This window comes from Anguilla rostrata, chromosome 8 (genome assembly GCF_018555375.3).
Source record: "Anguilla rostrata isolate EN2019 chromosome 8, ASM1855537v3, whole genome shotgun sequence".
Lineage (NCBI taxonomy): Eukaryota > Metazoa > Chordata > Actinopteri > Anguilliformes > Anguillidae > Anguilla > Anguilla rostrata.
In genome coordinates, this window is record NC_057940.1 from 26,237,149 (window position 1) to 26,309,237 (window position 72,089).

The 72,089-nt window shown below is 44.6% G+C and overlaps 1 protein-coding gene across 7 annotated transcripts; it reads right to left on the minus strand.

Moving 5' to 3' along the window:
• Positions 1 to 12,489: 12,489 nt before the first annotated feature.
• Positions 12,490 to 59,345, minus strand: fgfr1a (fibroblast growth factor receptor 1a). Of its 7 annotated transcripts, XM_064347368.1 has the most exons (19): positions 58,928 to 59,345; positions 58,521 to 58,593; positions 44,738 to 44,918; positions 35,396 to 35,671; positions 33,729 to 33,815; positions 32,481 to 32,653; positions 28,109 to 28,232; positions 26,629 to 26,819; positions 25,953 to 26,103; positions 20,571 to 20,768; positions 19,804 to 19,948; positions 19,163 to 19,284; positions 17,674 to 17,784; positions 16,463 to 16,653; positions 16,034 to 16,156; positions 15,464 to 15,534; positions 15,017 to 15,154; positions 14,507 to 14,612; positions 12,490 to 14,204 (listed from the first exon to the last, which is right to left on the minus strand). In XM_064347368.1, exons 3-19 carry the CDS (start codon positions 44,889 to 44,891, stop codon positions 14,028 to 14,030), a joined length of 2,538 nt encoding a protein of 845 aa, XP_064203438.1. In that variant the 5' UTR covers positions 44,892 to 44,918; positions 58,521 to 58,593; positions 58,928 to 59,345; the 3' UTR covers positions 12,490 to 14,027. The 7 variants fall into 7 exon arrangements, with proteins under 7 accessions (XP_064203438.1, XP_064203439.1, XP_064203441.1 ...); XM_064347369.1 differs by lacking the exon at positions 58,521 to 58,593; XM_064347371.1 differs by having other exon boundaries at positions 19,804 to 19,949; positions 20,578 to 20,768; positions 58,521 to 59,345.
• Between the last annotated feature and the right edge of the window lie 12,744 nt (positions 59,346 to 72,089).

The window sequence follows — 72,089 nt, forward strand, 5'->3', positions numbered from 1 at the left end:
AAGCCAAGCACAGTTAAATTCAGAATTAGATATTAAGTGATAAAAGGCCATTAGAATATCATTAAATAGTTTTATTTTAGGTTTGCCAAAGGTCTGCATAAACTGAAAGAGCACACTATTTTCCAAGTGCTCTACAGGCAAAACCTCACTACAATGTGCAAGTTTGAGGGGCTATCTCACGCAAGTGATGCAGTTGGTGTGATGTTGCAACAAATGACCACTAGGGGTGGTATTGTCCACATAAATGAGAGGCAGGATGGCAGCAGTGAAATGCCAAATGGTAGGGCTTTGTGGTGCCAGGCAGAGCACAGCTCTCCTGCACAAGGAGCTCCTGTCACCAGCAGACACCACGTCTCTCTCAGACTTACACTTCCCAAACAGCATGATCACATACAGCAGGTCCCCATGGATACTGCAGTCCTACGGGTGAAATTAGAGAGATGCACTCAGACTCAAAGAGAGAAGAACAAACATGTTGTCCATGACATCTACACCCCGGGTGACAGCAACCCGTTTGATCTTAACAAAGCTTTCCTTACACGACTTGGAACTTTAAAAGTTACAGATATGTATAATAAATGAGAGCAAACAGAATGCACCACAAACATAACAAGTGCTAGCGCTAATGTTTCTGTTGCCGGCACAAAAATATTGTACTGGCAGACGTTTAGTGGAGCCAAATGCCAAATTTTGGTCGGATTTCTGCATAGTAATTGTTTGTGTCCTTCTGCCACTTCTGAAAAATGCATATAGGCAATCATACATAATCAAAAAATCTTGAAAGGATATGTCCAGCTGTATAAATAGATGTAATGTAATGTAATCTACATTTTCCTTGCTGTCAATATGGAAATTATTGTGGAGATAGTTTGGACTTCAGAGTTCTATATTCTTACTGTAAACCTTAACCATTTTCACATCAACATACAAAGAGATTAACCCTAATGTACTCTACATGCATATGCTGAGCTGAAAGCTGCAGTTAATAAAAAGGAGGTTTTGGTGTCATCATGGAATTTGTAAAATGGTTACACAGCAGCCAAAGTACTGATGTGCATGGTGTTCTTTTTAAATAGCCCTCACAAATTTTCAAATGATGGCAGCTAACAATAAAATTGCTGTGTTTACAAATTGGCAAAAAAAGTGAGTGAAAAAAACTGACATAAATCTGAGTACACATTCCTCACAAAAACCATAGAAAATAATTTTTATGGTGACTGTGCTTTTATGATTGCCATTGTTGTTGGTATTACACAAAATGCTATAGCCACAAAATATTTTTTGTTCATGTACATAAACATGTTGTTATTCTTTTGCTTCAGTATCAATCAAACGTGGCTGAAGGTTATTAAAAGTACTGCAATGGCGCCCTCTGCTAACCATTTATGAATACTACACCCTCTGTACGCATACGGTTTTCTCATTATGGCACAGCCCTCCTTGTTATCCAAAGAAATCGACGATGTTAAATAATCCTTTAGTGCCTTGATCCGCTGTTGCTAATTAAATTGAATGAGGTCAGGTGGAAAAGATTGGAACGCTTGTTTAACCTTTTACGTGTAATTATATTTATTTTTAAAAAGTAAGCTACAGGCTAAAAAAGCTCTGAACAGTGTCACTTTCTTTTTTTAAATGGTGGAAATAACAGCGAATTCTCATTCATTAACCCATTAACAGAATACAAGGCAGGGCACATCGTCACACAACTATATACTCAATGTATTTAATGGGGTAGAAACAAAAAGGGAGACCCACAGAACATACGCTTCCACAAGCCTCAGTTCTGCCAGCACGGCCTTTGCTGGTCTAACATTAACAGCTGCCTTTTTGGAAAGTGCACACAAGCTTCACTGTTCCAAAATAACTGCCAAGCCAACAAAATAAGGAATGAAAAGACCCATCCATCTCCCCTCAAACAGCAAACTTGGGAAGAGAAGACTAACTGGGTTGAATGGAGCTGGGCGGGCAACACACAGCTCCCCCTCTCCCAGCCCTGCGGCTTCACTTCCTGTGCTAAGACACACTAAATCAGAGCCGTTCAGCCACCCACCTGGGTGCTGGACTGTGATCAATGATGGCTTTCATACCTGGCTTGTTACGTGTGGGTCCCCAGAGAGGTTTGGAGCGCTCCCGTTGTACGTCACCCACTGGCTTCCGTTTAAAAATGTCTCTTCAGTTCAGCTTCCAAACCCATGTCTCAGTCCAAGGCTTTGTGGCTTGAAAGACACTCTCTGTCTTTGCTCACTCTTCAGTTTTTTGCTGTGCAGTAAACTAGCTTTCTTTGTACCAATATGGAAAGAAAAGTAGAAAGCATGATGTGTCCCACTTAACTGTATGTTCTGTACTTTCTCAAACGTTTCAGAGCAGTAAGTGTTCTTAAATACCTTTTAAACTCTACAATGACTTGTGAGAACTAGTACAGTATAGTTACCTCCGATAGAGATGTCAGTCATAGGAACCAGTAGTGACAGCAGTAATAATAACGCTGAATGCCAGTGTCGACAGACAGAACTCAGACCTCTTAGCGGAAGATGTCCAAACCAGACACAGGGAGCCACAGGCTGCTCAGCACTGGCCAAGCAGAGTAATGTCATTTGCAGAAATATAATGTCTCTAAGGCTACCTGGTTGGAGATGAGCAAACTCGTGCAAACGTTGATAGAAATCTGCCAATCGATTCACCTCTAATCACCTGAGGACAGGATCACACATCAATCCCAGGATTCAACAGCTGGCTCAAGTTTCCCTCTTTCAACTGAATCAAGGGCAAACAGGAATTAATCTATATTTAAAGGGTGCTGGAGGTTTTCCTATAGGGAATGGGTAATATACTGATGGATGAGGACCGACCACCCAGCTGATTATGCCATGGGGAAATGCATGTCATCTGTACATCTGTTCATTACGGCAAAGAGAATTCTACCTTTGACCATACAGTATTAATCCTTCATTCATTAAATCCCTTCCCAAAAGAACAACGCAGGCCTTTTCCCCCCATAGCCTCGCTCATATGTAATACGCTTAAGCCTAAACAGAACCATATGTAAACTATGTCGAGCAATCATGTTTCAGACACAATTCAATTATTCTGAGTAAGGAGGCATATGGCTCATGGGTAATTGATAGGATTAAATGTCCACGTGCAGTCGCCCCTCTTTGATTCATACGCTCACTGCCCGCTTGTCTGGAGAGAGAGCAACGCCGTCACTCACAATCACTTTCACCGACAGCATATGAATCAGACCGTTTTATTAACTGGCCTGCACCGAGGCAGGCTCGACTCCTTCGGTGGGTAACCGTGTCCACGGGGATCTGCGACTCCATTACTATTGAGCAGATACTTTCGAGGGAGGGACGGCAGCCACGGCACGGCTGCGTTCGGATCAATAACCCGCTTTACGACCGTTCGTCATCTTTGAAATATTCTGTTTATATCACACTAATGAGCCTCTGTGCAGACACGGTATGTCATTTGCATGTCAATCCATATATCAGCTGTCTCAAAAATGGCCTTTGTTCATTACTATCAGGCTAGAGCCTCTGGCCTTTGTACTAGCTTGGCTTCTGGTGGCTTTTTAAACCAAAAGCTAACAAAGTGCATATTAGGCAGGGAAATCATGCAACATTTGACAAAATAAAGCTATATTTGGTAACAAGATCGTTACTTTTTTCCCCCACTGTGATTGTTGTAGGTGAAGCTGCCAAAAACTAAATATTTATACTTTAAAATTAAAATTAGGCTGCTTATTTGCTGATTTGCAATAATCTGAACTGAAATAGCTCTCCTCCAATGATAACTGTGTAAACATCCTGCAACAAGAGGAATGTTAAGATTAGATACAGTGAATTGTTGGCTTGCACCCAAAAGCAAATTAAGTGGGATAATTTTGGAAGGGGGCAAATGTTGGACAGAATATTTTATTGCTGTGATACATACTCACAACTATATTATATCCTACATATATAATCATATAAATATTTCTGGATATATAAATATTTGGATTAGGGAGATTTTGAGAGACAGTTCTGAAAAAAATGAAGAGACTACATCAAATTTTCAGTTTTGCTGTTTACATGCGTCTGTATTTTCTAAATTATTGTCATTCAGAACATGTTTTTGCAGAAAAGGTTGCTCTATTTAATAATTTAATTTAATAATGATAATTTCAGAAACTGGTTTGATATTTTTTCCAGCCAATGAAAGTTCGAAGAGTAAAACGGCTTTATGGATCTTCTCTACGCTTCCAGACATGATCCTGCAGGCCTGCCCTTGCATTCACGTCCCAGCACTAGGGTCAACAGCGGAGACCGGCCTGTTCTCACTGCTGGTAGAGCAATAAGCTGGCTGGCCAAGGGGCCGTGGTGAACGCGTGGGAGTTACGGGACATCATGAACGGACTGCCTGTGCGGTGAGCGGGGGAGCCAAGCATGGGAGTGCCCGCTTCGCTAACACAGCCGCGTCCAAAACCACACTTCTCTTCCGCTTGGACCCGACGTCGGGCGCAGAGAGATTTACAGCTCCCGACTGCCCGCTATAAACTGTGTACAGAAGCATAGAATGTACAGTTTTACATCCAGCACCCGGGTCTACACACACAAATCACATTCGGTTTTCCATCAACACTTATTACATCCAATAAGCCTTTTTTTAAAAAAAAATTCACAGCTGTTTTAGTCTTGAGGAAATAACAGCAGACTGTGCTGGGACATGAAGCAGTGCCCCACAGCAACACAGTCAGAAATACAGTCATAAAAGACGGGTTATGTACTTGTTGGAATTTGAAAGTGTATGTTCTTTTTTTCTTGTGGGCTTCCTCTAGCCCAGCGGGGGTGAAATCAAGGCTTGGCAGTGTAGTTAATCCTGACTGATAGGGAGCCTGACAGCCCTGGATCGAGTGGCCTAGCCTGAGGGCGGCCGAGGGGAGGAGCTGGTGTGGAATCCACCTGTGGAGGAAAGCCGATCCGTCGGGGGGAGAAACGGGCGGAGCTCGGGCCCGCAGGCGGTGGCTGCATTGTGGGGACGCTGCGCCAGCACGTCGGCCGACATCGCCTTCCTGCGATCGTTTTACGCCCCCGACAATCGGCCCACCTCCACCTCCTCTCCCTGCGCTCCTCCACTCCCTCCTGCTCCTTTCCAGAAGAGTCCATTAAACCACCACCCCCCCTCCCCCACACTCCCCCGCCCCCTCCTCCCATTCTGCCGCGCCAATTCCTCCCCACACCTGGAGCAGGTCGCCTTATTTAACATCCTCTAAAACGCGCTCTCGGTGCAGACGGCGGGGTATTCATGAGCTACCCTTCACCGCTCCACCGTGAGCAGATGGAAAACGAGGAAGCTATTACCCTGAGTTAATTACATTTTCAGCAAGGTTGCCTGTGTTGCCTGTGGAGCTAGAGGAGCTATGAAAACTCTCCAATTCAATCAAGTGAACAGCCCGGGTGTTCAGCGCTGCCAGTAGTGTCCTTGGTTCTGAACTCAGCCTATTGGAGTGGAGCTCTGCTGCGTGTGACCTGGAGTCAAATCTCATGACGTCTCGTAGTATGACAGCTTTTTCATCACTCTACCAGTAGACAGCTTGATAAACGATCAAATCATGGTCTAAAGGCCAAAAGAGTTTCTATATACTGTCTAGAACAATAATTGGAAGATACATTCCTCGAAGGACGACATTCATCCATTTTAGCCGAGAGCATATCTTTACCTGTACCGACTGGGGACACAAATAAATGAAAAATGTGTCAGGTTTGATCAAAATAAGAAGGGACAGATACAGAAGCCGCCAAAAACTTATATGTCAAATCCCTCTCAAAGCTTCTTGCTTGATCACTTTGACAAATATATTGGTCCAATTAAATCTGATTAGCCAGGACTTTTACACACTGTCCTCTTTCTAGTATTATTGGAGTATTAGTTTACAGCACTAACGTTATTTAAGCATCTCTTTGGAGTCCGAGTGGGTATGTTAAATCAAATCAAGTCAAACCTATTTTACTTGAATAGCACTGTTTACAGAGAACTGTCACAAAGACGCTTTACAAAGAAACATAAGGAAAATTGGGTTTTAGGGTTTAGCCAGTGGCCATATGGTGGGTTCAGTTCTCGGCTAACGTTACCGGGAGACTGACAAATTAGCACTGCCGTTGAGGTTCAGACCCAAGCTGATTGCTTAACAAGGACCGACACAAGAGAAACACAGAGCCAACCGCGTTTAATTTGCCCGTAGTTCACTCCGTGTCCAGTAATTAATTCTGCCTGTCATACGTGTGCAAACATGCTTTGCCTCCACTCTCCCTGCAGCCATTAGGCATGCTAATACTGACAATAGTAGGCATGTAATGGTGTGTTTCCCATCAGCTGTATTGATTGCGTCCCGAGGTAAAATACGAGAATGGACCTCACCTCCCATAAGCCTCCTCTTTGAACCCTCTGAGAAGCAACTCTGCAGAGGGAGGTACGACAACCGCCCCTTCTCTCTCTGTTCATTCCAGCGATTCCAAGCCAAGCAAGCAGATGAGGCCTGGAGAAGCCACCCCACCTGGGGGGGGGGGTTGTTTCCGGAGCGTTCCATCTGATTGATGGCATTCCCTCCCCAGGGAAGTGAAACACCTGCAGGAGACGGGGGAAGGTCAACGCGCATGTCCGTCACTGTCAGCGCGGTCGGGGCACTGATTAATGAGGGGGGGGGGGGGGCACTCGGATGGTCTGCACAAGGTCTGATTTCAAATGGGATTTCAAGAAGGACCTTCGGTGTCGCCTGGTCTTAGCAGACTGGGAAAACGATGTAATGATAACCTTGGGTCATGCTTCAATTGGATCTTAAATGCACTATAAATGCACAGCAATTACATTCGTAAGTACAAGCATTTCCTTAGCAAATTCTTTGCAATTACGTAAAGTCTTAAGAATGGATTTTGGGAAGGGGTTAGGGCGGGGGTAAGCGCTAAGGGCTAAATGTAATAAAAGAGCTAATGAGATACCAGGTGCATAACAGAAAATATAAGCTTGTTCCCCACATTAGCTGATGGTAGAGAGTAACAAAATGCACCTGCAAGGCACTTATAATGTTGTTTAAATGCAGTTGTATAGGTTTATAAAACACTAGATTTAATGGGAGCATGAGAAATTGGCTAAACTTCTATAAGAAATTGTACTGAAATGCATTATAGCTTATAGGGTACCCACAGACAGGAAAAATGACACAGAAAAATAGTTTTCCTGTTTAAAAGTTTTTTGGGTTACAGCAAGTGGACAATACAGAGGTGGGAAGAAGGAAGCTAGCGAGCAATAATTCGGCTCTAAATATTCTCATCTACCTCAGGGGAATAGCTCACACATAGTGAAAGGAAAGTACTGTGGAACTTGGGGAAAAGTTAAAATTTTTCATCCTGAAAGGCACTTGCCGTACTCCCATATGGTCGTCTCTGTTTTGTGGGAAAGCACCATCACTGAAAACAATTATTTCTATTCTAAAAAAAAACTCTGTCTGCATACCTTTTTTCATAAAATCATTTTTGTTCACGCCTTGCACAAACAAACCTTTATTACAGGTTGGTCGAGCAGAAGCACTTCTGCAAATCTGGGAAAGCATAATACCACAGACAGGATGCAGCAAATATGTACTGGAACAATACCAAAGTTCAAGCTGCTAACATTCCGCTCATTGTCAAACTGTGGTTGAAGGGTATTTCTGCCTTCTTGGGAAACACATAACAGGAACCAAAAAATTTGGTATCTCAGACGGGGACCTGTAATTCAAGGCATACAAGGGTAAAATGTTCCAAAATGAAATATAAATTAAAGAAGTGGGGAATACCCCAGGGAAAGCCAGACTCTCCCTTAGGTGAAAACCATAAACCATAAATATCATAAATCACAACAAACATTTCAGTGTTCGGTTCCCCTTTTTGATTTATTGACGTCCAATAAAAGAAAAAAAAGGCTGCCTTTTATGAGCTGCCGTAGCTGTATTATTACATTATCATGGTTCAAGCTGATCGTGGCTGTATAAAAAACATGATTTACAATGCGGACTCCTCTTGCCCATCAGAGTAACTAGCTGCCAATGTCATGCAGTGGACAGGCCTTATATGGGGCTTCTGTCTTCCCTAGTCTCACTGAGGGCAGATGGAAGGACAGATGAAACTGAAGGTCCATCTTGCGCATCTGAAACAGAGGAGGGTGAAGTTGAAGCTCTCCCTTGGCCCTCTGTGAAACAAGCCCTTGAAAGTTCAGAGTGAGTTGACGGTTACCTCCAAATGCGGCACTGGGTCTTTCTCTCCGGGTCCTTAGGACGGGGACGTTATCGCCGCGCCGTTTTAGGGCCACGGCTTGCTGATGACAGGGTTGGCACGCGCGCGACGTGCCTCCACGATTATGTAGATAAACCCCCCAACCCTATTCTGGGTGCCAGGGAGTGAGACAGCAAAGAGAGGAGACAATGCCCCTAGTTTGAGTGACAGCCCCTGCCCTTTGCTTGCCCCCGCCTGTCAGCTCCGCCCCAGTGAGCAGGAGTCCGCAGAGGGCACCTGTCAGAGGCACAGCGATCCCACAGACGGGGGCTCCGGGCCCCCGCATGAAGAGCAGGAGGCCAGCACCCCGTCTTCCTCCTCCGCTGTCATCCTCATCTCAGCATCCTATCAGCTTCACTGAGCAGCACTCCTGCTGGCAGCTCTGGTGCCCTGTCCTGACACTTCATATTTACGCCTTCATATTATTTTTCTAGCCTAAGCCACAAGTGGAAATAAATGACAGGAACAATGAGTCACCCGTCTTCTTGGGCTCAAATAAGCTAAGAAATGTTTTGAGTAAAAAAATAAACTAAACAAAAAAATTGGATTTCATTGCAAGACTATGACACATCATAACGGTTTTCAAACAAGTTGACAAGTCATGAGTTATGAGTGTGTGAGAGAGAGAACTAAAAGGCTAAGAGGGCTGGCAGAAGCAAAGCTTGTTGTTTACCAGATTTACATACAAGCCTCCCAACAAAAATAAGGAACTCCGCAAAAACAAGCACAAAGACGAGAACCGCTAGAACCACAGAAAACAAAAAACACAAAAATTTCCACAGAACTCTCATAACTCTTCTTCTTGGCCAAAGTTGTAATAGACAATAGTGAAGGCGGAGGAGGAGGGGTGATCTAAAATGGAATAAGCAAACACTGCTGAAAATTATAGAGGGGAGAGAAAGCTTACAACATTCTTTCACACAATATCCATTCTTACAACCTCTCCTGGGAATTTTTTTATGAAATCTGCAGCTTGTGTATTATAGGCAAATTACAACACAATAAAATTACACTTTGAAAGCCTACACAGCTAAATGCAGTGGCATATTCCCCGCCATAAAATTGATCTACACTAGAGGTGGGCAAAGAGGGCCGTATCGGTTTCTGGTTTTCATTCCAACTTTTGGCCTCAATTACTTAAGCAACCCTAACATTTACACCATCTGACATTTCAGCTACATTTCTTGGTAAGTGCATGAATGACAGCGGAAGACTGTTCTTGTGTCCCGATATGAAGCCTTTTACCGTGACCTAACCAATGACCGAACCAGCGTTGGCACGGACAGCCAATTAGCTCATTTAGCCAGGCGTAATTGGTGGAAACAAAAACCTGCAAACGAACCGGCCCTGCAGGACCGGAATTGCCCACCCCCCGCTCCACGCCAAATAAAGTTGGGTTTCACACAAGCTGTGATGGAGCGCCGCGTGACCCCTCGCTCAGAGACTGCACTTCTGATGAAAGGTAGGGCCTGGCGTCCCCTCAGCAGATGGAACCTGGCAGGATTGTTATTCATGAGCCCATTCGTTCATTGTCCAGCCCTCATTGTCCAGCGAGGTTCCCTGAGTGCACTATAGACCTCTCTGCCTGCCCAGACTCAGCCACTCTCCCCCCTCCATTCATTCCCATAAATAATCTATTCAATTGCTAAGTGACAGTCAGCAGCGCACATCAACAGGCTGATGTCACCGCTATTTTCATTTTGGGCCTTAATAAGCAAACACCCCCCCCCCACCCCTGCACCAGCACCCCAATCCCATCGCTGCCGAGTAACCATCTGTGATTGACAACGCGGCGCCCCTTGCGAGAATACGGCTGGGTGAAGGGCAGGTCATCTGTCAGAGTCGACAGGCAAGAAAATGAACTGAGTGCGAAAAAGCGTCTGCACGAACAGAGCCGCCCTGAGCCAAGGTATAATGGAGAGTCTATGCGCGGGCGTCTAACATAAACCATCCATAAATCAGGAGCATTTGGCTAATAAGTCAGTCAAATCCAGCAGTTCACTCAAATCTTCCGCAAGAGAACAGAAAAGTCTATAGCCTCCGGTACAGCACTCACAATAAATTGCTGTCACCTCCCATTAGGATGTTAAATTGGCTGGGATGGCTCATTCGGTTAAAGGAACCACGCTGTGAGGAATGGATGAGCCTCACAGCCTCAGATCGAATCCGGGCCTGGCCAGCACTATCTGTGGCCAGTAGTTCCATTGGGCGATGCACAAGTACACAGTACTTCATGGAAAAACCCCCACCTTTTACAGTTTGCTCAACAAAAAGCTTGGAAAGTAAATGAGGAAGTTTGACTTTAACAATGTAATTCTTCCACATTTTCGAGAAGAAAATTCAGTCTTTGCTATTTCATGAACGATGGCCTGAGCCACAAATCCCCATTAGTACCAGTAAGCCAAGTCCCCACCTACAGTTCTAATAAAGACATACTGAGAAGACCTCCCTTTTTAGTCATACTGGAACAAATCAAGAACTCCGGCATTAATTTCTGCAATATAAGCCACAAGAACATATTGCACACTTTCCCCTGGGGACAGTGCTGCTTTGTATTTGGTGTTATCGCACAGCACAGACCTAGAAAACTGAACGACTGTACACTGCGAGTGCATTTCTACATTGCGTGAACTTGTGATCCAGAATTATGAAGCGCCAACACATTGCTGATTGTGTTTTTTGATAGAGAAGTGTCCAAGACCTTTTTAGTCCTTGCGGGGAGGGGGTGGGGGGGTTACAAAGCTTCAGTACCGGAGTGCAAAGAAAGCAAATGAAGATGAATTCACCCACCACGCTCACTTCTGCTGTGGAGGCAGTTACTGAATCACACGACACAATTACTCTTAGCATATTGCAAAACATACGGCTTCAGCAATCGCTCAGAGAACAACCTCTGATGGAAATCCATGGCGAACAGTAACAAATGTCTGGAATCTGCCAAGTACGCCAATTACCGAGATGCGCGAGTCATGCTTTTATGATTGGTGAGCAGGAAAGGTCATTTTACAATGCATGACACGGGGAGCGAGCGCACCATTTAGGGACTAGGTGGCGGTGCTCGGGAAGTGGGTGGGCGTCTATGGTAGTTTGGGTTCCACGGAGACAGTTCCCAGAAGCACCTCACACTTCCAAGCCATTCCTAGGGCCATCTGTCAGAGGTGATAATACCGTCCACTTAATTGCACCGTACGTCTGAGGCACGCACCATTAACTGGTCATAAACGCAAGTTTCTGCAGTTCATTGAACACTTATATGTGACGCTTAATGGCGGTGGCGGTTACAGTAGGCAGATGTCACTTTTTAACAACACGCGTTTCCAGGGATTAATAGAATTCTGCTTTCGTTTAAGAAATTTGGATATGCGATAGGGCCCCTTCCTGGGAAAAAAAAAACAGGCTTGTTTCTCAGAACACTCCAGCACTGAAAACAAAGGGCACCGTTTCTTATTTATTATAAACACCATTACTGCTACGATTATAGACGTCATTTGTGTACAAGAAGAACGCTAGAGAATTATTAGGCTTACTGTAGCCATCCTTCAGGGAAACGCTTAATGGACAAAACAATCCAACTGCTTACAGAATTTAGTTCTTGGTTTCACTAAATATTAAGATAAGGTTGTGTTTTGGGCACAGTCGCACATAGATACACTTCCGAAGAAAAGCAGGCCTACCCCCATATTTGACAACTGACCAAAATGCAGCTGCCTGCACATTGCCTAGCTACACACACCCCTAAATGTACACACACATACACGTACGCACACACACAAAACCCTCAATTAGGCCTGCAATGTTCCCCCAGATGCTCACCACTTCCCCCTTCAGTCCTGTAGGAAAAGCCCAGCGTGCTTGTCCCTATAATCCTGCGGCTGGGGGCAGGATCGCGGCGGGGGACCGGGAGCATTGTCGGGCTGGAGGGACACCGCGGTCCCGCCGAAAGGCCCAGGTGACGCATCGGCTCGCGGGTCCCGGGGCCTCAGGCTGACGGATGGAGCAGCGCCGCAGATGGACGGGTCCCCACCGCCGTAAATTACCCGTTTACGGCTGGACGGGCCTCTCGGTGCTGGCCGGCAGGCTCTGATGTCAGCAGTACATTACCATATTTAATTGCCCCCGGTAACCTGCGCTAAACGGGCAGGAGATTAAAATGGCCGACACCACCTCTCTGATTTACATCTACAAAACACAAGCAAAGTCGTGAAATTTATGGTCCCGTTTATTATTAAATACTTCCTTTACTCCGAAAGCTTTAATGATTTGGTTTTTCAATAACATTTTATTTATTGTAATTCTTTATGTTGACATAAGCGTTTCTGTGAATCTTGGTTCGGCAAGTCGACTGAAAACTAACGCACTAACTGGTGTACATGCATTTACAGCATCATATAGATCTTCACATGACACATACACGCTGTTAAAGTGACCTGCAGTTTCTGACGCACGTTGTCCATAGCTTTGGCAGATTTATTGGTGGATGTTCAACAGTTTTGTTCCCCGGTCAATGATCGGTAACCGTTAACCTGGTGCACTTTTGCTGGGGACACTAGGAATAATACATCAATACATGTCCATAAAGGTTGAGCTGATAACTGGCCACACACACACCCTTTCAAAATCAGAGCAGTTAAGGAAAATGGGAATTTACAGTATAAAACACATTCATCTCAGTTTTGTGATTGTCACCACCAGCAAACTTTAGCTTACAGATTAACACAGAGACATGGGCTTCCTTGCAAGACAGCCATTTCCAAAAGTCCTTACAATTGCATACAAGCACTCATAGGGTCAAGATGACAGCCAGAGGAACATAAAATATGTATTTGAGCAGCAGGTCTCGGAGGGGCAAAAATCAATCCATGACTGGCCATGTCATGGCCAATATTATTTCAGCATAATTTCATCAAACACCAAAACTTGGCAAGCCCCCCCCCCCCTCATAAATTTACCTCCTTTCCCCATTAACCCCCTCCCCCAAAAGACAACATTCCAAAAATACAATAAAGCATCAGTCGCCTGGTACAAAAAGAAAAACAAATAATAAAAATAAGAGTACGGTGTAAATATATATTCATATTTATAAATTTCTAACTGTATTTACAGAATGCTTGCCGGCCCTGGTCTGAACATAGAGACTGCACATCGCGAAAGCAAAGCTGTCTGGCAGCCTTGGAGATATTCATTAATGGATTAGGCCTGAAAAGCATGACTAGTCATTTGTGTAAAGAACAAAAATAGAAATGGGAGCAGGGGAGACGAGACTCTGAGTAAAAAAAAAAAAAAAAAAACAAACAAAAAAAGGAGGGATTTTCTCACTTCTGTTGCTCTCCCACCGAACCAGCACCCATTTATCAGTCTTTGTCTTCCAGTTTCCTTCAGCAGTCCAGTGGGGGTTTCACCCCCCCCACAAAGGAAAGTGCCAGAAGAAGAAAAAAACAAGTGAGAAACCTCAAGTCCTCCAGCCTGGTTTCAGAGGCCAGTGGTCAAACCACAGAGTGTCTGAAAAAAAATGTCCGCCCAAGGCATGGAACCACAAAAATGGCTCACGGATGCGAGTCCAGGCGCATGGCAGAATGTTTGTTTTTGTTCCCCCTCATGCTCCAAAGGTTACGGGGCAAAATCCTCTCCCCCACCCACCCCAAAAGATAGCACCTGTGGCGGTCGTGGTCCAAACAGTCTGCGGTCCAGGCCAGCGGGGCGAAGACGGGAATGTGGAGACGGTGGGGAGGGGGGCGAGATTCAGCGCTTCTTGAAGGCCACCCCATTGGGCTGTGGAGGGAACTTGGGCAGACAGGGCTCCTCCGCCCCGGCGTCGTGGGAGAAGACCGAGTCCTCCCCCGAGGAGCACGTGGAGCTGCGGGTGTCCGGATAGCTGGGGGAGTACTGGTCCAGGGGTACCGAGAGGTCCAAGTACTCCTTGAACGGGCACAGGGATATAGACAGGGAAGGGCGATGGGGAAGGACAGAAACAAATAAATTCGTTACAAACACACTCCATTGTCCAGGCTTGCATGCCTAATCCATCACCGGTATCACCGTTTTATCAGACTCGATAGCCAATGCAAGGACCGTAAATGTTTAATTCATTAACTTTAAGGGCTCCATTAATTCATTAGCCTTATCTTGCCTCGGCACATTAAATCTCACAATGAAAGCACTACGACGGGTACAGTTCTCACGGCTGGGGCCCAGGTCGGCGCTACCGGGAACGCCCTCACCTGGTTGGACGTCATGGCCAGGGTGCGATCCAGGTCCTCAACCAGCTGTTTGAAGGTGGGTCTCTGAGAGGGGACGGCATGCCAGCAGTCCCTCATCATCATGTACCTGAGAAGGGAGGGAGGGGGGGAAGGAGCACAATGAGGGGTGTTCTGTAATGTGAGCATACGCTCAGTACACCAGAACAAAAGAAAATTTAATAAACCCAAAAATGCTTCTCTCAGAAGCACAACCGAGGAGGAAGACCTTGCCCAACAGTGATGGTCAAACAACCTAGTGCAAGGCAAATTGATTAAAAGTAGATGGGCCATATGCCAGTGACAGAAAATCAACCACAATAAATCAAGTCTGGGTAGCGCTGCTGCATCTGATATGCTCTATAGAGAAAATAGGATTGGTGCCAGGGCTGGCCAAAGTTATTCAGATTCATCAATCTGAACAGAAATATCTCATCCCCCCTCCCCTGAACAGGGATGCATTTCTGGGCCCTGGGCATGCTGGGTGATTCTTACAGCTCATGAGTACAGGTGGAGGGCTTGTCCATGCGGTGTCCCTCTTTCAGCAGCTTAAAGAGCTCCTCCACTGGGACACCTGGATAGGGGGACCCGCCCAACGTGAAGATTTCCCACAGCAGAACCCCGAAAGACCACCTGCGACACAGAAGCAGCCAATCAACACAAAGAACACAGAAAAACAATTTTATCACACTGACCAACTGGAGACTTCGTGTGGAACCAATGACCATCATCGATCTCAAGCAGCGTTCTCACTGAACTTTCTTGGACACACCTGGGATGGCCTGAAGGCAATTTAAACTAAAATGTACTAGGGAGCATTCTAAAACCAAGAGTTGGCCGAGCTCCAAATCCAGGCAAGTGGAAGCAGGCTGTCAAGAACAATACAAATACCATAGAAATTCCGCTAAGCTTCTCAATCTAGGGAAAGTATTCAATACTCACACATCACTCTGGTGTGTGTATATCCGATCAAACAGAGCCTCTGGAGCCATCCACTTCACTGGCAAGCGTCCCTGAAAAGAGCCATGGCATTCTATATTATTACATAGCATTAATATGTCATTTTTATATGTAGATGCCTTTTTAAAATAAAAATAGCTATTACACATTATTCTGCCACTAATGTGAAATATGCAGACACAGTGCAGATGCCGATCTCAGCCAGCTGAATAGCGCTGCTCTACTTACTCTAATCATGTATTTGGTTTTAAGCATCTTCTGGTCATGTTTACATAATTAAGAGTTCAGAGCTAAGGTTACAGTTCCTTCAATAATGACCACCAGATGCATACAATGAAAACTAGAAGTTTCAGTAACCCCAAAAATTCTTTAGCAAAATCAATACCAAAAAGCTATTACTGCAAAATTATATTGACAATATAAAAAAATGTCACAGGGCACAAGCTTGTGGTACCTGTAGATGCAGAGTAGAAGCTCCCACAGGAGCAAAGCCTCATTTTCAATGAAGAATCCAAATGACTTGAAATAAAAAAAAATAGAATAGCTACTCACGTTGGTGGTTTTCTTGTAGTAATCAATGTGGTGAATGTCTCTGGCAAGGCCAAAATCAGCAATCTTCATCACGTTGTCCTCGGTTACCAGGACGTTACGAGCAGCCAGATCTCTGTGAATACACTGCACAGGCAAACACAGACATCAGATCGACCGCTCACCCTGGAAACACAGCAAGATGGCCGCAGGAGGCAGTGCTTTTCCCCAGAACATGGCTGCTCAGCCATGGCCGCAATTTCCGCTTCAAAGAGACCAAACATCTCCGCTAAATTAACTTCTCTTCCCCAGACTGAGAACATTAGGGGGTTCAAGAGAACCAGCAAGCCTGCTGGACCGAAACATTAAAGGACAGGAGCAGAGCTGCTAACACCAATGTTCAGATTAACAACGGCTTTAGGCTGCCGTAAGTGCGGGCGCCGAAGGAGTTACCTTTTTGGAGGCCAGATACTCCATGCCCCTGGCCACCTGGTAGGCGCAGGACACCAGGTCTTTGGTGGACATGTTCTCCACGGGCACCTGGTCGGGGTTGTAGCAGTACTCCATGCCCGGGGGCCGGCGGGCCCGCAGGTACTCCCGCAGGTTGCCTTTGGAGGCGTATTCCACAATAACGTACAGAGGACCTGCGTGGAGGAACACAGAGAAGCCTCAGCTTCGCGTGGAGCCAAGTCTCTCTACACGACAGAAGGGACAGTGATCATCTATTCTCTGCATTGATTGGCTAGGAGGAAGCAATAATGATTGATAACGTAATAAAGAAATACGAAAGATGGTCCAAAGAACACAAAATGTCAAATAAAAGTACCATTTTGACATATTCTTTCAGTGGATTAATGTGACAGAAAATAGTTGAGTCATTTCCCGCTTCCTCCTGAAGGATGCCATAATGTGCAGAGAATAAAAATGACCAAAAACATTTGGAGCCGGTTGCACGGGCAAGAGCAAACAGGACAGGGAGCCCCGACGGTAAAATGACTGCAGCACAGGCCGGCCTCAGGAGAGGCTCAACGGGCTCCCTAAAACATGAGGAAAACAGGTAAAACGATGACCAGGCGCCCTGGTGCTCTGTGACGCCAGGACAGGCAGTACTAACTGAGGGGGGGTCAGCGGAGGCTAATGCTTTTACAAGGCAGAGCGTGGAGCCAGAGGCTGTCAATGAAGATTTGAAGGATACTGCGGCGCTGCCAGCAGCTGCGGTCATCTCAAGCTGGGAGCTCGGAGGCTGATGTCGGAGCCACTTACTGTTCCGATCGCACACGTTCTGTTCCGGAAATACGCACATGGCATGCTCCCCCACTACACCCCTGCTGTGCCACCCTTTCAAAACTTGTGGGAATCATGACACTAATCATGCTCAGTCTGGTTATATTTGCAATTCAGCAGACGCTCTTTCCCAGAGCAACCTACAGATAATTTCATACAACAAGGCCAAATAAACCGTGTTACACCGAGAAAATTCAGTCATACAGACAAATCTGAGTCAATTACACTGGCAGCGCGCAAGTACATGAAAATTCCCTGGTACAATACTACAGACTTTGTCATAATTATGGTGATCTTTGTCATAGTAAGTTAATCTGTTCTATCTGCCTGGTGTCTGTCCCTGGATATTGGGACAGTGAACCCCTTGCAGTCTGACTCACCATCCTGAGTGCATGCCCCCAGCAGGTTGATGATGTTCTTGTGTTTCCCGATGATCTTCATCATCTCCATCTCAGAGATGAGGTCAGACAGGTCCTTCTCCGTGGCATCAGCTGTTGGTCAAAAGCAACAGGGTCAGTGACACCGTCTGGTAAAAAAAGCACTAGAATTTCACAAATCAACTTCAGTTGTTACTACACCAGTGATGAATATACATGAACACAATCAAGCACAAAATTTTCACAAGTTTTGAAAATCTTTGAAAAAATTTCTGCATTTCAAAACTGGCCAGGTAAGTCCCCCTGACAAAATTACACAAATGTTTGCCCTTCCCCTGACCCAGCAACAGAGAATTTATGAGCTACTTTCATGATGCCATCCAAGAGTGTTAGCCAAACATGGAAAGATTTAAACAAAATGGTTCCCAGAGCTGCAGCGAACTATCAGCGGGGATGATCTACCAGGGACCCTGCAGCAAGAGTACAGTCCATCTTTCAAGTGCTCCGGTTCAGGCAGAGTTCAGGCGCTGTGATTTACTGTCGGCGGGACGTTGGGTCCGGTCCCGCACAGCTCCACAGAACGCTCCTGTTCCCCTGCATTTACCGCTGCCTCACCAGGGTGCAGAGGCCTGGCCGGGGTGGCTGGCCGAGCCAGGCCGACCCCATTTCCTTTCCAAACGTCCTGCCATCCACCCAGCGCCCCCCCCCCCTCCCCACCCCCACCCTCCACCCCTCTGGGAAAGCAAGCTCAGGAAGTGTGCGGGAACGTGCTTGGCATCAGAAAGAGAGCAGATCGAATAAAAAGCTTAGGGGAACACACCCCCCCCCCCACTCACTTGCCCCACACACACACACCCCCATGCATTTTTATGAAGACAGTCATACATCCAAGCCGTGGTTTCTCATAAATTTCTGTGCTGGTTTTTTTATACTCTCAAAGGGACGGTGCGCTTGTACAGTGGCCGTGTGCCAGTGGCAGATGCCTCTTGCTGTTTGTTCAGTGCTTCCCCTCCCTCCTGCCTCAGCACTGAGTTGTGCAGTTTCCTATCCTTGTCAGACCCACTGACACTTGGCCGGTTGCTCTGAAGTGGCCATTTCCACCATCTGCTTCTTTATAATCTCACTTTCTGCTTATCAGCGCTCATGGTGAATGACTCCCCTTTGGCTTTGCTTATTAGCAACTGTCAATTCCGATTTCAAAGTGCACCCAACAACTTTATCACAATGAAGAAGAGGGAATTAAACAGCTCTGAACGAACAGTAAAACATGTTGCCATCAACAGGCTAACTCAATGTAAAGCACTGAGCGTTTTGGTAGCATTTTGGTCAAATCAAACCTTATATCATTGATGCTGAACAAATTGTTTCCCTTCCGAAAAGTACTTGATGACAAGTTCACATAACAAGGTGATCAAGCCTTGAGAAAATGCAAAGAGGACAGTGACTTGTTGGGATGGATGGTGGTACACTTGACTCAACACCTAAAACTTACATTTCAGCATCTTGACAGCCACCTTGGTCAAACGGTTGGGCTTCTCTTTGTCCAAACCCTGGGCTTCCCCCATCACCACCTGCCCAAAGCAGCCCTCCCCCAAGGGCTTCCCAAGGACCAGCCTGGAAAACAAAAATGGACACACCATTGGGTAAGCCCAACACATCACCCAGGCGTTTTCAACACAACGGTAATTTCTGCAGCAATATAAGCAGGCTGTTTTTCACTGTACAGACACAAGACTCCATTAACGATGCCGCTTTAATAAAAATCATTCACTCAAATGGTCCAATTCTATGAACTGAGATGGCAAGATGTTTTCAAGAAATAATGAAGTGGTTCATTTAGCGGTCATTCAACCGTCCTCTACCGTATGGCTCAATAGTTTCTTTTTTTTGTCAGCACACACTACAAAATAGCATGAATAGCATTTGCAGATGTTGAACAATAAGCAGCACGACCTCTTCTCTGAATTTATTCTTAGCAGATCTACCCTTGAGAGTCTTAGTGTTAAAAATGCCTCTTAAAAGTACTGACTGGACTGAACTGGACCCTTAGAACAGTCCGCCCCCTTAGCGTCTACCACCCGTCGTTAACCGGTCCCCGCTGGCTGTCTGAGTGCACTGTGTGACCCCGCCTACCTGTCCCGGGGCAGCTCCCAGCGGGGGTCCTGGGGCAGCTCGTACTCCGACACCCCCGACAGCATGGGCGACCCGCTGGAGGAGAGGCGCGAGGGGCGCACCAGCATCACCCCGGAATGGAGGGAGGAGCTCGAGTCCACCGACACCTGCGGACAGAGGCCTACAGGTTATCCTCACGAGAGTGGGACCGAGACGGGAGGCTCGGGTGGGGGGGGGCGGTGGAGGAAGATTTAAATTAAAGAAAGCGATACAGGGACTAACACAGATCTATTTAGAGCCTATAATCCAGAGACTGCACACAGAGGATGATGGAGAGTTGTGCTCCTCACACAGGGGTCAGGGGAGGGGAGAGGGAGAGAGGGAGAGAGCGAGAGAACACAAACAGGAGAACCCTCCTGAGCAGGAGAGTTTCAGCACAGTGTGTACGGAAGGACTCAGACACCCTAAAGGCACACGATGAACCTGCAGTTCACATTCTTACCTGGTTGACTCACCTCAGAGGCTCACTGAAAACAGCCCTTTGACTCTACCAGTAAATCAGTGTTTTCATATCCACAGAGTTACACAAAAACAAACCCATATAATCAAGTCCAAGAATAGCAGCAAGTTCAGCGAACACTGCAAATTTCGGTGGAATACATTGCACAAGACAATTTACAATTAAACTTTACCTCAATATAAACAAATGAAACTTAAAAAAACCGAGAGGTTTTAAAGGATAGAAAAGAAGGAAGGGATGTAAGGATTTCAAACCCCCTATCTACTTTCTGTTACCTGTCTGCGCAGTGGAATGCTCTTGGCCAGCTTGTGGACGGCCAGCTGGCTGTTGAAGTCGCTCTTCTTGGAGGAGCTGCGCATCTTGAAGATGATGGCGATGACCACCATGACGCAGATGAGGAAGAAGCCCACGCAGTAGATCAGCACCTCCAGGTAGGTCTGACTGGGTACTGGGGAAGGGGGCGAGGCTGGGCACAGGGAGGGCGGGGCACGGGTGGGAGGAAGGAAGTCAAGCACGAGGGCAAAGCACACACCCTCAGATTTCAATAATGTGCAGAGCAGCAGAGACTGAAGCACAACACATGCACAGAAAGTGGAAACAGGCACAGGTACTGCATGGACAAGTCCTGAACACAAATCAGAAAAGCACACCTGCATTAAATAAAACAAGGGTGCAAGTGCACACACACACACACACACACACACACACACACACACACCCTGATGTATAAAAACCAGTACCCTTGACACGGCTGGCACAGAAAACCGAACACAAACTCCTATTGTGGCACCATAATCGCTTCTTTGTGGCATAGGGTTTCACCCACATTCTTTGCCTGTGTGACACACCAGCGTTCCCTGCAGAAGCATGAAACAGGCCTATCCTGTCCAGAAAAATCACCAGCAGCCTGCACATGCCGAGAACACTACAGGGACAAACCCACGTGTCACTCAAAGCCAATTCAGACAGCGGTGTAAAGGAATTCGGATCTTAAATTTGCCTTTTAAATGCTGCCATCGTCAGTGGGTTTTTGCCAAACATTGATACAATTTTATTACAGCATAAAAATGAATACTGGGACAGGCAGGCCATTTTAGTAGGGTGTCCCCCCCAATTAGACACCGCATTGGATACCATACCAAAGATTTTTTTTAAAAGGTTTGTTGGTCAATGCTAGTTTAGATTGGTTTCTATTCAAAATACATGAAATGCACTACATGTTCAAATATATATGCCATAGCCATACAGTACTAAACAGCCTTTCAATTTTTCGTTTGGGTGTGGTGGGGGGGAGGGGTGGGGGTTTTGTAAATTAACTTTGTCAAAAAATTACAACTGCTCACTCGCTCCAACACACAAAACAAACAAACGCACACGCAACAATCCTACCTACATACATGAGAATAACCTACATCATTTACATTTCTTTTTAAATATGATATTAATAGTGCAGGGGCACTCCTAAGTCTTTCTTTCTAAATTGTACATGAATGTTCATAATATAATTTCCCAATATTTGCTGATGTTTTCCATTTTTAAAATGTACTTAATTGAATCCTTTCTATGCAGGCTTTGCGTGTGCAGACTGAAGGCACCGACTAACAGAATACATTTTTGTTCCCTGATGTTTCCAGTAATTTCCTGCAGAACCACTAAAAAAAATCTAACTTTCCATTATTCCACATTTACAAAAAAAGAGGGTGGGGGAAAAGGAAAAATGCCATGGCTTGATATCAAACAGGGTAACAAAGCATGTTCTGCTTATCACTGGAACAGAAAAGAAACTGAAATCGAATCACATTAACATACCGTAAACCAGTGTCTCTTAATATAACACAATGTATTGCAAAAAATCTAAAAACATATATTTTAAACACACAAATTGCATATTTGCAATGGTTCCCACAGAAAATAACTGGGACATCATTATGAAATTATGGCTGGAATGCACTGAATTACAATACTGTTGAAATCTGATCTGTATTAAGAGCGGGATAGTCAGGAGTCACTCACTCTCTCGCAGTCTTACTGTGAACATCTGCTGAAGCGCTATAATTAAAATCGCTCACATCTCAATGGGTACAATTAACTTCTGCAACCAAATTACTACTGATATATCTTCATGAAATGTTTACCCATAACGGCATCTGTGGTGATGTTCGGATTACGCATTTTTAGAACCATGAATACAAATCAAGGCAAGTTGTTTTTCCGTTACGCGGTGTGCTGTGTTTTTGATTAGGCCTGTGTGACATGTCTGCAGTGGGTGCCACAAGGTTGAAAAAAGAAAAGCAATTAGATAAAATCTGCTGAATTTGTAACGGAGGACAAAGTATGAAAACCAGAAATACTTTCCGAATTAGCTTTGTTATGGCACACAAATAGATATCTTATTTTTGTATCACTAACTATATGTTGTTTTTACCATGTTGTGGAAAATGTCTTGCTTTGTGGTCAAGCAAGTATAACTATAGTGCATTTCAAATGATACCTCATACTATCATGTTGAATATAAGCAGGTATGACTACATGATGGGTCAGAGTGTACACTGAAGTCCTAGTCTTACCATAATTAAACATAATAATACACTTTCAATATGTTTTTGACACAAGTTTCTTTCATTACTTGAATATGCACCTTAAAGATGCAATATACCTTAAAGATGCTTAAAGCATACAAGACGTATATGAAAATGTTACTCATAATTATTACCTCAGGGAATCAACATAGTTACCATGGTTTTGACATTGGAAGTCATAAACACTTGCCCAACAACTTGAAAACAACTTGCCAAAATTAACGTGTAAAACAAAAAATGACCATTATATTATGTGGAAATAGTAACATGCAAAACAAATACATAATGCAATTTGGTCACAGAAGTTAAAACCTTACACTTTACAAGGCAGTGTAAAAAGCAGCATTTCCGGGTGCTGTTGTCACAATCTGGCTGGAAAAGAGGACTCCTAAATATCCAGTTCTACACTCACTGGTAGAGGATGACCAAATAGATCTCATATCCCTGCTTCCCTCCGTTCTTGGAAAGACACCAGCACTGAACCCCACCAACACCATTAACACAAGAGAGCTCTGCTTGTGTTCAGAGGCTGAGGGACGGGGGGGCTTGATAATTGGACACAAGGCTTATTCCCAACAGGAAATAAAGCATCCACAGAGGTGGGTCAATTATCACCAGCAACCTTGAAGAGCACACTTAGTCCCTACAGTATTTCCCAGCGGGGAAATGACTTCGGCAGGGCACGTGCCCACAGAGGCGGTGCTCTTCATACCCCTTGCCCAAAGTAATCAGCCTTATAGGAGTTAATTTCAACAACATTTGTTTGATAACAGTGGGAAACCAGTTTGAATGAAACGACTCTCACTGCAATGTCAAGTACTCCAATTGCAAAGAAGCTACCTTCAGCTCAATAAGGAAACAGTCACTTTCACAGGACCAAACCTTTGTACTTTCTGTAAAACGTCCATGTTTTAAAATGCCATACCGCAATTGTAGGTTGTAACCTTGGTCAACCGCACTATGTTCTTGTAGCTGTGAAAGCAGAACGTGATGACTGCTCCATTTAAAAAAACAATACTTCCCAGGGGCCCTGCGTTAAGTTTGGATTATCGACCTAGCAGAAGCCTACGTCTCAGCATTGGGACCTGTAACTGTGACCAATGGCCTGCTGTGGCACTGACATGTTTGACTTGCAGTGGTTTCATTAAACATACAAAAGGAAAAAGAGAGAAGGATCTTTTTTTTAATTCATGGACCATCCTGTCCCATCCAATGGAGGTGGATATGGGAAGGGGAACCATGGAGAGAGGAAGAAAGGGGAGGTTTGGTTAGGTCCCAAATCTGGCCTGCTGTCACTGCTGGAACATGTGCACTGGACAGTAATGTGGAGTACTGTACTGAAGATAATGAAATTGTGAGATACAGTTGATGTCAACTTTGAGCACCTAAGGTGCTGTACTGAAGACAAATATAGCCGTACGTGCATAATAAAGTGAATCCACGCTAGCTGCTCCAGGCAAGAACCCCTGCTTAGCGAGCAAATGACATGTTTTGATTAGGAGACCACTTAGCGCCTGTAATTAAGACTTTAATTACACGTGAGGCAGCCCTCTGAGGTCAGTGAGAGTGTGTTACTGCTGATGTGGAAAGCTCCTGCAAAACTGCTTGTCTCAAGTGTGCGTGTGTGCGTGTGTGTGCGTGTGTGTGCGTGCGTGTGCGTGCGTGCGTGTGTGTGTGTGTGTCTCCGAAAAGCTGTACAGCAGCAAATATCTCAGCGAGTGACTGGGTGGCACGACCATGTAGGAACAGGGAGGGGGGGGACAGAGGAGGCACATGAGAGAGAAGAATAGAAAAGAACCATTTATACCTTTAGAAACGGTCAACCATGCAGAGTGATGAGAGAACCCGATAGAATTGCCCGCCAAGCAGGTATACTCCCCAGCGTCATCAAAAGACACATTCCTCAGTTGGAGGACTTCCATTTCCTTGTCCGTGGTGTTAAGGCCAGCAGTCTAGAAAAGAACAATGGAAGCAGACCCGACAAAAGGCCCAACACAGACAGTATGAGAAAAAGGCGAAAGGAAGGCTTTCACAGGGTGGGGACAAAAGGAGTGTACCCCTCCCTCAGTCCCAACACCACCCCATCCCCCTAAAACCCACATCCACCCATTGCACGGGGGTGGGGTGGGGGGGGATGCTGACGATTTCCCTCCGATACCCTGTTAGTGGAGGAGGAGGGTTAGAGGAGGAGGAGACCGAACAGCTGGACCCTAAACTGACCCGTCACCATTGGAGGAGGAGGAGAAGGGGGGTGGCACAACCCCCTCAGTTCCCATCTCGAACATGCTGGAGATGGGCTACATGGAACATTCCCCAGCAGAGCGTACAAAATCATACACACGCAGGCGCAAACACGCACACACGCACACCCTTCATGCAGCAGAAGAAAAGATCACTTTGACAAAGGGAGAGAAAAGATCTGATGGAAAAGTTCTGAGTGGAGAGGGAGAATGAAAAGAGAAACAAAGAGAATTAGAGATATTAGAGATTGTAAGAGAGAGAGAGAGATTGAGAGAGGGAGAGAGAGGAGAAACAGGAGTCGTGCTCAGAAAGAGCGACTGAGCGGAACAGAAGGCCTTGCAAGGTAAGGCAGCTAGGAGAACTGTGTGGGATGGCAAGGGAGGCCCTTTTTAGGAGGGCACAGGAACGGGGGGCAGAGGCCCGGGGAAAAAAAAAAAAAAAAGAAAAGAAGAGGACAGCGCAAATCAAAAGCAAAACACTTTCCGCCGCTCTGCTGGGATTTTCCATGGCGTCATTCTCAGTCAGAAACACCGAGGGAGGGAGGGAGCGAGGGAGGGAGGGAGAAGCAGCTGAGGTGGTCGTAACGACTCTTCCTGAGCCCTGCCTTTCCAGGCTGCCCTTGTGAACCTGCCAACCTGCTGACTGACTCACTGACTGACTGACTTTCTACCTGACTGGCTGACTATCCAACTGACTGACTGATTTACTGTCAGACTGATCGACTGACAGACAGACAGACTGCCTGACAGACTGACTGACTGACTGGCTGACTTGACTGACTGACTGACTGGGCCCGTGGCCCGTCAGACCTGCTACTCTAAGGCAGTTACCTGAGTCTTGGTGCCTGGTGACGGTCAGCCAGGCCGACTGATTGGCCTCTCCTATATAATTGGACACTTTACATATATACTCCCCGCTCTCCTCCTCCGTCACATTGTAGAGGGTCAGCACCTGAGTGTCCGAGCTATTGACCCCCGAGTGCTGAAAACAAAAAGAGAGGTCAGCATCCTTTTAAAAGCAGGGTAGGGCAAAGGCCAGGCCGGGCCACCACACAAGTTTTTTTTTTTTTTTTTTAAACGACCGGGTCTGGGCATACATCGCTGCTGTTTCTTCAGCTGGGAACAGGAAATCGAGCACGGCCCCGTCAACAAGCGGGATGTGTGCTTCTGATACGAGGGCTCAGCCTCAGACTACTTTTTCAGGGCTCATTTAGGGTATGCCAAAACAAGAACAATGCAACAGGAAAGGAAAACGATACACAAAATACTCAATAAGGCCCGAGATTAGCTATGCAGATGGATTACACCATTTTATGGAAACTCAATACTTGTCTGCTACATAACTACATAATTCTTTTAAATAAAGTCGACAAGGAGGTCACGTCTCACTGCAGGCTATTATCGTACATAACAAACGGTCATTATAGGCAACTAGAGCCAGGGAACGGCGGTATGTGGAGGCGAGGGCCGTCTATCTGTCAGTCCGGATCAGAGCGGTCCTCCGTACCTTGAGGATGCGCACGTAGGGCAGGCCGTCCGGACCCACGCGGCTGCCGTTGACCTCGATGTGCTTCAGCCACTGGATGTGGGGCTGGGGGTCGCTGAAAACTTTGCACTCGAACTCCACGTCGCTCCCCACCACCGCCGTGCGATTGGCCGGCAGCCCCGCCTGGAGGATAGGTCTGTGGGGGGAGCGCTCTGCGAAGCGGGAACGAACCATACAGAAGCGCACGATCACACACGTGAACGCACGCGCAAACACACAAACGCACGCACACACACACACGTGCACACAGACACAGACATGCACACAAATCACACACATATATGCACACACAAATGAAGACAGACAGACAGACAAACACATGGACCACAGTCACAGACAAACGGACAGGGAGAAAAACAACGAGGCATGGTCAGATGAGGGGCTCGGGTGGTGTTCCGTACATCCAAGATCACCACATCTGCGCAAGATTAAGCGAAAAGCTTCAACATACAGTGGAGCTGAAACAATGAGGCTCGGTCACAAGGAGAGGGATGAGGTAATTAAAGAAGGGAGCGGGATGGAGGAAAACAAGGAAAGCAAACGCACAAAACTTTGTGCGGCCCTGTTTGAGCCGAGCTCCCTGGTTTTCGCTCCATGCAGGCTGCAGTCGCAGTGAGGATAATGGCAGTTTCCTTGCAGATATCTGCCGCCTCGGTAATTGCTACTATTTCGACGAACAGACTGGAAAAACACACGCCTGCAGACGGCGCGTCCTGAGCTGTTGCCTGCACTGGCTCTTTCGTAAGAGTCACAGCTCCGGAGAGAAATGTTTAAACGGCCCCAACACTAACCGCCGATCAATCTTTACGGATACTAATGAGGGTTGCAAATGGCGCCATGACAAACGTTCAGGGTTTCAATCGCTTCAGATACGTGGCTCGTTGTTGGGGTTGGAGCAGGCTTGTCAAATTAGGCTCCATCTCAAGTATGATCTCACAGTTGATCAGGGCTTGGGTATGAAGTCATCGATGCGTGAGATCCCAGAGGCCTTCAGGCCCTGAGGAAGCGAGGGGGGGGGGGGCTGCGATTTAATGACTTAATGGTATGCAAGTCAAAGAGAGGGCAGGGTGGAGAGGGCATAATCATCGGAGTTGTGTTTTTTGGGTTTTTTTGTGCACATTATGCGCACTCGGCCTACTGTTTGCAGAGTGCCGAACGCTTACGTGTCGAGTAAGCAACTGTGTTTACACGAGAGAACTCAAACGCCAGCCAAGCAAAATGCTGAAACACGTCTCCGCATGCATGTGTTCAGAACAATGCAAAACAACCGTGTGATACAGATCAGGTATATACACAGACTATCCAGCTGGCACATCACAGTCACTTCAACTCAATAATTCATCCCGTTATACGGATAACATTACATTGATTTCTGGGACTGCAAAAATATTGTGGGGCAATTGAAAGACAATTAAGTTAGACACAGAGGAGAGAGACTGACCGACAACATCCAGCTGGTAGGTGTGGTTTATGCTTCCATGCTCGTTTTCCACCAGGCAGGTGTAGTTGCCCTTGTCTGAGGGCACCACCGACTCCATGATGATGGTCCACATGTGCTCTCGAACCTGACGGGGAGGAAGAGGAGAACGAGGTTCAGATTTCTAAACGGTAAAAGCAGCAGATGAAGGCTCTGGAGAAGCACTCGCGTGCCGAAGGTCCCCGGGTTTCCAGCATACCACAACTCATGTGGAAATATACTGGTAATCAAATTACTTATTGAGCAATTCTCCACACACACGTTCAAGGATTTGCTAAATTAGATTCTGGGGCCTATCTGTAGGGACAGTGAACAGTGCTGCTCTATCAAATCAATCTTCTCTTTCGTAAATTCTAACCAAGCAAATCATTTCTTGCAGTCTCTTAAGTCTGGTCAGGATCTGACTAGATGCAAAATGAGCTTAGGGCTCCACCAACTGAAAGCCTTACAAATATATAAACATATTTTAGATATTTTATGGAATACTTCATCCGTTTCAATAGAATCTGGAATTTACCTTCCGTAGACTCCACTGGTTTAACAGTTTAACAATTGACTGTGTCCTACTAGTTGTTCAGCTTCAGCACAGTCATTTAACATTTAAAATCGTAAAATATTTTCTGAATTTACCTGCAAATGTCAGTTTGTATCTACAACCATTTACCGTTGCAGTAGAATCATGCAATCAGTGGGGACTACCATAACATTATATATGCTTTCTTCTGTTTTAGAAATAAGTAACCTGAGCTCAGACTCAATTCAAAGCTATAAGCAACATGCAACTACTTTTCCAGCTTAAAGAAACGTCCAGTTCCTTCTACTTTTTCCTGTAGTATTTAACTTCTGGTAGAACAAGGCCACCACCCTCCCCCCACCCCTCAATAATTCATTCCGTTTAAAGAATCTCTGTACCAAACACATAGCCAACTAAAATAAAACCAAACAACTGTGAATCCAGAAGAACAATGAACCCTGTAAAAGGCAACAAAGGCTGCTGTGTGTAACAAAGAGGGACTAAAATTCTTAACACCATCCTTACACTCTCTTCCACCAACTACAACATACACAGACCCCTACACACATTGATTTAGTTTCACTTAATGGTCCACAGAGTCAATAGCAACATGTCATTAGTACCCCTCGGTTCACTTAAAATGACAGCACTAAGGCATTGAACAGATCAAAAGTGCACACAAATGGGCCTGTTTGAGTGCAGTACAATTCTCCAAATTAAAGAGTCTGAATTATTAAGTGAAAAAGATGGAAGGAAATGGGGTTCTGCTGTTCCTGTCCAGATGTTCTGCGCTCCAGCAAATGTACGAGGTCCGCATTACTCCCCCCTCCCAGATCCATACGTTTAGAATACGTGAACAATAGATCCAGGCTCGTAAATGTGTGTGTGTGTGGGGGGGGGGGGCAAAGGCACCCATTCGGAGATGTCCCCAGCCACCGGTGCAGACCTTTGCACCTTGACTGCAAAAACAGGGTCCAGATGGTAAAGTGTGCTCGCCTGGCTGGGGGAGTTCTGCCAGAGGAGAGGAAACTACTTAATGTGTCCCAGCTGGGGGGAGGGGAGAGGCGGGGGGTGGAGGTGGGGGGGGGGGGCTGCCGAGCAGGATGCAAGACAGCACCTTGATGGGGAAAGCAGATGCCGGGGGGCCTTGCCTCGGGCGGAGACGTCCAGGCACGTCTGTCACTCACCACCGAGCGGAGGGGATGGGGGCCACAGTTCCCAAACTGCGGGTCGGGACCCACCGGCGGGCCATGAAAGGGGTTGAGGCAGGTCGCGAGATTCAGTACACATGAAAACAAGCCACGCCCTTCCAGAGACGGTTCCACTCATCAAACTGAACACAGCTTTTGGAACAGCTTACTTGTGGGTATTTTTAATTCCTCGATTTTTTAAAAACAAGATTATTTCCAAATCTAAACAAACTGGCTTCATTTTCATAAGGAATGGACTGCAGGCAATATATTGCTTCCAGAAGTCTTTAGCTTGGAAAGTTTGTGAGTCCCTGCACTACAGAGCAGATAGTAAAACCTTTGCAGTACTAAGTACAGGTGACATGTGGCATCCAAGGCCACAGGCTAAAGTATGTACATGTCAAATACAAACATGTACATGTTGTCCATCTCTTTCACTACTGCTTGACCACCAAAGTGTCGCTGTTACTCCATATGGGAGTCAGACAAGCCAGGCAAGCATCATTAACTCCACGTCAAGCCCAGAGCCGGGGAATGCTTAACGCTCCAAAAAGCTCTCCATAATGCAGTGCATCTGCTCCGCTTCATCTCCTTCCCTTCTCATGCATGCTGCTTAAGCTGTCCATGCCCAAAATGGATGCCGACATCTGCCTCCCCGCAGTCTCGTCACACCTGTGCCCACTGTGTGCCTCCCATTAGCGTTAATGTATCTCAGTTCACAGGAAAAAGCAAAGCACCTCATACTGACTCACCCACTGAAAAAAGCTCATTTTAAGATAAAAAGCCAGCAACTGTGTAGCCAGAACATCAACGCATAAACAACGTTAACAATGTTACAAATAAAGCAGCAGGCTGTATATCTAACAAATGTTAACTGCTGTATTTATTCACCGTAAATACGAAATAGTTACATTTCAGCTGTTTACAATTCCATATCTATTTTAGACTATTACAGAAAAATTCACTGACATTTTTTTTTTTGAGTCCAGATTTTTACACATGCTTCTGTCTTTGAAGTGATGCAAACTTTTTTCAGAGGAAAGCAATCTACAAGTATAGACTCAGTCCCCAGAATGAAGTGACTGCATAGCTGCAATACTCCTTTATGCCACAGGTGGCAGTCTGAAGAACACATACAGTGTTACCAACTGTTCCAGCCAAAGCAGGGATGTCTGTGTAGGTGGGCATAACCCAGCTCAGGCATTGAAGGATAATATGGCAGCAATTTTTGCAGCACTGATTGACTGTGATGTCAAACTGCACAGTGTTTTGAATACTTTCATGATATTGTTGTGTGTTTGCTGTAATGCCCCAGGTGCTTTTATGAACTTGTGCTTCTAAGTTTAAGTATGCCATGGTGAATACGCAAGCGCGCACATACACACGCACGCGCACATACACACACACACACACCGGATCCTGAAATAGCAACTGTGCCTGTATAACTTACTCACTCCAAAATGTATCAACTCAAAAGTAACTTCTTCCAGCTAGCTTATTTTCAAAGACAAAATTAATATGATCTAAGTTAAGTTAATATAATCAATTGAGGGTTTACAAATGTTTTCCATTTCAAGAGGGTTTATAAAATGTTACTGGAAACAATGTGGTCTTTCATGGAAAACAAAACTCCTCAATGTTCAGCAAAAATGAAGTGGAAAGGTATAACCAAGGCCTGACCGGAAAGTTCCAGGTGGATTTAATTAATGTGTAGACATTTGGTCTCTCTGTATGCAGCATTCCAAGTAAAACACGCAACTTTGTGGATTCAAGACCTTAACTGCCCCAACCAACCTGTTCCTATGTTGTCATTTATTTTCCCGAAACATTTTTCTCTTTATTGGTATTTTCCTGAAAGGCCTCAAGCATTCTAAAATGTAAACATTTCTAACAGAACACAACTGTGCTGGAACATAAGATTTGACATTCACTTGAACGACTGCAGACAATTTTTGCTACAAAGCTCTTGAAAGAATACTTATAATTAAATGACCTGCCTGTGGTGACTCATACATTGATGTAATATGATTAGTCATACACTAATACGTCCAATAGGGGCAAATAAAGGTGAAACTCTGGATGGACCCAATTCAGCAATGGGACGGGATGCACTTTCAGTACCTGAACGAAGGAATGCTTTTGTCAACATCACGGCTGACAAAGAAAGAGCTGAAGTGGGTAAAGTGGTCCCAAATGCCCCACACTTGGGACTCCGGCAGGCATAGAGCTGGCCCAGTCGGATCTTGCCCAGAACACTGGGCGGCATGCCCAAACGTCAGAGCCGGCTCTCGAGCTGGTTCAGCTCAAAAAAAAACAAAAAAAAAACGGCACATCCAGCTGTTTCAAACGAGGACAGTCCAGCCAAGTGAATACAGCCTGTCCCGGATGGCGGGGGCTCGAGTGGCCCCCCTGCAGGCATTCCCATTGTGGCACAATTGTCCCTTTGTGGCATAGGGTTTCACCTCACATTCTTTCCCAGCTCAGGTGTGAAACTAGCCCCCCCCCTCCACCCCCACCCCCACTACCTACGGGCCAACAGGCCACTGACACACAGAACAAAAGAGCAGGGTGGGGGAGGGAGAGGGAGAGGGGGAGGGGGAGGGGGTGGGGCGCCAGTAAAGGGAAGGTTTACCTTAAAACCCCCGATACGCTGGTCCCTCTTGAACTCCTTGCCGTTCTTGAACCACTTGAGAGTGGGGGTGGGGTTGCCGCTGGCCTGGCAACGGAACTTTACGGTCTTGCTGGCCGGGACGGCGTGCAGCTTCTTCTCCATCTTCTCTGGCTGAGCCCACTGTGGGGCCATTGCTGCAAAGGCAGACAGAGATGGAGGGAGAGAGGGAAGGGGGGAGAGGGGGAAGTGGGGAGAGAGTCATTATGTATTCACTACTGAGCTCCCTTGTGGGTTGCCCTTTTCAAATCCCTTGCAGATATTTACACTTTTACTTACAACCAGTTGCACAACAAAATTAGTTATGAATTAACCAAATATCCACTGGTTGCAAATGGTCTTGGAATAGCTTACGTTTGTAGCATCTGACAAACCAGTCAAGGACATAGTTTCATAGACTTCAATCTCATGATAAAGGTCATGTGAAATTATGAAACTACCGGAATGGTATTCTCGATCAATAATGGCACTATGAAAGCAAAAGTGCCCACATCTGAGATACTTTCCAGAAGCAATGAATTTCCTTCTGTGTAGGCTTGATCAAGAAATGGCTATTGAAGTAAATACAAACAATGAGGAAATGCATTAAAAAAAACTATACTGGACGGTGTAATGCCTCTCTTAAATGCCTGGACCTGCCGGCCTGCACCCGCCTAGTGGCCTGAGGGCATTTGTCAAGGGTGAAGGACCTCTGCCACGCCATCTGCATACTCCCCACAGGGACTTGGGGCACACGGCTAGGCAGCGGGTGCCAGTTCTCCATGCCCAGTTGCCTCAGCGTGCCCGGCGGGCTAAAACGCTAATCGGAGGGTGGCAGGAGCGGGTGGCCGTGACCTCAGCTCCTTGGGTTGAGACGGTCGCCTACGGCTGCGTTTCCCTCCGTAACGCGTCATTCCCTGGAGCCTCCGGGTAAAAAAAACACAGCGAGAGGGATGGGCCCGAGCACCTGAGCGCTCGCTGGAGCGGAAACCTCCAGAATGTGCGAACGCACTTTGGGCAAAGCTGCACCCCGTCAACAAACAGTTCTTACATGCGAGAGATGGACCGATCCACTGCCCTCGTTTGTTGTATCACATGAGGGTGTAATGCATGATATAACACAGTAACAAAGCTTAGGAAATCTGGGAAAATGGGGAATGATTTGCAGCGCTTTCTGCTTTCATTCGCCATTCCCCCAGTGGGCAGTGCTGCGGGAGCAACAGGGACACTTACGCAACAACTTCTGGCTGCTGGACAGCTTGGCCTCCTCCGAGGAAGATTCATTGTCATCTTCGTCTTCCGAAGACACCAATGTATCAGCTGGAAAACAAGGGACATCGCACACTCAGACAACTTCAGTCCAACACTCAATTTTGATCCTAAAAAAATGACTGAGAAATGTGACCACTGTGACAGCCAGGGTAACACCCTTGTAATGGGACCATCACTGCACTTTCATATATGCTTTACCTTGGATAAAGAAAGCAGGGCTATTTCTGGTTACACAAATCACGGTAACACAAGACGGCTTCATTGTAAACTGAGTCTTACTCACCAACTTCTGTAATTGTATATGAGGGATATAGACTTTCATCGGTTTCCCACCCTGAGAAAAGGTACGCTCCCTGCAGCAGTGCCTTCAAATGCACTGTGGGAGGCTGCGCACCTTTTCAGGAGTTTCTTTCATACAAACCTAGGTATATTCCAGAATTATTATGTACATAATTTAATTTAAATTTTCTAATGATTATTCTGTAGTTCTTTATTGCACTGAATTGCAAACAAAAATGGACAACATTGATAATTATCCTGGAAAGACAAAATTATCAGAAGAATATGCACTTATTTTGCTTTATTCTAGCGGTCCAATCAGCAAACTGCAAGTCTTTGGGTTCAGATAAATTTAGGTTTCACTTTCTTCCCCACAAAACCCGCAGAATGAACATGAAATGCTGTGCTGCATTTGAAATCATTGCCACAATTTCTGTCCGTGCTGGTATATGGCACAGAATGTTGCCATCAATCTGCCTAGTTCCACACTGCAGTGTGGTACATTCCTCAATCTTTCCTATGCATCAGTACTAAGTGGAGCAAGACCAAAACCTTCTCACTTGCATTAAGTAATTGACAGACTGAATGAATTAGTCACTGCGAACCGCTCCGATCGTCACGTCAATGGGCAGGAGAGAGAGATGATCATCAGTCACATGACTGAGGTGTCATGGAAACATTTCTTCCCACCACCAAACATCCAAGCCTTATCACTGAACCACTGTTGTTTAGTGATCTCCTTGCAGGCGTTCTGATGATTGCGGGTTTGAGCCCAGTCAGTCTCACTGATGGAGAGGTGGCACAGCTGTGCACGATTTTTGCAGATACACCAATTCTCCATTAACCTGTGGGGTTGCCACTGCATTTCTTCGGAAGTGCTCGGTCAATGCCGAACTAGCGATTAACTCACAAACGGCGAAGAGGACCAGAACACAGGGACTTCAGAAGGCCAGCATGACCAAAAATCCAGAACACAATAAGATGACAGATAAGGTAAATCATATGATGCAGAAATCGAAAGAGTTCCAAGTTAGAAGCGAGAAGGGAAAAATAAATTATACAATGGTGAAAAAAGGATCAAAAAACATTAGTCCACACTGGCAAAACTATTTATCATTCCCAATTATTCAGACCACTGTAAAAACTGTACCAGTGAGCATACAGCTAATTTAACAGTTTTTAAAGAGACACCAATTTGGAGAAGGGGGGGAAAAAAAACCAGGAGCAAAACTCTATCGTGCAAATATAGGTCTATAGGTCAAATTAGGGGGCAGCCATCTTGCAAACTCTTGCTGTCCTTTCAGCGACGACGGAGGGGCACACATCTGAAGGGTGTTCCATCTACATACCTGTGATGTTGATAAAGAAATAGGAGCTGAGGTTGCCATAAGGGCCGCTGGCAAAGCAAGCGTACAGGCCCGAGTCGGCCGACTCCACGCCCTCTATCTCCAGCTGCCCATCCTGAAGGCTCTCGGTTTCGCGTAGGTGCACGTGTTCCCCGTCCAGCACCGGGACACCGTCCTTGGTCCAGCTAACCACCTTGGTCTCCTCCTTGTGTTCGCAGAGCAGTTCTAACTGGTCCCCTGGGTATAACGTGTACACATCCGCTGGCGTTTGGGGCGGGACTAAGGGGTGCACACAAAGAAAACAAAAAAAAATATGGCATGCATTGGGGCGAGGGTCCCGGGTGGTGATCCTTACATCGCAGCTAAACATGACGCCAGAGGACAGACAGAGAGCACAAAAACCACGAGAAGAAAAAAAACAGCCCCGGACACCAATGACAGAGACGACCACCAACGGACAAGACAGCACGACGATCACCAGACAAACAGGAAATGGACACGGGGCCATCAGACAGGTCCAAGAGAAAGACCAGAGACTGAATTTTAAAACAAACCTGCTTCCCCACATGAAACTATGCAGACAGCTGGGTCTTATTTGTGTCTGTGCCATTTAGCTATGTGGTGATGGGTAAAGACACCCTTCAAAAGCTCTCTCTCTCCTTGCACTGACAGTTCCAGCAATAACTGAATTGGTCAGCGCGATGAAGACTGATAAAACTCTTAAGATAAGGACTGTATCACATTTGAGGTTTGCCAGCAGGTGAGAGATAATGGCGGCAGGTCAGATAATGATTCTATTTATGCTTCCAAGGAACTATTATCCCTGTCCCAAATGGCGTATTGGATCCAAGACCTTGTTTGCTTTGAATGGGTCAGGCTGAAACCTCTCATACCCTTCCAATCCCTTCCTTTAAATCAGATTGCCACCCGAATTAGACAAGGGCCAATCGGCAGGCTAGCACGGAGCAATTGCAGAAGGGTGGAGGGGGGGGGGGGGGCAGAATTAGATTAGCAGAATGGTTGGGGGGGCTCAGGGCTAGACACCTGAGCCCCCGTTCTCCCCCGCTGAATGTCTTGAAGTGGTTGGTGGCGGGAAGGAGTAACCCGATTACAGTGACACGCCGTCCATCACAATGCTAGTGCCTGTCCGGTCTGCAGACAGCGAATGTCTCCCTCATTCTCTCATGGGATTCTCTCTCACCCTGGGGGGCCAATCGTTGCAGGAACCCCTTAGAACTGGGGGGGGGTGCTCTGGCTAATTTAGATTACAGAGTGCGTGATTCGCCTGATATGGTCATAGACAGAAGAGGAAGAAAATGTGGGACACCTGTAGAACCAACCCGGCACTTCCATTGAAGCGATCTTCCCTCTCTTAGTTGCATGGCCTGTTTATGCATTTACTTACATATCCATCTATCCATTCTACTGTCAAAACAAATTCTGTAAAATCGGCTTGTGCCTGAGGGAAAGAGATTTTTGAGAGACAAGAAATCCAGAGCATGGGTTGCCAAAGTCGGAAATGCAAAAGAAACGCATTGATTAATCTAATGTTTTTCCGCTTGAGCAGATACAGTTCGCACTAACTGAAGCAGACTCTTTTTCCAAAGAAAGGAGGAAATGCACTGCTTCATATAAAAAGGCACATGATCCGTCAGAAGCGCATTAATAACTTCCTTACGACAGTCTGGAAAGCAACTCAGGACGTACTGCGGTGAACTTCAAAAACGCTCACTGAATTCCAGCCAACAGCCTAAGTCACCTTGCTGCCAGAGGCCTAGAAGTAAACTTTCAGCTAATGTTAATACGTACTCAACAGCTCGGAAAAGATCTAGCAATGCCATTTCATATCAATTCAGGAAAAGTTTGAAAAAAAAAAAAAAAATCGTAACAATTAGTTGGAGTTCATAATTATTTCCACCACACTTCCCCCACTTGCAAAAACATTCTGTTATCCTGGTCAAATAGCGTATCAAAACTGCTTGATATGCAGAAGCTAAAACTGTCTTGGGGATTGCTAGATGAGTTCACTCCTGGTGTTCTCTCCAGTCCGTTCTCGGGAGTAGGGGGTGGGGAGACTGGGGTGTGTGGATAGCCCGGGCTTTGAAGCAAAAGTGGCGAAAAGTCAGAAGGCCAAGGAAGTGGGTTTAGGGGGTCACTGCGGACTGCCCTCTGGCCCCTCAGCCCCCCCCCCCCCTCCCTTCCCCCTACCCCCCCTCTCGCCGGGGAAGCAGGGAAGAGCTGGCTCTGCAGGGCCCCAGTGGAGCCATGACTAACACACAACAGCTCTCTCTCGGGATAGGCTTTCAAAAGAACAATAGAGCAGCACTACACAATGCTACACCACGCCAACGATCGTCTTTAACCCCTTCTCACATCACAACTTAACGGGCTCGGGGGAAAGCCTTTGCTGGGTGCGCGGAACACTTTAACACGGAAGGGCACTGGCGTACTAAATGGTGCGCTGAAAAGCAGCGTGTCCCAAATTTCAGAATGACTCTTCAAAACAAGATGTGTGCTTTTTTAAAATAGTACTTAGAGGCATATAAATAAAATAGGCAATGAATATAGTAGAAAACAAAAGTCAACCTTAAATATTTTTAATTTGCCCAGATATTAGTCGGGAGTCAATGCTTAGCCAACTTCATATTTTGGTTTCAAAATTTTTTTTAAACCTAAAAACCATAATTCTATAAATTTAAAGAAATACAGTTTTCAGTGAAGCAAAAAGGAATGGGACAAAACAGAAGATCAACTTTGAATTCTCTGGACCGCACACCAATTGGGTCTGAATTATTGTCTTAATGGAAATTAAAAAAAAATTGAAAACAATTGGAAAATATGACTGTGGAATCATTGGAAGGCTATAATAAAAAGGACAAGAGAAAGAAAGCGATCACAAAGAGATGCTCTGGGGGGGGGGGGGGGGGCTGGTTAAACATTAACCGAGATCCCAGGGCTCATCAGGAGTTCCTGGCATGGTGACGTCCTAATGGGCATTATCACAAACAAACAAAAGGGGCCCTGCCGCAGACCGGGGGCCGCAAGCACATGCACATGTCTCTGGGCTGCGGACCGGATTAGGGCAAGCCGCCTCCCCGTCTGAGCTCAGCGCAACTATCCCGGCAAAGGTTTGCAAAACAATAAAACATGGACAGAGAGGGAGGGAGAGCAAGAGAGAGAGAGAGAAAGGCCTGTAGCAGCAGGTTCCAGTGCCGGTTGCCATGACGACCGCTGTCGGGCCCTAGTAAAGGTATTTCCTGGATCACATATGCCTGACAGGCCCCTTAATCCCAGCAGGAAAAGGGGCCAGGGGGGTAGGATCAACTTTCTCCTCAAAAACAAAACCAAAAAGAAGAGAAGAAACAGTAAAGGAGGCAGTAAGGTTTAGGGCTGGTCTTTGGTCGTTTCACTGTGGATACTTTCTTAACAAGCCTTCCAACTATGAAGCCAGCAGTTTAATTTTTGTACTCTTTTCCTTCTCTGGGCCTCCATCTTGCTGACGAGCTTCTGTCAACATTCCAGCGATTAATCAGGGAACAAGTACACAATGAAAAATCCCGTAAAAGCTACAAAAATGTGGTTGTCGCTTTGAAGTGGAGAAAAAATGTACCTTTTATCAACTACAGCTTCTAAAAAGTTCCCTTCATTTGTCGTCTATAGCTGAAGAGGTCTGACAGTAATTATCTTGCCAGCTTATGAACATAAATACATGTACATCTGAAATGATTTTGAAATATGTATATGCAAATAAACACTAAACAAGTGTTCTAAATGCAGCTGCCAGGGACACCAGTACATTTCACTATCAGAGAATTAGAATCCTGAACAGTAATGTACAGTTGGTGTTCACTAGTTAAGATTAGTGTGACTAATTAACATATATGCAAAAGGATCCACAGAAACTAGTTGGGGGAAAGGGGGGAGGGCAATACATGTGGAAGCAATCCACTATAAATTTTTACCTCTGCAAAATTATAAAGTCAACATCACAACATAAACTGTGTGTGAACAAAGAAATGCTCAGCCTCAGGAGTCCATTTTAAAATGTTCAAAATAAACTAGAAACTTCTAGTTTTTGCAAGAACTTCTGAGTGGAAAAGTTCATGCTTAGTGTTTTGGTTGAACTTTGGTGTCTTTGCCCAAAATGTTTCCAGGAAGAAAGAGTTAGGTTAGATGAATACAGGCTGAGTAAACTTAATTTCAGCTAGCGAGTAATTTTGTCAAGCTGGCAGTTCGAACCCAAACATTATGCCCATGTTTACCGATAAACATTATGTCATCTTTTTCAGAACTGAAGTGGATCTTTGCCTTACCACTCAAAATGCGGATTAGAACTGGCAGGCTGCAAGCAACAAAGTAGAGTTCCATGAGGAAGTTATTCTTCTGCAACTGGATATAGCTGGATTAAAGATTGTATTTTCAAAAATCAAACCAGTTGCAGATGTAAAATGCAATTCTCATTCCACATTCATATTTCCACTTGAAAACATGAAAATGAATCAGAGCAATCACCACACCCTTGTAAGGTCCTGCTCAATAAAATACAAATGGAGTGCAAGCAATGTGCAAAAAATGAGTGGCATCCTAGAATCACAGAAAACTCTCACACATTACACAGCATATTATGGCAAGTTTAGCTGCAATTTTGGCATGCATGTGCCCGATTTAATCAAGATAAAACGGGCAAAAATCTGTGTGTACTAGGTGCGACTGCAGCTCGGTGCAAGTCAACAGAACCTGGCCCTGCTTCAAGAGAGGAAGCAATAGGCCCAGTGGATTGCTGCTGGGATTTCCTGCCATGCGGGAGTGACTGTTCCTGGAACAGCATGAATGAGAGGATAGAGGCACAAAGGTGAAAAGTGGGACCTCTTCGAGAATTCCCTGATTTGGCCTAAACAGTGCGTATGTGGAAGGGGGGGGTGCGAGGGGGGGGAGGGGGAGGGGGGTGAGTTGATGATGGACAGGAACGTCCGGAAGTGCCAGAGCTGTGGGAGACCTGTCAACGACCCCCAGCCTGGAATTCCATACTCCCGCTAGCCGGGGGCAGGCAGGCAGGCAGGCAGGCCGAGGCTCTGATTAAACAATCACCAAGGCAACGCCGGCTTGGAGCACCATAGAGAACAAGCTGTAAAGCCCTCTTCAATGGAACACCGAGGTCTCTCTCTATTGCGTAGGAAGGTTGCTTTCCCCCCACAATTTAGAGCAAAATTTATATTTATGATAATGAAGTACATAAAAATACTACACAATGGAAAAAATAAAGAAGCAACAGGAAAGTTAAAAAACCCACATTAACTGCTGCCTGGATTAAATTTGAACAAAACATCCCTGTGATGCACCCTTTCCACTCGCTTCACCATGATTACAGACAAGTGTCAAACAAAGCACGGTTCATGTCCTCAAACTATCCGGACGATAATGGCATTTGTTCACACTCACTGGAGTTCTCCAAGCGCAATCAGCACCGCTGTGTGAAGCCAATAGCCAGCGATGAATCATCACCACAGTTGCACATGTCTCAGTAGCTGATAAGGACATTGACACCCTGTACTTTTCCATCCAACAAGGAGAGCAAAATGAACAGCTATGTGTGGAAGGGCACTTGTGTACTCAGAGTTTCCAGAAATAAAAAGAAAAATGCTGACGATAAAACTAACAAACATTCCAAGGGGTTTTGTTTTGAAAATAAAATAAACATCTGGTCCTGATCTGCACCTAAACATAGGCTTCCCCGCAGTTGTTATAGTAAATTGGGCTGAACCAATCAGGCAGTGGCTAACTCTTCCCCAGTGCTGGTTTCATTAGTTTGCATGCTTTCTTGATGCCATTTTCTACAGTGTGGCAGTTCTGCCACTCCCTCCCTTGGGCTGACGGCAGAGTTTCTGCTCAAAGCAGGGAAGTGTCAATGTACTCCCCCCTTTTTGACTGACAGGGCCAGGGACACAAAGTGCATGTGAAATCCGCAGGTAAACAATTCTCCAAAGAGCCCCTCCCTCTTTCAATCTGCCTCAAGACAGAGAAGAATCCACCTCAGACCTGCAACAGCCTTCACAAACCCCATATAAGAAAGTTCTTAACACTCGAGTGATATATGGGACAGTACGAGGGAAGCACGGATGGGTTTGAATGAAAGTTCCAGCGGTCACAGCCATGAATGTTACATTACGAAGTCAGCAAATCCTGATTTGGTTAGTGAAGGAATCCACAAGCTCATCAAAAGCATTGTTTCAGCACATTAACAAAAGTGCGGAAGCTCTGAAGTAATGGAATAATAAATTGTGATACCAAAATGCAGGTGCCAACATCTGAGTTAAATTGGCTCCCATTTCAAAGAGTTTTCCCAGACACACATGCAGGTGTTTAATTACTAAACTAATTACCCATGATGAGAAATTGTTTAATTATTTTAATTAAAAGCAGAGTTCATATGTTCACACTCCCAGTTAATGATTTGTCTGACAAAGTTTCTTCCTCAACAGCAGTGAAACGCAAATGTATTTTTACAGTGTTAATTAAAGACACCAAAATGAGCAGAGATAATCAATAATCAAGTTGCAGCTTGAGTGTCCTCTTGTAGCCGTTTCTGTACTTTCTGAAAGGGGACCTTCATTCCCCTCCCGTGTTTTAGAAGTTCTTAAATATTTAACTGAAACGAGAGAACAGAGCCTTTTATGTGATGCACTGACCTTAAATTAACACTCACATTAAATATTCCAATACAAGTCCACAGAATACGCTCAAAGATGACAGCTAGATTTCATATCCCAGAACCAAAAACAAATGCGTAAAAACATTATTTTAAACACAAAATATAAGAGCACAGATAATGAATTGCCCATTCGAGTGAGTGAAAGGAATTCAACAGTAGGTATGTCTATCTAAGACTGTACCTGGCTATTTGGGGCTTAAGAAGGGGAAAGACAGTGTATCATCTTCTCTCACTTGACGAGCCACCCCCACCCCGACGGCCATCCATTCCAAACCTCACTTATTCTATCTATAAGAAAACCCAAGCCGTTCCCAGAAACCTGATCTCCAAAGTGAACAGCAGCCTCAGGGTGGAGTCTTAGCTGTTTCCCCCCCCCCGCTCAAACTAGCTAATTTATAGTTTCCCTGGTTGTTAACTCTTCTTTCAGTGACACCAAATACCTTTTCATTACAAAGGAGAGGAGACGAGGACACGAGAGGAGCTGGGGCTGCTGGGTAGTGGAGCTGCCCTAAGCTACAGATGGAACCTATTTTCTCTCTCTGTGTCCCGACGTCGGGATAAACACAGCCCTGCCTGGTTTATTTAAAGGGCTTACGAGCCGCGAGACCCCCCTTTTACAATTATGCTAATTATAATGCTGCCTTTATGATACTCTTGTGCTGCACTGTAGTTCCGATTCCAGAGTGTAAACATCGCAATCTACCGGCCCACGGGCCCAGGCTAGGACATGGCAACCATTACATGACTGGAATTAAGCCAAAATGCATTTTTCAGGATTCTGTTTCAGCTGGGGTTTCCCCCCCCCCCAATGCTCTTCTCAAAATACTCAGATTATCTTGAGAGACTCAGCTTCCCTTCCCTTCCCTTGCTGCAGGGTTCTTAAAAGCACGTGGAACAGAAATCCTTCAAGAAGAATGGGGAGATCACCGAAACCCAACAGTAGCCTGCCAAAAAAGTACAGACATTCAAAGCTAACATGCTGGAATGTATAAAGCGGATTCCACACACTACTGACGGACAGGAAGAGAGATGGGCACTCTGACAACATTCTTAGATTGCTCAGAGATAGAGCTAACGAGATGTTTGCAAACAAATGACGGTGCTTAATGCGACTCAGTGCCTTCACATTACCCTAACAACCAAACTGAACGAAGTCGACCCAGTCTGATGGCCGGGAAGAGGCACGCAGCTGAGGCGAACCACGTATGGGTTTTTGAGCTTGGCCGCTCTGGAGCAACGGTACACCGGGTCTGAGCAAGGCAGGGTCATTATGTCTGCGCATATTCCATGTTGCTTTTAATTTGAAAATCATGGATGGCAAGAGCCCGAGCTTCAAAAAAAAAAAAATATATATATATATAATTGGAGAAGACCCGTATATACATAAAACAAAGGGAGCGGCATCTGGAATATCAATGCCACAGAACTTAATGGTTTCCAGAGTAGCTCATTAAATCCAAATAAAAAAATGCAGAACAAAAGAGAAGGGGCTTCATTGCCAAAGCTAAGGCTCCAGACAGGAAAGCATCGACAAGACTGGAGTTCTTATAACGCTCAACAGCTCAAAATTAATTACAGCCTACAACTGAATAAGTCAAGACATGAACAGACTAGTCATTCCACAGCGGTAGCAGTTGGGCTAAGACTAAGTTGGTGTGAATCCTAAATAGGCAGCTAAAGCTACCGCCACATGCTAAACGCTTTCATCCATTGCAGAAAACAATTCAAAGTGCTCGACAACTAGAACAAACAGCAATTGCAGATTAAGGCGCCAAACTATGGAGACAAGCTAATATTTGGAATGTTAACAGATATCGGATATGGTGACTTAGACTCGGCGTAGGCCTGATTGAGACGACTACTGACTGCGGCAATGAAACCACAGAGGCGGTTCATCTGTGATGACAGATCATTCCAAATGCTTCACAATGAGTTCAATGCGTTACAATGAAAGGAACAAATTCATCCAAAATGAATAAAGCGATGGCACAGATTGCGTGTGCCCAAATCACTCTTCAGTAAGCAGAACATGACTATTCACCAATAAGGCAATTAGGTCTGACAAAATAATAGGCAAGGGTGGACAAAATATTCATCGTTTAGTCCATTTTTATTCTCTAAGGACTGTCTTAAAAGAAATGTGGCACAGTTTTCAATTTTCTAAAAATAAAAAAATGCCCCAACTTCTCTGTATAACTTCATACCCAGAGCACTGCAACTTGATAGCCCAGGACCAAATAATGGTAATCCCAGGTGTAGGTTGTACTCCACCCCATATTTTTGCCGAAGTGACTTTCACGCAAATCTGCAATGACTTTTCTTTTCTTTTTTACAGTCCATCAGGGCTGTGTGTTGGTCCATAGAAGATTAGGCATGTCTTTTCTACTGGTTAATTTAATAAGTAAGGTTATTAAAGATCACAATAAAGACCCACAAAAACCACATTAAGCTTCTATGAGACAGACAGTTACATAGTCAGTTAGACAGAGATATTTAGACAGATAGATAGGAAGAGAGATAAGAGATGGAGATAGTTAAGAGATACAGATAGTTAGATAGAGACATTGATAGTTTGATAAGAGATAGAGAGAGAGATAGATACATGTAGAGTTGGGGAGATGGGGAAGATGTCCTACCTTGCTCACTGGTGGCAGGGCGGGCCAGGGACAGGGAGAACTGGGAAACCAGTGCCCAGAGGAGCAGCAGGCTCCACGACGCTAACATCCTGTTGAAGGCGCTACTGCTGGGGGCGGAGCTGTTGGGAACTCTCCATCCAGACGGCTGGGGCATCAGCAGTAGGCCATTCACTTCCACAGCCTGGAAACACAGAGGGCACAAGGATTCAGTTATCATAACTCCTGATTCTGTGGGCTGTGGCCATAAGAAATGGCTCATTCAAGCACCTATTTCATTTCATTTCAATGAACTACACACTGAGAACTATGGCACGCACACCGAACCATTCTTCTTTGAGTAGCTATGTGTGCTGTTCGTATACTGCATGCAGCTGCCCATCTTTCCATGCTGAAACTAATAATTTTCTACAGACAAAGCTGATCAGCACAAATTCTGTAAAAATTCTGAATTAACATTTATATTAGTTCACATCATTCAGTTTAACAATCACTTAAAGATTATATAATGGCTACTAGCCCCTAGCTACAAAGAAAAAAAGAAAAAGTAAAAGTCGAGTGAGATTAAATGCTTGGTGTGAAAAAAAACTTTTTGGTCTGTTTGAACAATGATACAAGGAGTTGAAAGACCACCTCTGTATACTATGAATGAGCCTATAGTTTTAACAGAATGAAATGTACCACTGTATCGTACCAGCAGTTTTCCCTTTAGAAGACCACGGCATTCACAATACCAAAGCAAGCACCTATAAGGAAATTCCAACGACTCCAGCTACAAAGGTGGCCTTATGAGTTTCGGTCACTGAGATACGAGGGAAAACCCAATGAACATTCTAAAGGCACGGTAAATAGATGTGCGCTGGGGTAGCACGTCTAAAGCTTTGTTTAAAACCCTCGCACAGTAAACACAACTCTGCCCCCATAAACTCAAAACCCAGTCAGCGCATGACGCCGCCTTCGAGTTCACAGACAAAAGACTAATTATACTAAATGAAAGACATGCAGCCTAAGGCGCCGACTACCAAGTTTATAATGCTAGTTGGCTTGGATTTCCCATGTTGGATTTTTCACATGGCAGGTGGCCAGGATGTACAATTCTGTGCCTAGCTAGCACAGCAAGACTTGACAGTCATCTTTTCAATATTTGACCTCCTAAAGCTAGCCATATTGTGGCAAATTCCATCTGCTCGTGTTAAAACTGAGGCACTCTGGAATACAGCTTAAAGCACAGACTTTACATTCCACGGGTTCCGTACCCAAAAACAATAGCAAAACTAAGGATGTATCAAAATGGCAAAGGCGTATAAGATTGTGCTGTAAATCAGCACAATCCTATACACCCAACTTCTGTTCATAACTGTTCGCGAAGTATGGTGGGTGTGTCGACTGATATCACACATCCGCAATAATACTACGTTTCATTCACAATACAAAAAACACAGAACTGCGTCCCAGTACAGATAAGAGGGGGGTGGGGGGGGGGGGTGAGGTTTTGATGACTCAAACAACACGTATATCATCAGGTTCCAGAGAACACAGCCTGCGGGGAGGAATCATTTATGGTGCTATTACATGGCCGTTTCCCTCTCGCTGGCACAAAATGCTGATGTTTTGGCAGAGTATGCCAAACAAGGACAGCGTGTACTTTAGCCTTCAAGGCCTCAGGGCTTGCTGGAGTCTGCTTAAATGTGCTTACAGCTGAGCTCGGAAATAAACAGGTAAATAAATAAAATTACGTTTGATTATATGGATTTTCTGAACTTTCCTCCCAGTAGCAATCGGTCAGTAGGTAGAGCAAACCGTAAATAAGAAAGTGTTTTGTTTTTGTGTGCTAAACCAAACTGGGACACACAGGTTTTTATTGCACATAACATTTCTTTTGTTGTTGCCTTATCAAATTACATTCTCTTGATATCCCCACGAGAGATGAGATCCAATCCTAGAATAGGGCTCTCGATATCTTTCAGGAACTGAAAACAGCACCATACAAAGGTTAAGTTTTATTGGCAGCTTATTCCTAGGAATAACAGGGAAAGGGAGAGGCCATTGTTATCAAAAGCATGCTGATCAAGATCTGTTTGCAAATCTTCGGTGCCTCTGGCCTTGGTCATAAATGCCTGGAATATCTGGGACATGACGAGTCTCTCAGAGTGCGTTGTCATAAAATGAATCATTGTGTAGGACCACTAATCCCCACAACACTAAACACAGCAAACTGTCTGTAATGCTTTAGCTGAAATGTGGCTTTACACTAATGTTTCCCCTACCTCTGGTTTCCTAATACCCAAAGTTACTTGCAGAATCACACATGAGCAGTTGAAGCCATTAAAGAGGAGCAGATTTACTGTACATGGGAGTACAGAGAGGGGGACCAACACACTGTGGGGACCGCAGCCATGTGGTCATAAGAAAGGAGCTTGCAGAACAAGCTGAGGAGAAGTCCTCTGGGAACGACCTGACCGTCAGAGACATACCACGATTACTCCCCCAAAAAGAGGCCCTGCAGAGTACCCCCGCCCCCCTTCCATATCACCACGCGGTCTGTTCTCGCCCAAATGGGCTACGCTTGGTCGCTCCGTCCCGGGAGTGGGGTGTGAGGGGATGTTGATGTAGGGCACCCCGGAGCTACACATCTGCTAATGCCATCACCCCCACAGCACCTGGCCAGGGGACGAGAGGAGGGGGGCGGGGTGAGACGGGGCTGGGGTGGGAGGGAATTTAACACCCACCTCCCTGGAATCCCTCAGAAGGAGCTGGGACCACTCAAACTCCTTCAGGGTCTCCGTTACACGACACCCAGGAGCTGCCGTTCCTCCGCTTCCACACATCACACTCCACAGATCTCTCACCTTGGAGTTGTTTTTACCCCCCCTGGCCCCCCTTCCTTCATTTGCCATTTGCCTCGAGTTGCTGTCGAGTATCCTGCTTTCTGAGACGGTTTCCAAATGCTAGCCATGGGGGGGGCTGCTTGTAATGATTATTTACAACTGTGAAAAATGACAGCCAAATTTACTTCCACCTCATCACAAAACCCAACGCTTTTTCTCTGAATCTGACCGTTTCAAAGCACTGTAAGAAAATACAGACAAGCTCTCAGACATGAACTGGTCTTTCTAAGAGAGCATACAGTCCACACATCTATTGCCGTGAGCCTGTATGTTCACAACAAAGGCTTAATCATGAGCAGAACCCAACCGAAACAGGTGGGGGGGGGGGGGGGGGTTAACAGGGTTAAGCCATTACTAATGCGTGTCTCAGATCTTCCCCTCTGTAGCCTCTCGACAACCCTGTTTTTTTTTTTTTTTTTTAAAGGAAGAAAAATCATGGGGACCGGCCCGTGTAAAAGCCAACAAAGCGGCTTCATGAGCACAGCGGGCCCAGGGAACACAGGGCGGGCTCCCCGCCGGCACCCACACAGGTCCGCGCCGAGCACGGAGAGCTTCAAGCTCGTCCCCGTCCGGCTAGCTAATGCGGAGGGACAAGACGTCCTAAACCCAGAGCAGAGGCCCGCATTCCACGCCGGGCGGAGCCTGCTCAGCGGCGCACTGCGCGAGAAACCCGCTGTGGGTCAAATCGCTGTGCCGCAGAGAGGCCTTCTGCTACCAAATCACTGGGGCAAATGAGGCCCCAAAGGGGGAGGCTCGCAAGTGAACCTGATCCACCCGACGCCGGGAGCCAGGCTACCCAGATCTTCGGCCATCTTCCCCCCTGCCAAAAAGATGGTACGACTGGATTTCCTGTGTGCTCCACTTAAACAGGCTTCTCAGTGTAAACTGAGTTTCCCCCCCCCCTCCTTTCTATGAATGACTTGGCATTATTTCAACTGAGTCAGATCTGCAGTTCCCCAGGGGTACTGCGAGCAGGGTCATCACAGGCCCGTGAGGAGTGAGTCACGGCCCGGTCAGCCTCCAAGAATCCGAGTCAGCTGCCAGACGAACGGAAGTCCGCCGCGCACGTGGCCAACCGCGCTCCCCGAGCACTCATCACTACGCCACTATTAACAAAGTGGTTTGTGGGGAGGGATAGAGGAACCTCCGACTTTTTAATTTGAAAAGTTGCGCAAGACCCGGTACAAGGGAAACAGGTGGAAAGCAAAGTTCTTCAGGCTACAGAATTTAGCTACAGTCCCTAAGCTTGACTACAGTGCATTATATAATCCAAATAGAACACAAGAGACAGCATTTATGACTCAATGAAACAATGAAAAGGGGAACCAGTAGTGCTATATATTATGCACTTTTTTAATACACAAAAATTATTGAAAGCTAATTGGACAAATTAATGTCGATACTCTTGCTTAAAATGTCAGGAACCCAGCAAGTGCCAAAATATCTACCTTACCAGCTGACTGGCATCTACTATTGCCTTTGAGCCACCTATGTCAGATTACATGCCCCACAGGGGAGAACAGGACTGGGGAGAAGCAAAAATACCAGTTTCCAACTTTAACTTTACATCTGTGTTCACAGGTTGCACTCCAAAGCACCCTCAGGAGCAAGTGAAAACACCAACGGTCAAACTGCCATTTTTTTAAAAAGAGGACTGCATGGAGAAACCTGGCTCAATGAAGAATTCTGCTGAGCAGGGCAGGCAGACAGGAAGCAGCAATTAAAAGAGCACTCAATGGGAGTTTGCTGCTTTTCATTAGTGTATCCGGGACCTGGGCAATTAGCAGCTATTCCGAATAAAAACAAGCAAGAAGAAGAAAGTGAAGAGAACAAGCTTTTTTTCCCCCCTCTTTCTTTTCGGTTACTGCTGGGGATTATCAACTAAACAGTACAGAGGTACAGTACATTCTTGACAACCAGTCCTCCTCGGGACCCATACAGAACCTCTAATGTTAAGATAAAGTAACTGCCACTCTTTCTGTTCCCGTTCTTGGCACATAAACAAACCTCTGGCAACAGTGCCCTTCGGCACACTTGATGGCCCACAGGATTCTACAGAAGGGAGTCCCACAGCCACAGAAAATGCCTGCCAGCATTCATCAAGTTGTTAGATCACTGTAACCGTCTCAGACGTTAGTCAGTTACGCAGACAAGACGATTCCAATTTTAAAAAGAATTTAAAAGAATTCGAGTTTTGCCCTGAAGATTAGCCAACTGAGCCAGAGGGCTTTGAAGCTGCAACATTCACTTATTAGATCCTGAAATTGGAATATTCTGAGATTTGTTGCCAGTGGTCTCCTTACAGAGGCCCAAAACACATTTTGCCATACAATGTACCTGAACGTTAACGTTAGCCTACATTCATAAAAAATGTGAGGAAAACTGGGAGAGAATCACAAGTCAACAGATGAAAGCGAGGGGAACACTATATTTACTATGCTGCTATCACAAAGAGGGGATCAGTCAAGTTGAAACAGGTTCAGAACTTGTTATGAGTTACAGTACTTTTTTTGTTCTTGTTTTTCCCGATTCAGACAAGCAAACTCAACTGAAAGCATGATGTTTTGAGCATTTTGTTCAAAAATGTTTTACTTAAAACTATTATTCCATTGATGATAAGTATTTTATTTGCCTTTTCATGTGTTCATTTTGTTAACTTTGTCTCCATGAAAGCCCTGCATGTCAGGGTACGTATACTCCTTCCATTGCCCTTGACCAAGGCACTGGCCTCAGAACTGGAGTTGGTCCCTGGGCGCTGCACTGTGGCAGCCCACTGCACCCAAGTAACTAGGACGGGTCAAATGCAGAGAAACAAATTACTCTAGAGGGGTTCAATAAAGTTTATCTTATCTGATGTTTGCCTAACACTGCAGAACTTAATCCAGGCTAAAGTAAAACAAATAAATATGCTATAAATACCAACTAACTGCTTGCCTCATAATAAAATGTGTTTGATTGTAATCGGCTGAAGTGAAAAGCTAACTTAAGAAATCAGGATTCGCCCTCAGTAATTACAGAACCTACTCCTGCAAATAACATTTCTATGGGAATCGCATTACAGCGAGGAGGGCTTGTGCTCAGTGCAATGAAAGAATCCGATTCCTAGCACAATAAAAACATTAATGGTAATGAAATGAGAACGAAGAGCTGGCCAGAGTCTGGCAAAGCACAGACCGCATAGACTTGCCCAGAGCACAACAGAAGCAACACCGTTTCCATGGGATGAATTATTACTTCAGGTACTGTTTGCTTTGGCAAGGTGTGTCTGTAACGAGACCACAGCACAGCAGACCAGATGCTGGCACATGACTAGGACGAACACTGGGACTCAAACAAAAGGCAGGGGGCCACTTCACTCTCAGACATACAGGTGTGGGTGGGCACGGATTCTAAGATGGAGGACTCCCGTTTTGGTTTGTTTGTGCTGATTAACTCCAATATAAATACCCAGGTCGTTTTCATCGTAAACTGTTCCAGAGCAGACGGTACACAAGAGGCTGAGAATCAGAGAATTTGAAATGAGTTTTGTTGTTGGAGCCATTTTCTGAATAGTCATTGACAAAAAAATAAAACATTTTAAAAACGTCAGGCAATAGAGCTCTAAGAGGAATGACCATTTCCTCCATCACCTGCATCTTACATAAACAGTCTGTAATCTTCAAAGACATAAACATGCGAAAGAATGAATAACAGCGCAAGCTTCCAGCTCATGGAAACAATCTCTTTTCTTAAGAAGGGTGGAGGGGAACACGTAAATGGGATAAGAACTGCGAATAACAAAAAGTTAACAGGGGGAAAGAAAGAAGTTAAAAAAAAAAACTTCTGGCTCAGGAGTAAAAAGATTAAAAACAATTTAGTGTAATGAAGCGGCACTGCACAAGAATTCCTGCCATTAAAGGGGCTTAGCCGACATTAACTCCAGTTTACGGAAACGAGGGAACAGACCAGCCCATTTTCTCCGAGCAATCGCATTAAGCGGTCTACATGGGACTGGGAGGCAGGCAGGCCCGTTATGGGTGCCTATTTTTAGCTGTTAATTTGAAAAGCTCTTAATAATAATTAAATGTCGGGATTTGTTTTTTCTTGCCCTAGTGTGCTCAGAGGGACAGACTTGGAGCCTGGCCCCAGCCCCCTAATTACTGTTCGCCAGCATCCATGCATAAAATTCCTCAGCTCTACGTTTGTTTCTGAGACAGGGAGCCTGCCTCCACTCATTTCTCAACTTTCAGAACCAGTCTACTGTGCAGAGTGATTTTGGGGGGGGGGGGGTGTCAGACTCCATGAGGCTTAATTCAGAGCCCAATGCCACAATTTGCCCCCCCCCCTCTCTCCGTATGCCTATTCTCACCCAACAGCTGCTGGAGTGTTCCGGTAAAAGCTCCCTGCTTTCCAGCACTTATACCTACATGCGCTCAGAAGCTTCCTCTCTCTAACTCAGTCCAAACAGCCCTGCTCCTTGGAGGTTTTTCTTGCAGGGCAGAACTCAACCTGCATTCCACAGTTAATAATCCGAGGCTCCAGTTGAAAATCTGGCATTGTAAAACACTTGTTTTGGATGGTATTTGATCCAAACTGTGACCACAAAAATGAATTCCTATCCAAAATTCCATTTTACAAGTGTAGCCTGAATTCTAACAACCATTAAACAATAAAATTCCATATTTATTGCCTTTAAATCCTTTAAAGATTGGTCGAACGCAGAAAGAAAAATAAACTGGTGTCTGTGGTGCAGTCACCTACCACTGGGTGCTGGAAGTCTTTAAACAAACCTTTATAAAAACAGCTCTGATGTGAACCATAAGCAACCATTCTTCTGCTCAAACCCTTTAAGTTGCAGGCAGGGAAAATTATGTTCCTTCTTTTACAAAGCTCAACAGTAAGCTCACAGGGGAGCTCTGCCCTCGAGACTGCAGTTCTGCCTGGCCATCCATCCACGCCTTCTCATTTAAGCTACATTTAAAGTGATACTCTGAGCAATACACAAAAAAAAAAACCCCAACCGGCGCATGGCACAGCACTAACAGAGAGCACTTGTCTGAGAGTGGAGTCATGGACACGGTGGGTGACTCAGGCACGGTCCATCCAGGGGCATTAGTGCACAACTCCTCATTGGGGAATGGTGGAGCAGCAGCACAGTGACTGGGCCTTCCTGGAGCCTCTCCAGGTAACCAGGAAGTGATGAATCACCACCAGCCTTCGCAAGGCCCCTGAGTGGCTAGAACTGGGTTTTCCCTCCAGATTGCAAATGCGTGTAGTCTGTGGGTACACAACCTTCAGCATAAATAAGTATAAGATTCTCATGAAGGCTGACCAATTACTACCAACCTACTACTCTTGTGCTGTGGCAGACCTGGGCTGCCTCTGAATGAGTCACTTCCATTGATTTGCATATTTCCCTTTCCCTCTCTCTCATTAGCCGCCACCCCCCCCCCCCCCAATCCTCATCCTCCTCTATAATCATTTGGGAGGGTTGCCCACGGAGTCATTTGTATCAATGCTCACAGGGTGATGTCAAGGAAAATTGCTAAAGCAGGGCAGTGCATCAAATGCTAATGCAGTGTGGAGAATCAACCCCAAGAGCTTTGATCCCAGACTTGGCGGGATGGCACTTCCGTATTATTCCATCCTACAGCCATTCAGGGAGGGCAAAATGCACATGGCTCAGCAAAATGGTAAAATTCACATAAGAAGGCTGCATGCTTTTAAAAAATGCAGTAATAATGGAGGGACCGGGCAATCATTTCACACTGTCTACTTTCCATCGCACTGATCACCAGAAATTGAGATTTTACATAATATCTCAAAGGACAGCTTAGATTTACCAAAAATGTAACTGTGGCAATGCGTACTATCGCAGTGACTGTTTTAATGTATCAGTCCATGCGCTGAGCTTTGTTTACATGATGCACTGTGCTTGTTTCCATGCACTTTGTACCGTGCACGTTTGGTGACTCACACGGTACAAGTCGCCGTGGATAAGGGTGTCACTTAGCCAATGAATCCGATCAACAACAAACACTGCCATCATCAGAAACAGCAGCCTGGGTTTGAGCAGGTCTTGACAAAAATGGTTCAGTGAGCTTAAAGCTCTAATACTTTCCCAGTGGACAATATTAAAATACAGTATAAATGTCTGACCTGCCATGTAAATGCTGGTCAGTCAGACAGTCAGAACCTTTATTTAAATTCTCGGAGGTACAATTGAGGGCCAGGCCCTCATTTTCAATGTAGCCGAGATTACAAACACAATTAAAACACAATAGGTGTAATAAAAGATCATAGAATATAGCAACAGCAACTAACATAGTAAATAATAAAATAACAGTAATAAAATACAGTAAAATATGATAAAAAATAAAAATAAAATAAAATAATAAAATAAATAAATAAAATCAGCACAGATACGATCAAAAACAGATGCACTCAGAGACAGGAATGTTCAAAACCAGCGATCTAAACTGCCCATAAGTAGGTAGAGAGCTGATTTTCAGCAATTGTTGGAGCTCATTCCAGGAGGATGGGGCACTAAAATGGAATGCTGACTTCCCAATTTCTGATCGAGCCCGAGGGACCTTAAGCATAAGCAAGCCATTTGATCGGGTTTGATAGGGTCCAGAGCGCCACTCTAACAACCTTGTAATATAAGGTGGAAGCATTCCGACAATGGCCTTAAAGATAAACAAAAACCAGTGTTTATCACGCCTCACTGCCAGAGAAGACAGACCCACCTTGGCATAGAGGACACAGTGGTGGGTACCATAACTATCGCCAGTAATAAATCTGAGGGCAGAGTGATAGACTGTGTCCAAGCGCTTAAGGGAAGAAGGAGCAGCAATTCTATAAATAATGTCACCATAGTCTAATACTGAAAGGAAAACTGCTTCAACAATTCTTTTTCTACTGATCATAGGGAAGCAAGATCTGTTTCTATAAAGGAAGCCAATTTTTTGTCTCAGTTTGCTGACAAGATTATCTATATGGAATTTAAATGAGAATTTCTCATCAAGCCAGATGCCAAGATATTTATATTCAGAAACTCTCTCAATTTTAGAACTATTTGCAGTGGATATAAATATGCTATCATAATCAGTGCTTCTGGCCCTAGTAAACAACATGAATTTTGTTTTGCTTGCATTAAGAACCAGCTTAAGCTTAACAAGAGCCTCCTGAAGGGCATTAAAAGCAAGCTGCAGTTTCTCAATGGCAAGCTGAGCAGAATCAGCAATACAATATACAATAGTATCGTCTGCGTATAGATGGACTTGACAATCATTTAGTGGGGAAACAATATTATTAATGTAAATGGTGAAAAGGATAGGGCCCAGAACTGATCCCTGCGGAACCCCCTTCGACACAGGCAGGAACCCAGACTGGGTGCTCCTCCAAGGCCATAGTCAAGTCCTCCAAGGCCATAGTTGATAGTATCCACGCCAATTTCCCTAATTGATGTAATTATTGGCTTAAATAGGCTTATATCTTCCAAGGTCTGTTGCAGTTTTCAGTTTCAAGGTAGAGCATTTATAAAAACGTTTAGAAGCACGAGGAGCAGCACTAAAGCTATCCAATTCACAAATAATTGCAACAATTACCAAATTAAAAGGCCTGGGACAAATGAAATCTTGAAACGGATGCCATTTAATTGAGTGGAGGAAGGTGGGCTAACTAAAAAGCACATCTGCAGTTATGCATTTAATGCATCCACAGCAATAAAAGAAAAATGACCTATTTCTTAATGTGCACTAGTATGTGGTGCCATTCTTTACACTGAAACCAATTTGAATCAGAGCCAACTAGACCAACTGCTTGCCTTCCCATGGGTCACATCAGATAAACAAGAGGACCGTCCTCTTGATATACCCAAGAGCCATCCATATCAACAGTACAAAACACTGCTTTTGCTTTTAAAGGCTGATTAATACACCAGTTTTCTGCGACATGCTAGCTGGAGCCATTTAAAGAGCCTGCACTGCATTGTGGGAATGGAAAACCTCTGACAGAGCGAGACTGACACGCTTGATAAAATGCTATAAAAATGAAGATTTAATCCAGCACACTGTTAAAGTTTTGGCAAGCAAGCCTTCATCACAACATCCCTTGTCTTAAAAGCTCATGATCTAGACCAGGGGTCCTCAATCTTATCCAGAAAAGGATGGTGTGGGTACTCATCAAGCACTAAAAGCTTTGGTAAGGACCTTGATTTGTAGAATCAGGTGTGTTACTGCTTGGTTGAAACAGAAGCCTGCACCCACACAGGGTCTTTCTGGATAAGATGGAGGACCCCTAATCTAGACAGACTGTTTTGGGTGCCCTTCATAAACTGCAGAGATGGGGACAGTCCATTATTAACATATCTGGACTGCATGTCACAAATTAACCACATACTTATTGAAAGTCAATTTACTTCAACAGGGATGCATGATCAAATCCACTGTGGCAGTGTGTTACAGCTTGTTCAGCTGGGGAAATCGGAGGAAAAACCTGATGTATGATGCCATAATTACTTGTTATTTTTTCTGTAAAATGTTTTAGTTAAGAGCCAAGTGTAGAAGATTAAATATAGATGTCCAACTACTCTGTTTCTCAGTTAAACCAAGTCAAATCTCAGCATTTAATACAAACATATTTAGAAATGTATTACTGAGGCACAAGGGCGGACACATTAAAGACATTTTTCTATTCCAGTGCACTTGCACAACAGTATATAATTCCCCTCAAACCTACAGCTATAATCCCTTTTGAGTACTTCATAAAATTTTCATCACAGTACTGACAATTTTCTGGTAACTAGATACTGTGCAATATACTTAATTCCAGACTGAGCATGCAAAATATTTCCTTTTGCACAAATGACCAGTGCTAATAAGAACATGCAGGTAATGGATCTTCATGAAGACTGTCCTTCAAAGGTGAAAGGGTAATTGACATAAAACCCATGATAACAGAAATCTAATCTCAGCTCGTTCAGTTAGGCCATGAAGCATTTCAGGAATGTTTCGTTATTATCTAACCAACAGCCAGATAATTTACGTCATGTCTGTCTCCGTGATTTTTAAAATACTCAGTCTGAGGTCCAGTAATAAGACAGACATTAACTAGTTAATTCATGCCATCCCTTTTCAGAGCTGTAACAAAAACCGCGTTACAATTGGACACTTCTGTTTACTTATTGGAGGGAGGCGACAATGATCTCCCGTGCATTAAGGGCGTGACATTATGAAAAGGAATTAAGCATAAAAAATCGGACATACAAAACAGGTTGTACAAAACTTGCTCTCTTCAGATGAGCGCATACGGGCACAAGCGTGTTCCTTCACGTTAAAAAGACCCGAGGCTTCAACTAGCTTCATATGACTTGAAAAGGAACGCTCGTGCTCAGCAATGGCTGGACCTTGTCGCTCAAAACGCAGAATTACAACTTGGTACTTAAATTTAAAATCTAAATATCAGTTGGGGCACAAGCTAAAGGGTACCTCTGTTTTCAGATTTTTAAGGTTTTAACATGCAAATTCGTGACGACCCGAACTGAATGGTGATGTTAATGGCATTGATATGCTAAAGACCATCACACAAGCACAAGAATTCAAGTCATTATGTATGGAATAAAAGTAGAAGGGGGAGGGGAAAGAACAGACGATCAATCAAAAGGCGACTGAAAATTTTCGAGCACAGGCCTATCTATTTAGAGCTACAATGCCAATTATTCCATTCAACAAACACATTATTAAACCAATACGAGCAGGGCAGGCTTAACCCCAAGCTATATTCTGTTCTTTGCCGATTAAAACGTATTTTACAGTAGAAACCACTGATATTGATCATGCCTTCTTCAAAATTTTACGTGGTTAAATTCACCCATGTGGAACCCAAGCAACTGCATAACACCCAGACTAAGAAAAGTAAACCAAGCTACAACCACTGTAATAATAGTCCGAGTAAGACTAAACACACATACTTATAAAGTTTTCCACGCCTTTAGGATCATGTTAAAACAATACACTCCGTTAAGATGTAGTCACAAAAAATCGGAAATATATTCACTGAAATAGGCTATTACATAGAGACATGTTTAGAAGGGTGAGGCATTCAGTCATTATTTTCAAAACCATTTGGTTATTTCATTTATCTGTTTTGGTTTTACTGTTATTAAAGTTTGGACGCTACTATCTATTTTATTTTTACTACTAACCCGTTTCATACGCCAGCACGAAAAAATAAATGCGCGCATTTTGTCGAAAAATGCAACAAGTGTTGGGACACATATTTTAGCCCACAAAGCCACCCTTCAAAGTAGATCGCGATCTGCCTGTAACAACATTCAAACGCCAACTACATCGAGTACCATAGGAGACGGCCGGTCCAGATGCTTAATTTTCCTAAGACACAGACGAAATTGTTACAAAAGAAACCTGAACAACTCAAAATGCTACAATGTTATTTGCCACAAATGCGGTTTTCACAACTGCAGAGACATTACTGATGACTGAGCCGTTAGCTTACAGCACGGTCTAATATTATAACTCTACTAAAAAAAACACTAGGCTATGAGATTTAGGCTACATTGCAACCATTCCTGGGTAAAAAAAGCGCATCATCCCCGTGCAGGAGACTACAAACATATATGGTTGTGCTAAAGAAAACACAAATATTGTCTCTCTGAACGTAAATATTAAAAGTACGCACATGTTTGTTTAATCGTGATTTTGCGCCAAACAAATGTGCAGGGCCAAGGAATGAGAAGTGTACTTCATGAGCCCCGACGCTGCTGAAATACTATGCACCTTTCGACTCTGAGGCAATACTGTCTTCGTTACAACACATGACCGTGATAATTTTCAGGTTCTATGGACATAAAGTATAATTTGCCCCCGAAATAACGTTTAGGATGAGAGCTTGCTTACCTTTTGCCAGGCGAGTGAGACACCACGCTCCTCTAGACGGACAAAAACTTTGAATCCGAGATTTTGTAATGTACTAAAAGAAAAACGCAAAAACGTGTTTGATGACTGTATATCCCGCTCCAAAGCTACCAAATGATTTGATGGGAATGTAAAGGAAAATGTTATAATGCGAGTACACAGTTCTCGATTTAATTGACTTTCTCCACTCCCCGAAATGAAAAGAAACGAGGCACAAAAATCAAAGCACACGGAATCAGCTTCAACGCGGTACGTTTAGGCTATAAAAAAAACAACAAAAAAACGCATATCTTCATTCCGACGACAAGTTGGCTGAATGTTTTAGTTGGAAAAATGTGTAAAATATAAAAACAGATGCATTTGATGCCGACGCAAAGAAAGGGCTTTACCTTACGATAAAAACGTGGGAGAAACTCCACTCAGCTTTATTGTTTGGGAAGCGGCTTTGCGAGACAAGCTCCGTCTTCAAAATAAGTTAGTACCCAGTTTTGCGGAGCGGTGATTCAACAGCCCAGTCCTTGATGAAAATGTTGCGATTAAGCTCAACCTACTTTCGCACAAGTTTGTTTAAAAATCTGTGAATAATAAGCCATGAAAGACGCCGTGCGAGAAGTGTTTTTTTTCTTCTTACTTTACAAAGCACGCTCCTTTACCTAACTTCCCATTCGCATCTCCGACTATCTTAGACCTCCCCCAACTGTTCAAACGATACAGACACAACGAGATTCCGGACTCGTGGAGGCCTGCCCCCTGCCTTCACACTGTGAACGTATAACCACTTCGACGAAGTTAACCTGCCTCCAAACCATCCTCCATACACCTCAGTGCCCAGACACAACCCATCCACTTGGTATTGTGGGTCTTGTAGTTTTAATAGCAGCTAAATCAACAGAGGTGCGTCATGCTGTGCTTATGGAATATGGAACGTTCAATTGTCTGCCTATTATTCATGTACGCTGTATGTTAAATGTCATAAGAACATACTTAGACATAGGAAACCTGAAAAATTACTAAGAAAAAGCTTTCCATCGGAACCTATATGTTCAAGTGGTAGTTGTATCACAGACTGAATTAAGCAGAAAAGTAGCTCAATGAAGAGAAAATCACTATGATGTTCAGTCGATGTTAGAAGCCTATGCCTCATCAATGCGGTGTGTAGCAAAGTGTAAACAAAATACTTATACATTTGTGAACGTATACGTACACTGTCCGGTGCCATTATCTTACTGTACATTTCTTATAGCCTACTTTGACAGCTCCCCACAATTTACATTTAGAGTTTGTACCACTAGAACATGCAACACCTTGCGATGAAATATAGAACGTTATGGCGTACAAATGCTGTTATTTAATGGCATCAGATTAGTCTGTCCTTAGTCAGCATTTCTAAAGCTGTATTTGGCTATGTCTGTTGAAGTTACTTTGCCGATTTTAACAAAGGATATTACCCTTTACTCTCATTCGTTATAATGGCCTATAATAAACTTTTTGATGGCAAGGTTCAATTGGAATCAGACAAACATTACATAAAGATCAAATTTGTTTAATCCTGGAGAGCCAAACTAAATTGTGTGCTGTCACATTATTTGTTTGACAAACAGTGTTTACTGGTGTTTACTTTGAGTCTACAACTCAAAAGAATACAAACAACTGCAGCAGCAGTGTTTAATTAAAACATTTAATTAAACGTTTAATTAAAAATAGATATTATCATGCTGACTATATACCAATATGCCCATCAGTGGTACATTCATTCAAAATAAAACATGAAAATTAGTTAGCTGGATAGTTTACCTTCTATGGGACTTCTTTAGCACAGCTACAGTCTTCAGCGTGCTGCGTCGTGCGCACTCATGTTTACACTACTCTGATTCAGCCATACCACATTACCATAAGTATATCTCGGACTGGGTCTCGACAGGTCAGTCACCAGCGCACTGTCCAGTATGATATTGTTTTTACATTTGCCCAGATTCAGCTATACCTCAACATGCCTGTGAGTTTTTAACTTTTTTTTTTTTTTTTTGCACTCTGCATGTACCTTGACATGACCAAAAGTGGCATGAACAAAAGGAGGAGTGTTTATTATGATTTTGTGGAAGGAGGAATCAGTGCATTTTTGCTTGCGCACTGTGGCCAAACACAGCTGCCATAAATAGACAAATGTTTTAAACCGTATGTTGGAAAGGTATCAAATAGGAATTTGACCCAGCAGCTGCTAATTTAATCTTTCCAAGTTAGAGTATCCATTCAGAGATCATCCATCATGGAGGCAACAGTACAAGCAGAGCAACTCAGACGTCCATCTCCTCAGTCACTTCCTCCGACTCCTCCTGGGAGATCCCAAGACGATCCCAGAGCAGACCAGAGGGGAGATATAAGCCCTCCTGTGTGTCCTAGGTCTGCCCCTGGGTCTCCTCCCATCTGAGTGTGCCTGGTACACCTCCTTCGGTGCACACTGGAATGGTTTGCAGCTGAGTGTGAATTTAGAATAATGATATTGTAATGAATGATATTGAAATTAATGATACCCAGATTGTATGAGAATGTGTAATAACTAGTCACATTACCATTAGTGCAATGCTGCTTTCAGTACTTAACCTGAGCAAGAGACTCATAATGGTGTTACAGCAAGAGGCTCATAATAATGTTGAACACTAAGTAGGGGCAGTGTGTATTCTCATAAAATTCAGAATTACTGAACGACATGAAGTATATTTTTAGCTAATTACATTACAAGCAATTTGCAGCTATTTAAAATTTGCATTTGAATCCCTTTCAAATGAATTTATTACGGTCAACCTGCAATTAATTATGCATAATATGATTTCTTCAAACTTGAGCACTGCAGCAGTAATCAATAAAGACAAAACATCCACCAGAACCATACACGTAAGCGGCATGATGTAGAAGAGTAGCACCAGTTTCCTTCATTTCTGCTCATCCTTCATTTCACCGCTAGTTTCCACAAAGACAACTGTGAAGAACATGCACTCACAAAAAGGGAAAATTACTAGTAGCCTACGTCTTTATTCGCTCATATTACCAATTGGCATGTTGTATTCGGTCATAGTTTTCCTCTTAAATGAATGGGCTAGATAAAAAAACCAGATATTGGTTCTGGAAATGTAAGGAAAATGCACAAAGACATTTCAGATGAGTCAGAACAGACGCGATACAAAACAGGTAAAATTAATGTTGTCCACTGAGAGCACAACATTATTAACACACTGATGTGGCTTCACATTTACTTTGAAAACAATTAGATTGTCCTGTTTATCGAAAAAAAAAAAAAAAATAGATCACAGTCGATTTTGTTAATGTGGAAATACTGATATTGGTCCATTGCTTTATAATGCCTCATCTCCTTCTCAAAGAAAAAAAAGTGACTCGTTCAAATAAATCCTAATTTCACTAAGTAATGACTGCGCATTTCTCCATAGCTTCCTCCCAGTCTTTTAGACAGCTCTCATCTTGTATTGTTTGTCGTGTTTACAGTGTCACTGGAAACTAAGAATATGGTTCATCATTCATGCAACTAATCACTCATCTGATTTTTCTGAAAATTTGATAGATGTCTTTACAGGAAATTGAGAATTAAAATCAAAGTTTCAAAATATTTTAGTGCTGCTTCAAAGTTAAATAAAAATAATGGCAAATCAAAGTCAAACCATGAGTCTTAATTATATTGGTGGAAAACTGAAAACATTCTGTCCATTACATGAGAGTGTGATGGAATGCATGGACTAGCATTGGCATTGACACTAAAAAGAGCCAGCAAGTTCCTGGACATTTTTAAACCTGTCTGCCTCTTCTGAGACGATAGTGTAAAATAGAGGAAACTCATTTGGAATCTGACTTATAGTCATGTGCTATGTGTGCATTCTTTTTCTTATTTTTTCCTTTTTGGATACATACAGCAGATGTTTCTCCACAACACACTGAGCAGTGAAGTTTGTAATTCAAACCAATATACAGGGAGATTGAGAACTTTAGCTGATTTGGGGAAACTTTACTTTTATAGATGAAAGTAGGACACACAAGAGAATATGTGCTGATAACTGTTGAGTAAGGACCTTACAGAGTAAAAGCGTGGAACAGATGTGTAGACATTGCATCATCCATCCTTTTTATAAATGGTTCAGCACAGAAATACTCTCAGATTACATACAATGTGTGTCAAAGTTTTAACTCGTCTGAAATATATATATATGAGACTTTCAATCTAGAGCTTTTTAATCAAATATAGTGCTTTAAACATCCATGCTACTTTAGAACTTTGCAGAAAAAAACAATGGACTAACTCTTAAAAACTGAAAGTTTATAGTGAATGAAAATATTAGAGTACTGGAAATAAGAGTGCTGGAACAGAGCATGGAGCAAAATTCAACCAAAATTCCGGGATGTTGAAAGATGGATGCCTCTGTGCTCAACCCCATTTCCATCAGATCAATTAGCCAGTTCAGTTTTTTACTTGTGAGTTGCCAGGTGTACACAAAGCTCAGCTCTGCTCTCCGGCCCTGAAACTGTTTGCTTTGCAGTGGTGAGCGGAATCTGGCAGAGACCTTTTTTTATTATTTCACTTCTTGTGTCAGCTACTGGCCCTCAGTAAGTGCTCAGTAAGAGATTTTTTATCAGCCAGTTATTTCCGGTTATTTTATTTGTTCTGTACGGGCTTCGCTGTTGTGATCGCTCTGTTTGTCACATTGGCCATCTTAATGTTTGCATTTGCGGCTCCTGCTGTTGGGTCCTTCGGGGCAACACCTGATTGTTTCCTGTTTCTGGTATATCTCAATTGGGTAGGAAATCCTATTTTATTGCTAAAACAATTTGGAGTGTAGACACCTCAGTGACAAAACCGCAAAACTTTCTTAAAAATTATGTCAAATGTCTTGATCAACCATGAAAATTCAAGTAGAACCTTGCTTGGAGAATATTTGGCCATTGAACTTAAGAAGTAAGTAAAATTAAATAATGGGAGAGAACAGAATGTTTCTGAGCACACTGCAACTATTACTAACTAGATCTGAAACAGCAAAGGGTATGATTTATGAAACACTTTTACCTGTGGTTGTAAAGCTGTAATTTAAAATTCCTTTCAGCCTAAGTTTGGCTGAGCGGAACCTGGGTATTATAAATTCGATTTAGAAGAGGCAGATGTCTAAACTTGAACCAGATGAAAAATTTGCAGGAAGGAATATAAATAACATAACCAGGTCACAGGTATATTCAATCAGAGCAGGAAACATTTAACACAGCTTGTTACCAAAAAAGAAAGAAAGGGAATAAATCTACGTAATTGTTCATTACCCCAATCCTATTCTTTTTAGAGAGCAAAGAAGCAGATCTGAATGGGTCCCATTGACCTACTAAAGAGGGCTTATCAGCAAATACAGCAGTGAATGGAGGTGCCAATGAGGTGTGAAGCAAGCTCACGGAGACTAATGAGCTCCGTGGTGAAATAGAGGGAGAGAGAGAGGGGTGGAAAGGGGGAGAAGAGAGAGAATGCAACAGCAGAAAGGAAGGAGGGGGAAGGGGAAAGGAAGAAGGGGGAAAACATGGTGTGAAGGAGAAAGAAGTAGAATGGCGGGCTATGGGACACAGAAAGGACGCCGCTTGTAATACAGCTCCACAAGTTTTTGCTTAGGCATACCATCCCTGTCAAAGGAATTTGTGAGGGGACACCAGAGTTTTACCCTTTTCTCAGCTCAGCTCAAACAACAGTACAATTTTAGGGTTTTTAAACATGCCGCCCCGATACGCTGCATGAGGAACTGCATGGTAACAAAAGAAGGAATACGTTTGGTGTGAACAGATTGGGCGTTCGGCTTTTGAAAGAATTAACAGTTTGAACCCTTTGCACCACCTCCCTTTAATAAAAGGCACAATTTCACCTGGACTGCTTATCAGTGGCATCGTTCACTCGCATAATTGAATAATGTAATAGCAGGTCCATTTAAAACAGATAAATAATTCTGGGGGGTGAAATATCAATGAGGGGGAAACTCTGTACACTTAGAAAATATACAAAATGGTTTCCTGAATGGCTCCCGCTGGCGTGTTCTCCCTGCGCCTCTGCGACGTGCCAAGCACATGGAAGCAGAGGCAGTGCACACGGAGCTCTTTGTGGCAGCAGGAAATTCCTTGATTTATGAACTCCCAATGTACACAGGAAACAGCCTGACCGCGGCAGGTAGGTTTAAATAGACGTGCAGCGAATTTGCCGGAGCGAGCCGCAGCCGTTCATCTGGCCCAGCTGATTCACTACCGTCCTCTTTATGGGCCCGGCCAAGGAACGGGGCCAATTCTGCCTCCTCTGGCCATGCAGTTTGCGACTTCTGGCCTGTTGATTTTTGTTAACTCAGGGCTAGCATTAAAAAAAAAAAAATACATCTGATGCATTAAAGTCATTAAACACACATCTAGTGAATAGAGGGATTTGAGGTGTAATACAGGATTATTTTCTCCACTGTTTCCAGGGTCGTCAGTATGGCCGTCCATCTGGCAATGCCATAACCCATTAGACTCACTGTTTTCTGCTCGTAAACCACCTCTATTTTCTCCAGTTTTGATGTGGTCAGGTCTTTGATGGCGAAAAAACCGGCGCCCCTTTCAAGCTGTGGCGGGTGACGTGAAACAGACAAGCTCCGTCTGGATTCGCCAATCTGACATCTGCGGGTCGGACGCGGACATAGTTCCGGCCGTGGAAGCAGATAGAACAGCCACGGAGTGCGTGTGTTTGGACAGCACGACGGGTTTGAGGGGAAGCTCTGGGTGTGATATTGTGACTTCCTGTGCGAATGTTGCGCACGTGAAGGTTATTAATTGCATGTAGGGTGCATGTAGGGGTCAAGGATTGCCATGGAGATGAGGTCATACACAGCAGCTTTCATTCCCGTATACTTTGTGGCTCTTATTTGCGCACCTTTGAACTGAACACTAAGCAGAAGAAAGAAAATGATAAATCGGTGCTCAGAAAATGCAAATGGGTGGTAATGGAGAGCACCGTGTGGGCGGTTTGTGATTTCCTCCAGTAATGAGAAGGTGGAGCTCATATATGGTCCCTCAAAGGCATGCTCAGAGAGATTTGCAGCTGGCAAATATGTCAATTACCATACATTTCCTCATCCTAAAGTGCAACATAACCTTAATGTACTGCAGAAACAACATCTGCGTCTATGTCCGATGAAGCTTTGGTTCAGGTTGCCTTTTAAGCAAAACATGAGGTCAAAATTTTGAATTTTACATTGACAAAGGTCGAAAAATGACCTTGACTCTTCTTTAAAGGCAGTAACCCCAAAACCACATGCAAATTTCCATAGCAAAATATGAATCAGGACAGGAAACAAGTTCTCCCTTTTGTTACAGAATATGCATCTTGATTGATGCACACCACTTTTCATGGATGCTCAGAGACCATTTGCCTTGTGTGTTGTGCTGATGAAGTCGCATAGCCTCTCAGCTGTCGTTGTCTCCTTGTGCTGTTGTCGAGAGGGTCTCCACCGCATAGCAATTACTGGCCACTGCTAACGCTTCCTTTTTATGAACTAAATACATGTTGGGAAAGAACATTATTCTTCGGCTTGTCAGAGCGTTGGCACACACTAGCGGTAAACAGTTTAAATATGCGTCAGAAACATGACAAGGTTCCGTGTTCGGCCATGTTAAACGATCGGCGATTGAAAGGTTTATCGCATTTGAATAGCAGCAGTTCTTAATTCTTCCACTAAAATGACACGGAACACCCTGAGGCGGGAAAATTTAGAGGCAAGGCTGACAGAGTGCTGAGAGATACACTCCGCCGGCCCACTTGGAAACAGTAATGTGCCATTGCCGTGAACTATTTTTATTGTTCCGGTGGCTCTCGGCAGACTTCACACAATCGATAATCAGAGTAAGTCCGTCGCTTTCGTCTGGACTTGTTCCCATTGTCCATTAGGCACTCAGCTATCACCCAACAGGGCAAAGAGACATTTATTGCTTGAGCACATTCAGAACACTGGCAGAAACAGGTAAAGCGCATGCACACTCATAACACACACACACACACATGCACACACACGCACATACACACACACTCACGCACACTCACACATACACACGCACACACACATACACACACTTGTAATGTTCAGTGCAGGCTGAGATTTTACAGCTGTCCCAGGATTTTTAATTTTAATATCTAGACAATCACTTTGAAAGCAAAAGCCTGTCCTTCATCACCTTGCAATTTCTTGCCAGCGTAATGAATGCTAATCATAAGGTCAGAATGAAACTAAATAGCTTTAGTAACTTATCCGAGAATTGACCACCATTAAAGATATGTAGTTCAGGAAGAAAGAAAAAAAGTGTTTTGTAACATAACAAATAGTGACAAATGCCCTTTGTAAAATACAGACACGACAGAGGGTGAAAGACAAAAAGCAGGTGCAACCCCCACCCTCCCTCTGGGAAAGGAAAAAAGGAAGTGAAGTTTTATTGGGTACAGGTTGGAGGGGCGGTCATCATTGTATGACAGCTTCCCTCTGAGTGGGAGGCCCGTGGCTCAACAGATTTCTCGGCTGACATCTTTGGTAGCGAGTGCCTGCTCTGGTAATGGGAATTTGCCCTTAGCCATCTCTCTCCCTCTTTTTTCCTTGGTCACCTCTCAGGCTCCACACAATGCCATTGTGTTCCCGCTGTGTGGTGTTCATTTACCTTTCCGTGGGAAATGAATGAGTTAATATCTCCTGTTAGCCAGTTATAGCTTGAGGCAAGCAGCTGTGGGTTTCAGTTAGTGGGATTCAATTCCTCCCAATACTCACTTGTTCCTCTCTGTCCTCGTTCTCTAGCCATAATGCCATCATTCTATGGCCTTTTTTTATTATAGGCAACAATAGAGGTTTGATTAATTTAGAAGAAACGGCATGTCTCTGTAAAGCCTTCTTTTAAAGGCCCTTCTAATGGTCCCCAATTATTCCTTCTTTCCTCTCTGCTACACATTGGAAAGTTCTCGTAAGATGTAGCCTGAAGGAATCACTGTGTGAGCTGCTCTCAAGGTACCTGTGTGGGATACTGGAACTCCAGTGCTATGCTACTGGTGTCATAGCTTCCCCCCCCCCATTATGGTGCCAAACACACCATGGGGAATATAAAACAAAAGTAATCCAGTTAACCCAGTGACACATCCGGGATTAAGCCATGGGCTTTTGTGACATCATCGAATTGATGCTGCTTCCGCAGCACGGCCACCCAAATAACACAAGATGGGCTGGACTCCAGCAAGTGTCCTTAACCAGTGTCTCAGGGAAAGCACACCTCTCAGCCCTCAAGCTCAACATATCAGTTAACGTAATTACGATATTCCAAGCTGCTGACTCTGTCTCGAGCATAATAAAAGACATGGAATCAACAGCTCTTAGCACTGTGTTTTAAACATATCCATATCATAATCCTCATTTACATTCTTGTTTCGAAATACATTCTCAAAATGTTATTACATTACAGACATTTAGCAGACGCTGTTATGCAGAGCGACTTATGCAACTTATCATTACTTGTTTTTCTATTATTTCTATTATTATCAATATCATTATAAAAATTTTTTATTCTTACCATACAACCATTTCAGCTGCCATGTGCACACTCTCCATAAATAAAAACGATGTATCTCTCCCCCTCACTATCACTCTTTCTCTCTCTCACCCCCCTCCTTCTCCACTCCCCTCTCTCCCCCTCTGTCTCTTCCAACATCCTCAGATGCAGTTTTCTGGGTCTAGGCAGCTCAATCTTTGAAGCCATTACTGTCCCGACTGATTGGATAATATTTTACGAGTATCTGCACCCAAACAGGACATGGTGGGGGTGTGTAGACACCCTTGTTGAACAGTGCAGTTAGTATAAAGCCATGCAAACTCATTCGGATTAGCTCACTGAACTTATACAAATTGATTTGAATTTCATTCTAACGACACATTTAAATATGTGTGTATTTAGAGCTTAGTACCATGGTCCTCTTGCTTTCTTAGTCCAATGGGTGGCACTACAATTGTAGCATGCAGGTAATGCAAACCTGCATCCTTTATTTATTTAAATTAATTCCTAAAAAATGGAAGGCCAAAATACACAGCAAAGAGCAAGTAGCATTCAATAGACCATTAACTGAAACCTCATAGAGCAGCCATGTAATCTGGTTCGAGGCTCTTTCCAATTCATGTGGTCTGGGAGAGAAAGACACCTCTCTAAAAATACCCCAAATAGCCACTGTACGTAATGGTCTTGACAGAATGGGACATTATGAAGGGGAAAAAAACACATAAGTACACATACACTGAGGTGTTTTCCTGGAGGGTGAGGGAAGCTCTCTGAAAAAAAAAACCCAGAGTTCCAAGCCCATGTACCCCGAATGCCACAATACACAGCGCAGTCATGACCTCAACCCACAGCCACGTAGTGAGATCACCCCATCACTCCCCAAACCTCCCAGGAGGATCCCAGCTTTGGGAACGCAGGGCTTGAAACGCAGTGTTCTGGGTGATCTGTCCAACCACAGCACCATAGCCATCGCTCAGCTGAAACTCAAACTGTTGCACAGCTGTGACCTCACTGCTGCTTCTTCTAATCAGCAGCGGACAGTTTTTATATTTAGTGCTTTTGTCACTTTTGCTGCTCTGTAGTTACTTAAAAGAGAAAAAAAAAGTTTTTGTGAGTTCGGCATCCATTTAAATGAATGCACATGTGGGATATGACATTTCAGCTCTTGAGCCGTGCCAAAAGACATAAGATACGGCGCTAAATTCAGAGCATGTGTGGGTAATACTGATGGATTCAGTTGTCTCTTCAAGTGAACACTGAACGTTGAGATCCTTTTTTTCCTCCTTCAATTTCATTCAGCTCGGCTGAAGGAGGTCGGTTTAACCAGCATTAGGCGAAGGCACATTTGATGGGTGTTCCAAATATACTGTACGTATAGCATCGAGCTGAGCTTCAGTTCCATGTTACGCACGAGTGAACGCATTCCTCCATATGGGTAGAGGGCAGGGGGGATGCGGGTTGTGGAAAGCAAGGGGGCATCGATCAGTGAAGGTACAGCCCTCCCTCAGGGATCTGGCACAGGGGCATGTCCTGGCAGCCCTCCCCCCAGCAGATTACAGCCTGTCTTTCTCCACCCTGCACTTACCCAGGCCAAGGTGGGCATTAAGGGAGCCAAGCGATGCTTTGCCGTTCCAGCGGGCGCGTTTAAGTGTCACCGAGTTTCTCCTTCTGTTTCCGACTCCCTGCTCACTCACAGCCACTGTGCTCTGGGTAATCTCTTTCTCTCTCCTCCCTTTCTGACCACACCACTTATTTCTCCCTCTCTCTCTCTTTTCTTTTTCTTTCTCTATCACACAGACACGGACACATGCATGCACGCACACACACACACGCACATGCATGTACGCACGCACACACGCACACATGCACACACACACACACACACACACATACACAGACACACACACACGCACACCCACAATTGTTCATAATGGATAATTTACAGTTAATCAAACCAAATACAACAAGAGCCACTGACTAGACAAAGACAAAACAAATACTTTAGTAACAGCAACTGTAACTTAAGATTTTCAGCTTAAGATTTACCACGTCTCATAGAGTACACACAGGGGAACTCATAAAGACGACCTCTCTACCACAGGGCTTCTACTTTATCCATGACTCACTTTAATTAATGACATACACGCAGACTTAAGCAGTAGCAGGGGCTCAACACGACCAGGCCTCTCTGGGATGTGCAGAGGGAATAGGAGCGCATTGTTGACTAAATATTAACATGACAAAGCCATTGCCGTGTGAACGCTTTCAGAGCCAGTGTGTGGTATGGGTGATGTGGTCTCTCACTCTCTCTCCCTCTCTCTCTCTCTCTACCTCCCTCCCTCCCTCTCTCTCTCTCTCTCTCTCTCTCATGCAGAGAACAACATTCAGAAAGAATAAAATTCTTGGTGAGGTTCCACTGATCCTGGAAATGTGCTTAAGGGCATGATAGCAGGTTAGCAATGATGGGTAGTTGACTTGAGATTTTCATGGTCTTTTTTATGTTTTTTTAATGGTCACGCAATGCTCATGAATTTTTGTTTGTTGTGACATAAAAAGGAAAAAGCGGCTGAGTTCTATTGAATGGGCACGCAATCGAGGTTAATCGACCGCCGGCGTAAAAAAATTTGAATGACAGAGGTTTGTTAAAAACCAGATGTCTCAGGCAGGGGGCCCCGAAGGTGTTCGAGGAGAACCTGGCACTGTCTTTATCAAGGTGTGCGGCAACAGGGATGAGCGGCTGGCTGAACAAACAAACAGCGCAAAGGGTTTTCACAAGCTGCAGAGGCTGCTCCAGCAGAGGAGACGTAACTGAGGGCCAGATAAACACTACTGCCCCCCATAAAGAGGTGATAAAACCCAAGGCCTTGTGCTATGTGGGGTTTGTAAAAAGCTCGCTCTGCTGACTAATAATTAACTTTAATCACTCTGTTCTCCATGCGCGCATTTCCCTGTAGTCCCAACGACAGCCTGGAAGAAATAGCCTCACTTTGTCCCAGTTACGTATCGGTGTTACTGCCTCGCTGATGTCTCTCGATTGAACTAGACCACCTTTGACTCGCAATTTCGGCTTCACCTGCCGCGTCCTGCGCTGAAGAACCGCGGAGGCGCCGCGGAATGGCCCTTTTCTTTTGGAGCGAGCTGGAGAAACCCCGCGCTCCCTCATCCCTCGTCTCTTTCATGTGAGGAAGCGCTCCGGATGCCGTCTAAGCCAGGAATGCTCCCTGGAAAATGAAAAGAAAGGACGATAAAACCGCACATCAGCATGTGGGCAAACAGAGCATCGTTTGCTGCTCGGCCCGAACAATGTCTTGCCAGGGGAACGGTTTGCATGCTGATTTCCATACCAGCGTCTGCCCGTCCTGCAGCGACGTTCAACCGCCCTCCCCTCCCCTGTTTACATTCCCCGGCATCGCGGGGGCAATTACAAATATCCTTTTACAAGCACAACAAAAACCTCCCTCCGACCACAGCCCCCCCCCTCCGGACCCTGCCTCCATCCATCAGTCAGCGGTGCCCTCAGTGCCCTCTCCCCCCCTCCTTCCTCCACCCCCCCCAGCCTCCTTGACATCGCACTGTTGTGGCTTTCCGGAGCTTTGTGCAATCTGCTGCCTGCCTCTGCCGGGAACCCCTTTTGTTCGGGCTCCTGACCCGAGAGCTCCGGACGAGCCCTCCGGCTCTTTTTTAAGGAGGAGCTGAGAGACGGGAACGTGCGTGCGACTGGACCGGGGTCCGTGGGGCCACCTGTTGAAAGGACCTCGTGTCATTCCGGCCAATTACATGCGTGGCATAATGCGGTATCCTCTCTGGATGGGTGTCGAGCCTTAAGGATGCTTTTGCAAGCGTCTTCAGGCGGTACAACGGAAGGTGAAGTTACAGGGGGTAAAAATCACTGCTTGTGGCTGTGAACAATGTTTAAAACATTTTACACAAAAAGAGCCACACAGAAAATAAATACTAAATAAATTTTAAAAAATAAAA

Coding starts and splice junctions, on each gene's coding strand:
- fgfr1a (XM_064347369.1), bottom strand. CDS start 44,891: ATGCCCCAGCCGTCTGGATGGAGAGTTCCCAACAGCTCCGCCCCCAGC. Junction 26,104..26,628: donor CCTACGTGCGCATCCTCAAG/GTACGGAGGACC, acceptor TTTTGTTTTCAG/CACTCGGGGGTCAATAGCTC. Junction 16,157..16,462: donor AGTATCTGGCCTCCAAAAAG/GTAACTCCTTCG, acceptor TTGCCTGTGCAG/TGTATTCACAGAGATCTGGC.